This window comes from Camellia sinensis, chromosome 6 (genome assembly GCF_055761805.1).
Source record: "Camellia sinensis isolate YWXY chromosome 6, ASM5576180v1, whole genome shotgun sequence".
In the NCBI taxonomy this organism is placed as follows: domain Eukaryota; kingdom Viridiplantae; phylum Streptophyta; class Magnoliopsida; order Ericales; family Theaceae; genus Camellia; species Camellia sinensis.
In genome coordinates, this window is record NC_138966.1 from 144,583,211 (window position 1) to 144,655,299 (window position 72,089).

At 36.9% G+C, this 72,089-nt stretch overlaps 3 protein-coding genes across 7 annotated transcripts; 1 reads left to right on the plus strand and 2 right to left on the minus strand.

The window, feature by feature from the left end:
* The first annotated feature begins 14,721 nt into the window (after positions 1 to 14,721).
* Positions 14,722 to 30,252, plus strand: LOC114307154 (Basic-leucine zipper (bZIP) transcription factor family protein). Of its 3 annotated transcripts, none has more exons than XM_028252543.2 (5): positions 14,722 to 15,017; positions 15,536 to 16,259; positions 19,565 to 19,697; positions 21,039 to 21,123; positions 29,526 to 30,252. In XM_028252543.2, the coding sequence occupies exons 2-5, from the start codon at positions 15,574 to 15,576 to the stop codon at positions 29,903 to 29,905; spliced, it is 1,284 nt and encodes a 427-aa protein (XP_028108344.2). In that variant the 5' UTR covers positions 14,722 to 15,017; positions 15,536 to 15,573; the 3' UTR covers positions 29,906 to 30,252. The 3 variants fall into 3 exon arrangements, with proteins under 3 accessions (XP_028108344.2, XP_028108345.2, XP_028108346.2); XM_028252544.2 differs by having other exon boundaries at positions 14,760 to 15,430; XM_028252545.2 differs by having other exon boundaries at positions 14,805 to 14,907.
* Positions 30,253 to 31,079: 827 nt separating this feature from the next.
* Positions 31,080 to 45,607, minus strand: ETFQO (electron-transfer flavoprotein:ubiquinone oxidoreductase). Of its 3 annotated transcripts, XM_082872649.1 has the most exons (18): positions 45,003 to 45,605; positions 44,272 to 44,348; positions 43,511 to 43,617; positions 41,957 to 42,038; positions 41,771 to 41,876; positions 40,879 to 40,925; positions 37,423 to 37,497; positions 36,683 to 36,799; positions 36,171 to 36,239; positions 34,874 to 34,966; positions 34,378 to 34,480; positions 33,492 to 33,616; positions 33,060 to 33,109; positions 32,883 to 32,949; positions 32,182 to 32,261; positions 31,676 to 31,804; positions 31,519 to 31,585; positions 31,080 to 31,337 (listed from the first exon to the last, which is right to left on the minus strand). In XM_082872649.1, the coding sequence occupies exons 1-18, from the start codon at positions 45,532 to 45,534 to the stop codon at positions 31,254 to 31,256; spliced, it is 2,010 nt and encodes a 669-aa protein (XP_082728775.1). In that variant the 5' UTR covers positions 45,535 to 45,605; the 3' UTR covers positions 31,080 to 31,253. The 3 variants fall into 3 exon arrangements, with proteins under 3 accessions (XP_082728775.1, XP_082728776.1, XP_082728777.1); XM_082872650.1 differs by lacking the exons at positions 32,883 to 32,949; positions 33,060 to 33,109 and having other exon boundaries at positions 45,003 to 45,606; XM_082872651.1 differs by lacking the exons at positions 31,519 to 31,585; positions 31,676 to 31,804; positions 32,182 to 32,261; positions 32,883 to 32,949; positions 33,060 to 33,109 and having other exon boundaries at positions 45,003 to 45,607.
* Positions 45,608 to 59,971: 14,364 nt separating this feature from the next.
* LAP3 (Calcium-dependent phosphotriesterase superfamily protein) lies at positions 59,972 to 63,033 on the minus strand. Its single transcript, XM_028252546.2, has 4 exons — positions 62,497 to 63,033; positions 61,749 to 62,033; positions 61,494 to 61,661; positions 59,972 to 60,559 (listed from the first exon to the last, which is right to left on the minus strand). The coding sequence occupies exons 1-4, from the start codon at positions 62,862 to 62,864 to the stop codon at positions 60,160 to 60,162; spliced, it is 1,221 nt and encodes a 406-aa protein (XP_028108347.2). The 5' UTR covers positions 62,865 to 63,033; the 3' UTR covers positions 59,972 to 60,159.
* Positions 63,034 to 72,089: the final 9,056 nt, after the last annotated feature.

The following is a 72,089-nucleotide window of genomic DNA, read 5'->3' on the forward strand; positions in this document are numbered from 1 at the left end:
CCAACAATAACAAAAAAAAAAAAAAAGAGAGAATTATACAAGGAAAAAAATAAAATTAAAAAACAAATAAATTTATGAAGTGGTAGGATGTTACCTCGAACAACATAGACCTCGCCCTACCTAATCCATCAGCTTTTCTGCCAGTACCCGCGAAGTCTAGGAGTTGGAGTAACTAATCATATTATTCTTTAAATAAAACTTGAAAATTAATTAATTTGTCTCATTAACTGGTTTAAAAATTTAATAGATATACATTAAAAAAAAAATAGATAACTACAATTCAAATTAGATATAATTATATCTTTTTGAGCTCTATATCTAAATTTTTATCTTCTTTATTTTTGTGTGGTTTATATTTGTTTTTTTTTTCTTCAGTTTATTTAAGATGGAGTTGTGGGTTTTAATTTTTTAATTTAATTTATCTATGGTTTTTAATTTAATTTAATTCTTATCTTCTTTATTATTATTTAGGTAAATTATAATGTGAGTTAGATATGTTACAGACATGTAAGTTTTATTGATTTAAAGTATGATGACATGAGATATTTTCAAATTAAATTTGTTTAAATAGAAAATTGGATATTGAGAGGCGAAAAAAAGATTTTAACTGAATAAATAAAAGTTGTATTTATTAATTTTATCTGCTTGTATGTCTGATTTTTAATTTTAATTTTTTTTTTGGTTATGTTATAATATAATATATAAGATATAGATAGGTAACCACAATTCTCTTGAAAAATATTTTCCTATTTTTTGAGGGAGAGAAAAGGAAGACAAGTTTTAATATTTTCTTTTGAAAATCAATGACAAAAATTAGAATGGAGAGATTATTAAATATTTTTGTTATCTTTCCATTTGAAATTCATAAATTAAGGGATAACTATTATTTTCAAAATAATTAAATAGGTATGGGAGAAGTTGAAAATGGTGTGTATGAGAGAAGTCAAAAAGGATTGGAAGAAGTCATTAAGTGTTGAGATTTTTTTTTTTTTTTAAATCAAGAAATTAAGATTGAGATATTGGAGCTCCCACAAGACTTGTGAGTTAAAAATCCATTTTTCCTTATATAATACTAGCATATCACCCGTGCTATGCACGGATTGTGTTTACAATTATATATATATATGAATTGTGATTTCTAAATGTTTTCTTCTCTTCTTTTTTTTAAATGTCTTATTTTTTTCCTTTTTTATATTATATTGAAGTTTAATATTTTGATAATAATCATATGTGTTGGACTTTTCAAGAAATTTTTTTTATGTTTGTTATTAATGCATTAAAGTGTTATTATGAGGGATAATAATAATATATGTTGGGACTTTTCAAGGAATTTATATGTGTTGGATTTCAAAGAATTTTTTTTATGCTTGTTCTTAATGCATTAAAGTGTTATTATAAGGGATAATAATCATATGTGTTGGGACTTTTAAAGGAATTCATATGTGTTGGATTTCAAATAATTTTTTTTATGCTTGTTCTTAATGCATTAAAGTGTTATTATGAGGGTAAGACTTGGGGGTTGGGAGAAGTTAATAAATGTTAAGGTTTTTTTTTTTAAATCAAAAAAATCAGGAAATTTAGATTGGGAGATTGGATCTCCCACAAGACTTGGGGTTAAAAATCCCATTTTGTTTAATATATAGTATAGATAATATTATATATATATATAGATTATAAGATGAGAGAAATAAAGTGCTATCTTATTATAATGGAGGGGATCTTACAAAAAAACGTGTAGACATGAATGCCCTCCTATTTTATTGTGTTTACAATTATCTATATATGTAAATTGTGATTTTTAAATGTTTTTTTTTAAATGTCTTCTTTTTTTTCCTTTTTTATATTATATTAAAATTTAATATTTTGATAATAATCATATGTGTTGGACTTTTCAAAGAATTAAATGTATTTTTTTATTATATTATATTAAAGTTTAATATTTGGATAATAATCATATGTGTTGGACTTTTCAAGAAATTTTTTTTATGTTTGTTCTTAATGCATTAAAGTGTTATTATGAGGGATAATAATCATATGTGTTGGGACTTTTCAAATATTTCATATGTGTTGGATTTCAAAGAATTTTTTTTATGCTTGTTCTTAATGCATTAAAGTGTTATTATGAGGGTAAGACTTGGGAGTTGGAAAATATTAATAAATGCTAAGATTTTTTTTTTTAAATCAAAAAATCAGGAAATTTAGATTGGGAGATTGGAGCTCCCACAAGGCTTGGGGTTAAAAATCCCCTTTTGCTTAATATATAGTACTAGCATATCACCCGTGCTATGCACGGATTGTATTTATAATTATCTATATATGTAAATTGGTATTTTTAAATGTCTTTTTTTATTTATTTTAAATGTCTTCTTTTTTTTCCTTTTTTATATTATATTAAAGTTTAACATTTTGATAATTATCATATGTGTTAGACTTTTTAAGGAATTAAATGTCTTTTTTTTATTATTATATTATATTATATTAAAGTTTAATATTTTGATAATAATCATATGTGTTGAACTTTTTAAGAATTTTTTTTATACTTGTTCTTAATGCATTAAAGTGTTATTATGAGGGATAATAATCGTATGTGTTGGGACTTTTCAAGGAATTCATATGTGTTGAATTTCAAAAAAAAAAAAAATTATGCTTGTTCTTAGTGCATTAAAGTGTTATTATGAGGGTAAGACTTGGGAGTTGGGAGAAATTAATAAATGCTGAGTTTTTTTTTTTAAATCAAAAAATCAGGAAATTTAGATTGGGATATTCTTGGTTAATTATGAAACATAAATCTTTTATTTTTTAACAAATTACAAATATACCATAAAATTTATTTAAAATATGAATTGGTCATATAATAGTAGAAATTACAACTATCATTTGTGATAAATTTTAATTTAATACAATACTCAAGGAAAAGAAAGAAAGAAAAAAAAAATTCTCCTGTGCAATAATAAATTATCAAAATTGTTTATTGAAAAATATTTCTCATATCATTAAAAAATTATTAATTGACTTAATAATTTATTTATTAACAAAATGGTTAGCTGAAATCTTTTTTCATATCATTAAAAATTATTAATTTACTAAATGATTTACTTTTTAATAAAATTGATCAATTGTTGTGAGAGTATGATTTATGTATTAATAAAATTAGTCATTTGTATATGTATGTATTTTCTTCTACTTCTTCATTAGTTCAGTGACTTATCTTAGTATTTTTTTTAGATGAGAGAATTATTTTAGTATTTGTTTTATATTTATCTGTTGAAAACAACTACACATTGTAATTTATTTATTTTTTTTATGAATTCAGAAAAAATATTTAAAACTCATAAATTCACCCAAAATGATATGATAATAAAATTGGAGTTGACGTTATTGGTTGTATAACAAATCAAAAAATCATACATATCATAACACATAATTCTATCATCTATCTAAATGTCTTATTTTTTTCCTTTTTTATATTATATTAAAGTTTAATATTTTGATAATAATCATATGTGTTAAACTTTTCAAGGAATTAAATGTCTTTTTTTTATTATATTATATTAAAATTTAATATTTTGATAATATTCATATGTGTTGGACTTTTTAAGAATTTTTTTAGTGCTTGTTCTTAATGCATTAAAGTGTTATTATGAGGGATAATAATCATGTGTTGGAACTTTTCAAGAAATTCATATGTGTTGGATATCATTAAAAATTTATTAATTGACTTAATAATTTATTTATTAACAAAATGGTTAACTGAAATCTTTTTTCATATCATTAAAAATTATTAATTTACTTAATAATTTACTAATTAATAAAATTGATCAGTTGTTGTGAGAGTATGATTTATGTATTAATAAAATTAGTCATTTGTATATGTATGTATTTTCTTCTACTTCTTCATTAGTTTAGTGACTTATCTTAGTATTTTTTTTAGATGAGAGAATTATCTTAGTATTTGCTTTATATTTATCTATTGAAAACAACTACACATTGTATTTTTTTTTTATGAATTCGGAAGAAATATTAAAACTCATAAATTCACCCAAAATGATATGATAATAAAATTGGAGTCAACATTATTGGTTGTATAACAAATCAAAAAATCATACATATCATAACACATAATTCTATCATATATCTAAATGTCTTATTTTTTTCTTTTTTTATATTATATTAAAGTTTAATATTTTGATAATAATCATATGTGTTAGACTTTTCAAAGAATTAAATGTCTTTTTTTTATTGTATTATATTAAAGTTTAATATTTTGATAATAATCATATGTGTTGGACTTTTTAAGAATTTTTTTTATGCTTGTTCTTAATGTATTAAAGTGTTATTATGAGGGATAATAATCATATGTGTTGGGACTTTTCAAGGAATTCATGTGTTGGATTTCAAAGAATTTTTTTTATGCTTGTTTTTAATGTATTAAAATGTTATTATGAGGGTAAGAATTGGGGGTTGGGAGAAGTTAATAAATGTTAAGTTTTTTTTTTTTAAATAAAAAAATCAAGAATTTAAATTGAGAGATTGGAGCTCTCACAAGGCTTGGGATTAAAAACTCCATTTTGCTTAATATATAGTATAAATTAGCCTATCACCCGTGCTATGCACGGGATAATTATAGGTATTTATATTTGTTTTAATTTTTTTTAATATATAAATTATGTTTTCTAAGACTTTTTATAAAAATAATTTAACAATCTTATCACTAATCATAGTGTCACGCCCCCAAACCGCCCCTAGTAGTTTGGTGCCGTGATGGCCAGTAATCCGAGATTACCGAAGGCCGACTCACAAGAATCACACACAATCAGAGTATAAAATATGGGGCTTACAAGTGCGGAAGCAATACATATACATACAGAATCTAAATAGTCCATGAGAGCAGTGCATAAGTCCACCGAAATGACATACATCTTTATAAAGTCTTACAACTTAAATACAATAAGGAAATGAGATACAAAACACATCTTGACCAAAAGGCTTCTCAAGCCGACATATACAAGTACAAATGTAAAATAAGCCAAGAAGCATGATCTTCAAGATGGTGCAAAAATGCTAATCCAAAACATGTCGGCAAAACACCCAAAACACATCGGTAATCGCGTCTAGGCCTCAATGCCTTCTTGTTCCTCACCTACATATATATAGAGAGGGTGAGCTTGGATACTCAGTGAATGATATTAGAAATAAAGGTTTTGCATGATTGATATCCAAGATTTCTTCCAAAACAATACATAGCATACTTTACAATCAAGAGGGAAATCAAGTTCATTGCCGGCCTTTCAAGTTCTTTGGATGTTATTACATCTACTTAATACAAGAGGGTGATGACATTCCCAAGAACAAGAGTGCAGTTGCATTATAGTCCCCTGCAGCTAAGGACTTTCAAGACAAGAGTGCAGTTGCATTATAGTCCCCTGCAACTAAGGACTTTCAAGAAATGTCATCAAAACAAGATAGTGTTTAATATACAAGTAGGGATAGTCATTCATGCTAGATCAAGTACTTTTCAAAACAAGGCAAAACGAGATTTTATGAAAGCAAGTGTAACATAGCTTTATTAAAAATACCACTCACTTAGCTTCTTCACACGTCGAGGTCGAGACAAGCCCAAGTCCTACAAACACATGGCAAAGCCTATTGAATGCACTTTCAAACAAGTCTCTCATGTATGCAAATGATCTCGGAAAAGCATGCTGGGCACTAACCAGGTCTAGGCCGAGGTTCCACACCTCCTCGCCGAGGTGTGTCCCCGAGGGCCACATGCAAGGAAAAGAGGTCGGGAAACTCTGGGTTTCCCTCTGCTGATGAACATGAAGAACATGAGTGTGAAAACATGAAAAATACGAATGTTTGATCATAATCTGTCATCACAAATCTGGGATTTTCGTGCTATGAGTTTGAAAACATGAACCTGGGTACCCGTACTTCGAATCCTTGCGGAAATAAACACAAAAACATGATTCTTTATGCAAGCTTTCGGATCAAAACAAGACTTTCTTGAAGAACACATGAATGTCATTTTCTCTTTCAAAAATCGAACTTCAAAACGATGCATGGCTTACAAATCATATTCGATCATGCAATGCAACAACATGAATATAGAGAACATCGTGAGCAGATCAAGAATCTAACCTTAGAACACGGATCCAACGGTTCGATTTCTAGGAATCAAGCTTGAAGATCTACTTCCTCACTCTAAACTCTTTCTTCCTCCTAGAGCTTCTCTCTCTACAAGGCAAGTTTATGATACTAAATGATAGTTTTCTATACCCGGTTCTGGGGTTAACCCTCTGCTGAGACACGTGGCGGCGACTGGTTGGGTTCATCCTGAAAAGGTGGCTGACAGGCCAGACAAAGCATGGTGGAAGGGTGTTCAACAAGCAAAGCGGTATGGGCTCTCTGACAGGCTATGACATCGGCTAACAACAAGGCGTATCTAACAAGCTACACGGAGTGGCGCTTCCGGCAAGGGGTGACATCGGCTAACGAAGGACCTCGGCAACTAAGGTGACAATGACCTCGGCTAGGAAGGACAACACTTGACTAAGCTGTGCCACATCTTGGCCTAGATGCGCCACACCTCGGCCTAGGTCGTACCACTCCAGGACGAGATCGCTTGGGTACAGGGTAACATCTCGGCTAATGTGTCAAGACGAGAACGGAGGTCAACAAGGGGTTTCAAGATGCTACTACTAGACTAAGGATGACCTCGGCTTGGAATAACATCGGCTAGCATAACTCAGGCAAGGCGTAACCTAAGTTTCACATCAAGGGAGGAACAAGACAAGCATACTACACTTAGACAAATCACAAGGCTTCAAATCAAGACATGGATCACATAAGCTCAAACGAAACAAATCACAACATACACATGCAAGCTAAACAAGTCATAATCATACCGATGCTCGTGAACATGATGAGGACATAAGATGTGGGTTCCTACACATAGTGTATAGGAGAAATTAAAAAGGCTACTGTAGTAACGATGCACGGGCCGTATTTATAATTATTTATATAAGGGGATTTTAAATGCTAATCAGAGATTTTGACCAAATCAATAAATGCAGGCATGTGGATTGAAAAAGTTAATAAATGCTGATTAGGGAATTTTGACCAAATTAATAAATGCTGAGTTTTTTTTTTTTAAATCAAAAATTTAGAAAATTAAGATTGAGAGATTGGAGCTCCCACAAGGCTTGGGGTTTAGAAACCCCATTTTTCTTAATATATTTACTAGCATATCACCCGTGCTATGCACGGTGTATTTACAATTATCTATATATGTGAATTACGATTTTTAAATGTCTTTTTTTTTTAAATGCCTTTTTTTTCCCTTTTTTATATTATATTAACTTTAATATTTTGATAATAATTATGTGTGTTAGATTTTTCAAGAAATTAAATGTCTTTTTTTATTATTATTATATTATATTAAAGTTTAATATTTTGATAATAATCATATGTATTGGACTTTTTAAGAAATTTTTTTTATGTTTGTTCTTAATGCATTAAAGTGTTATTATGAGGGATAATAATCACATGTGTTGGGACTTTTTAAGGAATTCATATATGTTCGATTTCAAAGAATTTTTTTTATACTTGTTTTAATGCATTAAAATGTTATTATGAGGGTAAGACTTGAGGGTTGGGAGAAATTAATAAATGCTAAGTTTTTTTTTTTTTAAATCAAAAAATTAGAAAATTAAGATTACGAGATTGGAGCTCCCACAGGCCTTGGGGTTAAAAACCCTATTTTGCTTAATATATAGTATACATAATTTTCAAAATGGGGTTTTTAACCCTAAGGCCTGTGGGAGCTCCAATTTCCTAATCTTAATTTTCTAATTTTTTGATTTAAAAAAAAAATCTCAGCATTTATTGACTTCTTCCAACCCAACCTCAGCATTTATTGACTTTTCCTAACCCACAATCCCTTTTGACTTCTCTCATAATTATTGCAACGCCCTTTTCAATTTCTTTCATACACTATGGTTACACACAAAAATAAAAAAAGATATATAGATCTCAAAAAGATATAACATTTAAATTTGAATTATGATTTAATAATATAATTATGTATTTTTTTTATGTATATCTATCAAAATTTTAAATCACTTAATGAGACAAATAAATCAAATTTTCAAAATTATTGATTTTTAATTTACAAAAAGATTAAAAAAACTATTGACTGATTTATTTATTTAATAACAAAAATATTTCATAATCTCTCCCTCCTAATCTCTCTCACAAATTTTCAAAAAAAAAAAAAAAAAACTTACATTCATTTTCTCTTCCCCAAAAAATCAGATAATATTTTTTATTAAAGTTGTAGATATCTACCTATATTTTATATATTATATTACAACATAACAAAAAAAACTAAAAAACTAAAAAAATAATCTTTAAAGTTTATATAAATAAACATTAAATCAATAAAACTCACATGTCTATCACATATCTAACTCACATCATAACTTAACTAAATAATAATAATTAAAGACAAATGGAAACCACAGATAAATTAAATTTTAAAAAAAAGATATGCACAACTCCATCTTAAATAAATTGAACAAAAAATACTCGAATAGAAACCACACAAAAATAAAAATAAAAATAAAAAGATATATCCATCTATCTATCTACCAATCTATCTATACTATATATTAAGCAAAATAGATTTTTAACCCAAAGCCTTGTGAGAGTTCTAATCTCCCAATCTAAATTTCCTAATTTTTTGATTTAAAAAAAAAAAAATCTTAACATTTATTAACTTCTCCCAACTCCCAAGTCTTACCCTCATAATAACACTTTAATGCATTAAGAACAAGCATAAAAAAAAAATCTTTGAAATCCAATACATACAAATTCCTTGAAAAGTCCCAACACATATGATTATTATTTCTCATAATAACACTTTAATGCATTAAGAACAAGTATAAAAAAAATTTCATAAAAAGTTCAACACATCTACCTATATCTATACTATATATTAAGCAAACGGAGATTTTTAACCCCAAGGTCTGTGGGAGTTTCAATATCCCAATATGAATTTTCTAATTTTTTTATTAAAAAAAAAACTCAGCATTTATTGATTTGATTAAAATCCCCTAATCAGCATTTATTAACTTTTTTCAATCCACATGTATTTTCACATGCTTGCATTTATTGATTTGGTCAAAATCTCCTGATCAGTATTTAAAATCTCTTCATACAAATAATTATAGATACAATCTGTGTATAGTTACTGCAGTATCATTTTCAACTTCTCTCATACACTATGCTTAGTGATAAGGTTGTTAAATTATTTTTATAAAAAACATAATTTATATATTAAAAAAAATCTAAAATAAATATAATTATCTATAATTATTCCGTGCATAGCACGAGTGATAGGCTAGTTATCTATATATGTGAATTATGATTTTTAAATGTCTTTTTTTTTAAATGTCTTTTTTTTTTCCTTTTTTATATTATATTAAAGTTTAATATTTTGATAATAATCTTATGTGTTGGACTTTTCAAGGAATTAAATGTCTTTTTTTTATTATATTATATTAAAATTTAATATTTTGATAATAATCATATGTGTTGGACTTTTCAAGAAATTTTTTTTATACGTGTTCTTAATGCATTAAAGTGTTATTATGAGGGTAAGACTTGGGGGTTGAGAAAAGTTAATAAATGCTAAGTTTTTTTTTTTTTAAATCAAAAAATTAAAAAATTTAGATTGAGAGATTGGAGCTCCCACAGGGCTTGGGGTTAAAAACTCCATTTTGCTTAATATATAACTAGCCTATCATCCGTGCTATGCACGAGATAATTATAGATATTTATATTTGTTTTAATTTTTTTAATATAAAAATTATGTTTTTAAAGATTTTTTATAAAAATAATTTAACAATTTTATCACTAATCATAGTGTACAGGAGAAATTAAAAAAGCTACTATAGTAACTATGCACGAACTATATCTATAATTATTTGTATGAGAGGATTTTAAATGCTAATCAGGGATTTTGACCAAATCAATAAATGCAAGCATGTGCATTGGAAAAAGTTAATAAATGCTAATCATGGGATTTTGACCAAATCAATAAATGCTGTGGTTTTTTTTTTTAAAATCAAAAATTTAGAAAATTAAGATTGAGAGATTGAAGCTCCCACAAGACTTGGGGTTTAGAAACCCCCTTTTCCTTAGTATATTTACAAGTATCCATATATGTGAATTGCGATTTTTAAATGTCTTTTTTTTAAATGTCTTCTTTTTTCTTTTTTATATTATATTAAAGTTTAATATTGTGATAATAATCATGTGTTGAACTTTTCAAAGAATTAAATGTCTTCTTTTTTTTATTATATTATATTAAAGTTTAATATTTTGATAATAATCATATGTGTTGGACTTTTAAAGAATTTTTTTTTTTTGCTCGTTGTTAATGCATTAACGTGCTATTATGAGAGATAATAATCATATGTGTTGGGACCTTTTAAGGAATTCATATGTGTTGTATTTTAAAGAATTTTTTTTTATGTTTGTTCTCAATGCATTAAAGTATTATTATGAGGGTAAGACTTGGGGGTTGGGAGAAGTTAATAAATGCTAAGTTTTTTTTTTAAAATAAAAAAATCAAGAAATTTAGATTGGGAGATTGGAGCTCCCACAAGACTTGGGGATAAAAACCCCCTTTTACTTAATATATAGTATAGATATAGATAGAAGTATAGATAGATATATAGATTGTTTGGAGACAGCCATGGTTTATATAATTTTTTATTTTTATTAATACCACAATTTATCTTACAATTTATACTATATATTAAGCAAAAAAGGGTTTCTAACCCCCAAGACCTGTGGGAGCTCCAATATGTCAATTCTAATTTTCTAATTTTTTGTTTTTTTAAAAAAAATTTAACCTCAACATTTATTAACTTTTCTCAACTACAAGACTTTTTGACTTCTCTCATAATTACTACAGTACCTTTTCCAAAACAAATAATTTGTATATTAAAAAAATTTTAAAACAAATATAAATATCTATATCTATATGTATCTATTTATTTATATCTATCTCTAACTCACAAGTTTTGTGGGAGTTCCAATATTTGAACCTTAATTTCTTAATTTATTTGATTTTTTTTTTGAAAAAAAAACTTAGCACTTATTAAATTCGTTAAAGTCTTTTTAAATTTTCCAATACATACACTCTTTTTAACTTTTCACATACCTATTGCAAATAGTGAGTCTCCTTTTTGTTTTCTCATTCTTAACTTCTCACTTCTACACTTTCAACTTCATTGACCACGTATACAAACAGTAAGTCTTCTTTTTGTTTTCTCCTTCTTGACTTTTCCTTTTATTTACTGTTTTAATATTGTAGTTAGATAGCGCATAAAAATATTTGTGATTTGTCTTGCGAATAAAAAATTATAATTTGATTTTTTAATATGATAATAAACCCTCACAAAGAGAAAAATGTGATTATAATTAGTTGAATGTTTTTTTTTTTTTTAATGTGATTGTAGTTAGTTTAATAGTTTTTTTTTTCATTTATTTATTTTATTATGGGAAAAATGTGATGTGATTGTAGTTTGTTCAATGACATTTTTTTTAATATGATTGTTATAGTTAGTTCAATGGTTTTTTTTAATGTTATTTAATCTTTTTATTTACTATTTTAATTTTATTTTTAATATGATTGAAATTAAATAAACATAAACACTCACAAAGAAAAAAATGTGATTGTAATGTGATATGATTGTAGTTTGTTCAATGGTTTTTTTTTTTTAATATGATTGTTGTAGTTAGTTTAATTTTTTTTTTAATGTTATTTAATCTTTTTATTTACTATTTTAGTTTTATTTTTAATATAATTAAAGTTAGATAAACATAAACACTCACAAAGAAAAAAATGTGATTGTACTTAGTTCAATGGTTCTTTTTTTTAAATGTAATTGTAGTTAGTCAATGATTTTTTTTTCATTTATTTATTTATTTTATTATGGGAAAAATGTGATTTGATTGTAGTTTGTTCAATGATTCTTTTTTTTTAATGTGATTTAATCTTTTATTTACCGTTTTAATGATTTTTCTTTACAATTATTTATAAAAAAAATATGATTGTAGTTAGATAGCATAAAAATATTTATGATTCGATTTGGTTTTTTTCTGATTTGATTTTTAAATTACCGATTATTGATAATGATTAGATTATATTTTGAAAAAAAAATTGTAATTGATTTTTTTAACTCACTGTATTTTTTGAAAAAAAATTATTGTGTTTTTTTAACTATCAATTCACTTAATTTGTGATTTGATTTTTAACTCACAGTATTTTTTAAAAAACAAAATGGGTTGTACTCATTAGGGTCACATAATGTATCAATTATTGATGATGATTAGATTGTATTTTAACCCAAAAAATTGTAATTGATCTTTTTAACTCACTATGTTTTTTGAAAAATAAATTATTGTGTTTTTTAATTAGCAATTGACTTAATTTGTAATTGATTTTTTTAATTATTGATGATGATTAGATAGCATTAAAAAAAATTGTGATTTGTATGATTGAAGTTATCTCCTTTTGTTGAAGTCATCTCCTTTTATTTATTGATTTGGTCAAAATTTCCTAATTAGCATTTATTAATTTTTTTCAATCCACATGCCTGCATTTATTGATTTGGTCAAAATCTCCTGATCAGCATTTAAAATCTCCTCATACAAATAATTATAGATACAGATTTGGTCAAAATCTCCTGATCAGCATTTAAAATCCCCTCATACAAATAATTATAGATACAATCTGTGTATAGTTACTGCAGTATCCTTTTCAACTTCTCTCATACACTATGATTAGTGATAAGATTGTTAAATTATTTTTATAAAAAAATTTAAAAAACATAATTTATATATTAAAAAAAATCTAAAATAAATATACATATTTATGATTATCCCGTGCATAGCACGGGTGATAAACTAGTTATAAAATTAATCCATATCCATCCTATCCTTGCTAAGTTTCCAATTAACTCCAACCACACTCTTTGGTTTTGAATTTCAAAAATACTTTTTCAATTTGGTTATTTTTCATTTTTTTAATCTTTAGTATTTTTTTTTGTATTTTCGTAATTTTGTTATTTTTTAAATCACCTAATCTAAATTTATTTAAAAAATAAAATATCCATAAAAAAATTAAAAAATCAATAAATATGAAAATATACTAAATTTTTATATATATTTTTATATTTAGTGAATTTTTATTAGATTTTTTTGACAAATTATATATATATTTTTAAATATATCTAAATTAAGTGAATTTAAAAAATAAAAACAAAAAATTAAAACAATAACACTATAAACTCACCCTTATCAATTTAAAATTTATTCAGAAAATAAAATCAATTCAAATTTTTTATTACACTTTATTAATTTTTCATTACACAAATCTATTTGATAGAAATTATAAATTCCAAGTATGAATTCTTCGCATTTTTCAATTAAAAAATATTTTTCTTAATTGTTAAACAAAATGGGGTGATTTTGAACAAGAACGGAATATTGGGATGGTTTCTTACAGAGTTGGTTATAGCTTATTTTTAGAGCTGTAATGATGGGCCAGTTCGTGGAGTTTTTTTTAAGATAAAAATTGATAATCAGAAAATAAAAATTAAAAGCATCGTTATCTTAACTTTTAAGGTCTTGTTTGACATGATCTAAAAAAGTAAAAAAGTTAAAAAGTCACTATTCTATTCACATCATCTTATTTAAGCCACATCACTTCAAACCTAACCCATATTTCATAAAAAGTCTAAAAAGTACAATTATTTAGATCATCTCAAACTACTTTAATTTTTTTTTAAAATTTATTTAAGTTATTTCTATCTAATGAATTATAAACAAAAATTATACTAAATAGTCTGACATAATGCCTAAACTAAAATAATAATGCTTGAGAACATTAATTAAAACTATCATTAATGAAGTAACCAAAATAATAATACTTGGGATTACTAATTAAAACTATGATGTGGCATCATCGCAATGTATGTTGTGCCTCTTTTTCTTCTTTATTTCATTTTCCACCACACCACTAGTGATGGATGCATAATGCCCGAGACCCAGTGACCCCCAGCCCCACGTTGGGGGTGGGTGGTTGAAAAAAAGAAAAATAAAAAAAAATTGGCCAATGATCGGCTAATGGGTGTGTTGGGTGCACCAAGGATCTTTTAGAGTGATTTTTTTTTAAATTTTTTTTAAAATGATGTATTATGTGGTTGAGATTTAATACTAAAAAATTGATATGACTTGTTATTAAATCTCAATCACACAATGCACAACTTTAAAAAATTTAATTTAATTTTTTTTTTAAAGAATCCTGCTGGGTGACCCCACTGGGGTCCTTAAGCATAGTTGAGTGATGGATTTAGGCCAAGTTTGGGTACTTTCAAAAAAGTCAAAAAATCAAAAAGTTACTCAAAAAGTTAAAAAGTTAACACTATTCACCAAAAGTTAATAATTACGGCTGCACAACTCCCAATTCAAATTTTTCCCTACAAATCAATTTTTACAATTTTTTATTACACATTTTTCAATAAAAAGTCAAAAAATTAACCCAAACATCCATATTTTCAACCTCAATTTTTTAGTCCAAAAAGACAAAAAGTATACTTTTTTAGTCTTTCCAAACTTGGCCTTAGAACTCATTATCTAAATCATTATTGCTATACAAACCCGCCACGTGTCGTGTTGTCAACGTACGTGATCCAAACCGAGTTAAAAAAAGGGGTATAAATACATCAGCGGCCCTCACACGTAACCATCTCTCGGAAGCTTCGTATTCTCTCCCTCCCTCCCTCCCTCCCTCCCTCCCAGATCTGTCTCTCTCTGAAGCCATGTGATTAGGTGATTCGTGTATTCGATGTAAAAGCTGTCTATTGACTTTCGCTTTCTCGTCGATTCTCTTTTGGAAGACCACGAATTTTATCAATTTAATTAGCTTTGGAAAATAATCCGTAAGAATTTTGTCAATTCTCTCTCTCTCCCTCATGCCTCAACTTACCTGAATTTCCCATTCTCCTCACTCATCTCTCTTTGATTTTGATTTCTTGGGTTTTCATTCCTTTGTTGAATGTGATTTCACTTCTGTGATTGTTCGTTTTGTTTCAAGTTCATACACCTCTCGGATCTTTCTTGGATCTTTCTTTTCTAGGGTTTTGGGGATCTACCATGCATTGAGTGTGTGTAATTTTAAGGTTTTGTTTTAAGAACCTATTGATTTCGGATGCCCCCATTTTCGGAGTTTCAAGAACCCATCTTTGCTTTCTAGGGTTTATGTGCGCTCCCTGTTTAGAGGGTTTTCTGAGCTTGTCTGAGCTTTTTATTGTGTACCCATTTGTTAAATTTAGAAGAAACATCAATCAATTTGGTGTGTGTTTTTTTGAAACCTCAGACTTGTAAAGCTACCTTTTTTCTTAGGGTTTTGCTTTGATTGAAAAAGAATAATCAATTCTGTGTTTTGTGATCATTGCAGTTTGTGTCTGAGCTGCTAGGATTTGGAGATTTTCGTAGATGGAAAAGGATAAGTCCCCCAACCATGGTGGGGGTTTTCTGCCTCCGTTAGGACGGTATTCGGGTTTTTCTCCTCCGGGTAACAGTTTCAATACGAAATCAGAGCCTATGGCATCATCAACATTGCCTCCACTAGGACCTGGGGGTAGTTCAGAAACGGGTCATTTTGGTCATGGGATTCCTATGGATTCTAGCCATTTTAGTCATGATATTAGCCGAATGCCCGATAACCCGCCAAAGAATAAGGGCCATCGGCGTGCCCATTCGGAAATTCTTACTCTTCCTGATGACATTAGCTTTGATAGTGATCTTGGTGTTGTGGGTGGTTTGGATGGACCTTCATTGTCAGATGAGACTGAAGAAGATTTGCTTTCTATGTACCTTGATATGGATAAATTTAATTCATCCTCAGCAACATCTGCCTTCCAAGTTGGCGAGCCATCTTCTGCAGCAGCTGCACAAACTCCAGCTTCAGCAACTTCTCCTACTGAGAATGTGGCCCCTCCTTTTAGTGAGAGGCCCAGAGTTAGACATCAGCATAGCCAGTCAATGGATGGGTCGACTACAATTAAGCCTGAGATGCTCATGTCAGGTTCAGAAGAGGCATCTGCAGCTGATTCTAAGAAATCCATGTCTGCTGCTAAACTTGCTGAGCTTGCTCTTATTGACCCAAAGCGTGCCAAGAGGTAGGGTTTCTAATGAAGCTGTGTTGTTTGGTTGGTTCGTGCCTATGTCTTTTATTTTTTTGTCTTGAAACTGCAAATAACCTGAACAAAGAACTTACTTGAATTTAGCGAAAATTTTATACTTTTTCTTGAAGAAACGTAGTATGTTGTTGGTTTCCTTCTAATTATATATTCCTGCTCATCAGTTTTCTGTCCTGTTCTTGCCCTTTATATTTACTATTTCATCCCTTATGTTAGTTTTGTATGCATTTATCCATGTATATACATTGGAATGGAAGCAGTAGGCATTTTAGTGCTTTTAAGGTTTTTGATATCTTTTGATTCTTAAAATAATAGTTGTGTTGCTGAATGTGATAATCTTTTATTATTTGAAATTGCTTTTCATGGTTGGGAACCATGTCATGTTATGAACTTTTAGTGTAGCAAATCGTATAGCTGAAAGGGCATGAGAGTATTACTCAATACTTATTACTGAGTTTATGCTATTATACAATATAAAAGTTTTGCTTTTCTTCATCCTTGCATGCCATTTAACATCTGTAGCACCCTTTTTTGGCTGGAATGCTAGTGTCCTCTATACTTGGAGAAGATTGTTTCATGTGTCATTGTGGTTGTAACCGTCACACAACACAAGGTTTGGAGTATCATTTATATTCTATTGTGGTTTGGCAAATAACATATTTACCTTAATTTGTATGATTGTGTCCTGTATGCAAGAGTTCTACGCTTATCAAATCAAGAATTGTATTGTGAATTGAAATCATAATTTTTTTGAATTGTTAACCAAATCAAACTGAGAATCATACATTGAACATAAACTATAAAAAATTAATGTTAAACAATTTATATATATGATGAAAGAAAATGAAATAAATTGATTGACACATTATACAATAATTATTATGCAAGGATATGATTATGTTGTCTAATTGAATAGATATTTGCCTTCATCACAAGAGATGTGGGTCCAAATTCTGCCAACCTTAAGAGTCTTTAAAAGCCACAATATGTTCTCTCGACATTTAAGAAACAGACTTAGAAACCTTAAAAAAGTAGAATAAGAAGTGAGCGTCGGTGGGAACCATTTAATTCAAACATAAAACAGTTTAAAAGGTGTCTTGTATACTTAATTGTTAAAAAAAGAAAAAAAAAAAAATGTTGTGGAACTGTTGATTCCATTTCATCTGACCTGTATCAGATTAAACTATACTTATTTCACTAAAATAGAATTAGATAATGCATGTGACAGGTTATCCGCCTTGACCATCCTTAGAAAATTAATTGTCTTTTTTCTAATGGTTAAGAACAGGTCTGAGTCTGACTAGATCCTATTAAATCCTCTAATTACCCAAAGAAAATAAAATTCATGCATTGGTATTTGTTATTTTTACATTAAATTGGGAAAAAGACTGGGTATGCTGTCATTATTAGTCTATTCATTATGGATTGTATCAATTGATTTGTTTCTTTTGTTTGTTTATAGAGATTCTATGACATTATTTCGTATGGAATTTTCAAATGTTGTATTGGTCAGTAGGAGTTCATAAAGACACCTTACTTTTAATGTAACACAATTTTACTCCCGTGCAATATATTTCTCATAGCTCCATCTTGGATGTCCCTAAATTATTCTCCATTTTCAGAAATCCATGTTACTAAATTTCCGTCAATGTCTTTCTGACAGTAGTACTAGTTGGCCAGAGATAATGCCAATCCATGTAAGGGTAAAATGGAAACCTGCAATGTGTAAACACATTAAATGAACTTCACTCAAACATTGTGCTTATTTCAAGTGTATTATAATTTTGGGTTATAGCATGTAGAACTACAAATTCAGCTTGTTTCTTTACTTTGATTGTATTAATAAAAATGCTTGTTTAAACAAAAACTTCTCAAATAGAAGTTATGTGAAATTAAGTGTACGAAGAAGAGAGTGTATTTATGTTTTATGTATAAAATGTTCCCTTGCTTGATTCAAGGGGTTGTCGTGTTGGAAACCCATGCTTTCTTAGATGTCCCTAAATGATACTCTATTTTCGCAAAGCAGTGAATAGTATTACTCAATTTTGCTCAATTTCTGTTGCTTTAAAATTAGTACAACTTGGCTACCGGAGATGATGCGAAGCCACTAAACGATAAAATGGAGACCTAAAATTGTGTGAATTCTGTCAATGCTTTTTACTTAAATATTGTACTTTTTATACTGGACTATACTGGGTATAATTTGTCAAACTACAAATTCAACTTGTTTAAATTAAACTTCTCAAATAGAAGTAAAATTTTAAATATACAAACAAGAGTGTGTGTATATTTTTTGTATGAGATTGCTGTGTTGGACAACCATCATCCATCTCAATATTCTCTTTTTGGCTACATATTTGGAGGAAATCAATTCTGATTGGTATATGGCTTGTATATGGGGAAAGAAATTTTGTGTTTGCATATATGGGGAAAGAAATTTTTGGGTGTCTTGTGGAATTCCATGTTCTGAGCAGTTTTACATGGATCATGAATAAGCCAAGTCTATTTTCTCAATGTTTGTAGTTTAAGAACATCTAGCTTTGTTCTCGAAGTGGGTGACTAGTTCTCTTACCGGCACTAGGAGTTGATACCCACCATCTTATTGATATTTTTGCAGTAGACTGGCAGCCTTTTGGTCCTTATTTTTTTCCGGTCAAATGTGGACTCATTATTACAATAGGTTCTCTAACTGACTCATTTTTCCTCCAGGTGACCCTGGCTGAAAATGATACTTTTGAGTTTGAACCACTTAGGAATTTAATGCAGTATTGATTGTGGGATTGATTGAAATTCCCTTATTGCTGTTGTTTAGTAGGTTTTTATCCTTTATTAATATTGTCAGCTGCACAGTTCTTTTTTCTACCTTCCATGTGAAAAATGTTTTATTTGCAATATTCTCTATCAAATTATGCATTAATACCTTTGTTAATATGTTCATAAACTTCATTTAAAGTTTCCGTGTTTTGCTATATTTGATACATGATTGTAATATATCCGTCAATACATCCTTATTTTTGCTCTTAATATCTTTATTAATACATCCTTATTTTTGTTCTTCCATTATTCCTTGACTATGCTTCTTGTAGATGGTCAATGTCAATTCTTACTTGCTTCTATGACAGAACTCTTTTTATATTGTATTATTGCTATAAATGAACACGTATTCTGTATAACTCATGTTATCCTTTTTTATTTATGTGTTTATATTTTTATTGCTTCTGCTTAACCCATGGATCGTGTGACTGGTTTACATCATTCGCAAATTTATTTTCTTACTATGATAGGATTTGGGCAAATCGGCAGTCAGCTGCTAGGTCAAAGGAAAGGAAGATGAGGTACATAGCTGAGCTTGAAAGAAAAGTTCAAACCCTGCAAACTGAAGCAACCTCATTGTCTGCTCAATTGACCCTGTTGCAGGTAGATTCTGCCATGCCACATAATATGTCTAAATGTTTGGTCCTAGTGACAGGTTGTATGACTTATAGCAAGTCATTTTGTTGAGTACATGATCTAGCTTTATTTTCTTGTTGGATTGCAAAACAAATTTGAGTTTCTAACCACGAGGAGGATTTTGTAGCTAGGGTTGAAATTGTTTGTTTCAGTCAGAGATAGGAATGATGGGAGTAGGGTGGTGGTGGTGGCAGAAAGGGGGGAGGGTTTTCTGAGATCACTAATTCTGTTGGGGTTCAAGATTAGTTGGCTTGGCAAAAATTGGATGTGGCTTGTCAGGGGCAGAGAAGATTGGGTTTCTTGAGGAGTTTGAGAGTGGTTGTAGGAAGCTGGATTGTTGGAGTCGCCAAAACAAAGGGGAGAGATTTGTGGAGATTAGGGCTTCCCAGAGGCAGAGGAGAGAGTGGGATTTGCCTTCTAGAGTCTGAGGAGAGAGCAGGGTTTGCCTTCCATAGTCTTTAAGTATGGTGATGGGTGCATAGGTGTGGCAGAGATGCTTCTGGATTTCATCCTGTATGGGGGTGGAAGGAAGGGATCTGAAGACCATTGGGCAAAATGTGAAGGCCCCAGTGAGGTATCAGAATCATGGTTTTAAATTGCGGTATCGACTAGTGTAATGGTCACTGTTGCCAAGGAAATTAAACCTGTGAGGGAGAAGGTTAAGAAGGTTTTGAAGAAAGAGGGAAGGGGTAAAGTGTCCTCTAGGAAAGAAAGAGAACTTTGAGGATTCAATGATCAGTGAATTATGATGATAACAAGATGAGAGCCCATATAGTGGGCCATAGAATCGTAAAGTCCAAGGATGATTGTTTAGTTGAGGATAGTATATTAGGGAAGAAGCCTGTTAGTGCTTTTATTTATTTATATTTGTCTTTATGGACATTTTTAGAGAAAATTCCAAGAGAGCATCTGGATATCAGTTCTCATTTGCTGATTGGTAAAGGTGGTGGTACCAAATGGAATCAATGTTGTAAGCCAACAAAGAACCTTTTGTGGAGTTGGCACTATATTGAAGCATTGTAGTTGGTGGGACTTGTTTTTGTCTTATTGGTTTGCAGTAGGGTGTTGGGTATGTCTTTTGTATTTCTTCTCTTATTTTCCTTTGGTTGTTTGTATAGGAGTGTGTTCCCTCAGCACATTCTTTAATACAATTCTCTCTGTTGCTTACAAAAAAAAAAAAAAAAATTTTTTTTTTTTTTTTTTTTTTCCAATTTCTTTAGAGAGTCTATTTGAAAAATTCTAGTATATAACATTATTATGGATTATGGTATGGATATCACTATTTTCTTGTGGGTTTGCTATGAACAGAGAGATACAAATGGCCTGACTGCAGAAAATAGTGAACTTAAGCTGCGTTTGCAAACAATGGAGCAACAGGTTCACTTGCAAGATGGTAAGAGTATTTTTCCTAAACTCCTGCTAGGAGTTGCTGTTCTTGTAATTACTTTTCTTTCATATATTTGCTTTTATCCTAAATTGTAGTTTTTATGAAGAGGCAGTATCATGGTCGTTCAGACTTGCCAAAAAAAAATGTAAAATATCATGGCCATTCAGCCATAGTTTGATAATATATGCTTTGTCAAGAACCTGTAGATTTTGCATAAAATGGACATGTGGGCCTTGTATATTATCTAACAATAGGAGACGTAACGTAATTAATTCAACAATACCCTTATACTATACCCCAATTAGAGACATCAATAGGTGCTTTTCTGTTGGTGCAGGGTTATGTAGGTAATAAAATTTTCATTGAAAATAAATATGTAGAAGACTTGGAAGACCTATGGGAATGGAGACAATTATGAATAGTTGACTTTGTCCTTGTGTAATGAAGAGTTCAATTAGTAGTCTTGGCTCTTGTGCTATGTTACATGGACTTATTGTGTCCAAGCGTCAGATCTTCTTAAACTTAATCGTAGGATATTAGGATATGCATTTAAACGGTAGGTATGGATACAGAGACACGTCTTAAACACGTATATATTGCATATTGTTTAATATATATATATATATATTTTTGATAAATCATATTGTTTAATATTTTTAAACCCAATTTATTTAGAAATGTATTTTAAATTAAATGAGATTTAGGAAAAATATGGAATTCATGTCTCTCGTTTGTGTGAGAAGTTAGAAATGTTTCTTTACTAGCAAATGTAAGTATATTCTTCAAACATCATACAAAATTAGTTGATCCAAGTAGTGGAATTGGTACTATGGTGTTGGACACATATCCCCAATCCTTATGCTTGTAATGTCTGGTGGACACGGTATAGTAGAAGTGAAAGAGTCCATGTAACATAGGTCTTGTCAGAGAACAGGAGTGAGAGCTGTGGAGTGTTATATATACTGTATTTGGGCTAGAGGTTCAGTCACCTGTCCTAGAATCTTATTTTCAGTATTCAAATAAAATCATTTCCAGTATTCTCTTGCATGTCTTCCTCAATGGATGTAATAAAGAGTGCAGTTTTCCTTGTGTGACTTAGCTACAATCTAAGAAGCACAGACATGGACACACTACACAACTTGGGCATGCTAACATGACAATTTAAGAAACAAATGCTTGACATGACAAATGGGTGACACGCACTAAATATGGAGTTTTTTTTATATTTAATTTATGTTTATATATATATGAATATTTCATGTAATGATGATAAAAAAATATCACATTAATTCCTAAACTCTAAAAGAGGAAGAATTAGTAGGTATAAATCTACATTTTTGTTTTCAAGTTATTTTCTTTAAACTTGTAATGTGTTTGTCAAGTGTCTTAACTGTGTTCGGGTTTAAAAAAAATGACATTATTGGACGTGTGCGCGACACGTGTTGTCGGTGTTCGACACAAACATGACACCTTATATGTGTTCGTGCTTCTTAGTCTATAATGGTAGTTTTGTAATGGGTGAAAGCTCTGGAGTTCTATGCAAGTTTTATTGGGGCTTGAGGGTCGACCAGCCCTCTGTGAAGCTTGTGTTCAGAATTCAAATAAAATTTGCTCTATACTCAGTTGTAAATCCTTTGTCATGTTTCCTCCTTTGTGGTTTTCTATGAAGCACGGATACTCCGAAATAGGTCATGTATGCGTATCGGATACGTATCGGATACGGATACGCGCCCGATACGCGAGGATACGTATCAGATACGGGAAATGGAGTATCCGTATTTTTTTTTTAATTTTTGAATTTCGGATACGTCTCAGATACGGGAGGATACGGTATGGATACGGAATGGATACGGTATGGATACGGCGGGGGCAAAAAAATAATTTTAAAAACTTAAAATGGGGTGAAATTGTAAAATATGAAAATAAAGATGAAATTAAACACAAAAAAATGAAAAATAACAAACCAAACTCTGTCTTACCTACGAATTCGACGCAGCCGCGAAGGAGGAGGAGAAGCAGCTCGCCGATCGTCTTGAATAGCTCGCCGATCGTCTCGAACAGCTTGCCGATCGTCGCGAACAGCTCGTCGATCGTCTCGAACAGCTCGCCGATCGATCTCATCTCGATCAGGTTCGTCCATCTCTCTCTCCCTTTCGCTCCCTCTGTCTGTCACGAACTCTCTCTCTTTCCCTCTCCCTCTCGATCTCGCTCGATTTGTCTGTCCCGACTCTGGTTCGAGATGTCGATCTGTTTCTGCCTTCTGAACTTGGATGTTTATTTATTTATTTATTTTTATATATGTAGACTAGACTCTGCAAATCACGTAAAAAAAAAAAAAAAAAAAAAACACTTGGTGTTGGTAGCATGTATAGAATATGATAGTGGTGTTGGTGGCATGTATAGAATATGATAGTGGTGTTGGTAGCATGTATAGAATATGATAGTGGTAGATAGTGGTAATATATAATATGTAAGTGGCATATAATGGGTTATAATGATGTTTGTAATATCTCCTATATAAGGAGTGTCATTTGGTCTTGTAAGATAAGAAGTTTTGAATATAACAGAAATATATTCCTTCTTCCTCATATTTTCGGAGTTCTTCTTCCTTATATTTTCTAAGTTGGTATCAGAGCCACAAAAAACACAGCAGCCCTAAAACCGTCATAGCCATGTCGGAAGTCACGTCTGAAACCACTTCAACCCCTGCCGTTGCCATTCCAGTGAAAACGTCCAACTCTCACTCTGTCCAAATCACCACCATCCGCCTAAATGGTGATAATTTTCTCCGCTGGTCACAATCTGTCCGGATGTATATCCGTGGGCAAGGAAAGATCGGTTACATCACTGGTGACAAGAAGGCTCCTACTGTTAATGATCCGCTGTTCGACAGTTGGGACGCTGAAAACTCCATGGTTATGACATGGTTGGTCAATTCCATGGAAGAGGATATAAGCTCTAATTACATGTGCTATACTACTGCACAAGAATTGTGGAATAATGTTAGTCAGATGTATTCGGACCTAGGAAATCAATCTCAAGTTTTCGAATTAACTTTGAAGTTGGGAGAGATTCGTCAAGGAGATGATTCAGTCACAAAATATTTCAATTCGTTGAAAAGGTTGTGGCAGGATCTTGACATCTTCAACACATACGAATGGAAATCGGTTGACGACTGCAACCACCACAAGAAAACTGTGGAAGACAGCCGTATTTACAAGTTTCTTGCCGGCCTCAACATTGAGTTCGATGAAGTGCGAGGAAGAATTATTGGCAGACCTTCTCTCCCATCCATTGGCGAAGTATTTGCCGAAGTCAGAAGGGAAGAGAGCCGAAGGAGCGTCATGCTTAAGAAAAAAGATACTGGTGAATCAATTGAAATTTCTGCTTTAATTAGCGATGCTGCGGCCAACAAGGCTGCAAATTACCAGCGCAGGTTTGATGATAAGCCACGGGTCTGGTGTGATTTTTGCAACAAGCCTCGCCATACACGCGAAACGTGTTGGAAGATCCATGGCAAACCTGTCAACTGGAAAAGCAGCAAACAAGGAGAGAAGAATCGTGGCTTTCCTACCGCTAATGAAGCTGATTCAGGTCCCTTCAACAAAGAGCAGATTGATCAACTCTTAAAGCTGATAAAATCCAACTCCTCATCCGGTACTCCTAGTGTTTTGTTGGCACAAACAGGTAGAAATCCTAAAGCCTTCTCTTGCCTAAACTTCTCTCCGTGGATCATAGATTCCGGTGCCTCCGATCACATGACTAGTTTTTCCCATTTATTTAGTACCTATTTCCCTTGTTCTGGTCATGACAAAATCAGAATAGCCGATGGTAGTTTTTCACCTATTGCAGGAAAATGACTTATTAAACTAACTGAGAAAATTAATCTCAATGCTGTTCTTCACGTCCCCAACTTAGCCTGTAACCTTTTGTCTGTCAGTAAACTATCTAAGGATTCTAATTGTCGTGTTACATTTTTTGAATCCCATTGTGAATTTCAGGACCAGAACTCGGGGATGATGATTGGGCGTGCTAGGATGCTTGAAGGTCTTTACTACTTTGATGAAGTACCTGTTAGTAATAAAAAAGCTCAGAGCTTTAATAGTACTAGTTCAATCTCAGTTCGAGAAAAAATAATGCTATGGCACTATAGGCTAGGACATCCTAGTTTTCTTTATCTGAAACATTTATTTCCAGAATTATTTAAAGGGATTGATTGTTCTTCTTTTCATTGTGAAAGTTGCATTTTTGCAAAATTTCATCGCTCTACTTATTTGCCAAAACCTTACCAGGCTTCCAAACCTTTTTATTTGATTCATAGTGATGTTTGGGGCCCTTCTAAAATCACTACTCTTTCTGGTAAAAGATGGTTTGTTACATTTATTGATGACCATACCCGCTTATGTTGGATTTATTTGATGAATAAAAAATCTGACGTGAAAAATTTATTCACAAATTTTTACAATATGATTGAAAACCAATTTCAAACCAAAATTGGTATTTTACATTCTGATAATGGAACAGAATATTTCAATGAGCAGTTGGGTGAGTTTTTGGAAAAAAATGGGATTTTTCATCAATCTACATGTCGGGATACCCCTCAACAAAATGGCATTGCAGAACGAAAAAATAAACATCTACTTGAAGTAGCACGTGCTATAATGTTTTACATGCATGTTCCTAAATATTTATGGGGTGAAGCAATTTTAACAGCCTCTTATTTGATAAACAGGATGCCTACAAAGGTGTTAACATACAAAACACCTTTTGATTGTCTCAAAATTTTTTTTCCTGACACGAGGTTGTTTTCTGATTTACCCGCCAAAGTTTTTGGATGTACTGCCTATGTTCATGTTCCCAGTCAATTTCGTTCAAAACTTGACTCCCGTGCTATAAAATGTGTTTTTTTGGGTTATTCCTCAAACAAAAAGGGGTATAAGTGTTTCGATCCTCAAACCAAGAAATTTCATGTGAGTATGGATGCGTCATTTGTGGAAACAAAATCCTATTTCCCCAAAACTTCTCTTCAGGGGGAGACAAGTGGAGTAGAAGACCGTTTTTGGGATATTTCTATCCCGCTCCCCAATGTCATTTATCCTACACAAAAACCACATCTGTCTGATAATGATCACTTAGGAGAACCAAGTTCGATGGTGCCTAGTCAAGAAGATTCTTGTTTAGGGGGAGAAGTACTACAAAATGATCTAAATCCTGAGCTTCAGGTTTATACTAGGAAGCGATTTCATCTGAGGAATAATGACCCGAATGTCCACCCGAGTTCTGGCATCGAAATTTTAGGTAATCCTATTCCTTCTATTTCCGACCTTGATGTTCCTATAGCAATTAGGAAAGGTGTCCGAAATTGCATTAAACATCCTATTGCAAATTACCTCTCCGGTTAAAGACTGTCTAAAAACCATAGAGCTTTCACATCTAGGATTTCACACTTGTTTGTTCCAAGGAATATACAGGAAGCACTAGATGATCCGAATTGGAAATTAGCAGTCATGGAGGAGATGAATGCTTTAAGGAGAAGTGGTACTTGGGAGATAGTTGATCTACCCAAAGACAAGAAAACAGTTGGGTGTAAATGGGTGTTTACGATAAAATGTAACGCAGATGGAAGCGTTGAGAGATACAAGGCGAGACTGGTGGCTAAAGGCTTCACTCAAACTTATGGGATCGACTATCAGGAGACGTTTGCTCCTGTTGCTAAAATAAATTCCATCAGAGTACTGTTATCTCTTGTAGTAAATTCAGATTGGCCTCTACATCAACTTGACATTAAAAATGCATTTCTCAATGGTGATCTTGAAGAGGAGGTGTTCATGAGCCTACCGCCGGGATTTGAGCAGAGACTTGGAAGCGACAGAGTATGCAGATTGAACAAGTCATTATACGGACTCAAACAATCACCAAGAGCGTGGTTTGAACGCTTTGGGAAGGCCGTTATCAGTTGTGGCTTCTCGCAGAGTCAAGCAGATTACACAATATTTTATAAACATTCAAAAAACAGTAAAATTGCAATTTTGATTGTTTATGTTGATGACATCATTTTAACTGGTAATGATGAAGCAGAGTTAGCAGCCCTCAAAGAGAAACTCGCAAAAGAATTTCACATTAAGGATCTGGGAGCCCTCAAGTATTTCCTCGGAATGGAATTTGCAAGATCCAAGGAAGGTATATTCGTTAATCAGAGAAAATATGTTCTTGATCTCCTTGGAGAAACAGGTATGCTTGGTTGTAAGATGGTGGAGACTCCGATCGAGCCTAACTTGAAGTTACAAGCTGCTAAGGCTGAAGAAGTCAAAGAGAGGGAACAATATTAGCGACTTGTAGGGAAATTGATTTACTTGTCTCATACGCGGCCTGATATTGCCTTTGCAGTCAGCATGGTAAGTCAGTTCATGCACTCACTAGGGGCAGAGCACTTTGAGGCCGTTTATAAGATCTTAAGATATTTGAAAGGAACTCCAGGGAGAGGCTTACTGTTCAAGAAACATGGACATCTTCAAGTTGAAGTATACACAGATGCAGACTGGGCAGGAAGTGTTACAGACAGGAGATCAACATCCGGATACTGCTCCTTTATAGGTGGGAACCTAGTTACATGGCGTAGTAAAAAACAGAATGTGGTAGCTAGAAGTAGTGCAGAAGCAGAGTTCAGAGCTGTTGCCCATGGAATCTGTGAAGTAATGTGGATTAAAAGAATTCTTAAAGAATTAAAGTTTTCTCACCCGACACCTATGAAGGTCTATTGTGACAACAAAGCAGCTATATCTATAGCTCATAATCCAGTTTTACATGATCGCACAAAACATATAGAAGTGGATAAACATTTCATCAAGGAGAAAATCAATGCTGGCATAATCTGTATGACCTACCTTCCAACAGGTGAACAATTAGCTGATGTGCTAACGAAGGGACTACACAAGAAGCAATTTGATAAGCTGACTAGCAAGCTGGCTATGGAAGATATCTTCAAACCAGCTTGAGGGGGAGTGCTGGAAATTTGTGTTAATGTATAGAATATGATAGTGGTGTTGGTAGCATGTATAGAATATGATAGTGGTGTTGGTGGCATGTATAGAATATGATAGTGGTATTGGTAGCATGTATAGAATATGATAGTGGTGTTGGTGGCATGCATAGAATATGATAGTGGTAGATAGTGGTAATATATAATATGTAAGTGGCATATAATGGGTTATAATGATGTTTGTAATATCTCCTATATAAGGAGTGTCATTTGGTCTTGTAAGATAAGAAGTTTTGAATATAACAGAAATATATTCCTTCTTCCTCATATTTTCGGAGTTCTTCTTCCTCATATTTTCGGAGTTGTAGACTCTGCAAATTGAATAAGTTTATTGAATAAAACAAACAAATAAATAAATAAATAAAATAAGGTAAAAAAAACTTAGTAATAAATAAATAAATAAATAAACTTATTAAAAATAAAATTTGTCAACTTATAAAATTATAAACTTTGTAAACTTATTAATAAATCAAATAAGGTAAAAAAAATTTATTAATAAATAAATAAATAAATTTATTGATAAATAAATGAACTTTGTAAATTTTTTCCCCCTTAATTTGGGATTGAATTGCATTATGGTTGTTATGGGTGATGCTATATTGTTAAAATTGTTGAAATTTAATTGAATCGATGAATTTTTTGTTATGGATGAGGATGATGCATTATGGTTGTTATGGTTGATGCTATATTAATGTTTTTTTTTATTTGTTTACCATAAATTTTAGGAAATGAGTTCAGGTACGGGAAGTTTTATTTTTGTGTATGCTACATTACTAAAAATTGTGAAAAAATATATTTTTTTTTGAATGTATCCCCGCCGTATCCGTATCCTACTTTTTTGAATTTTGCCGTATCGCCGTATCCGTATCGTATCGTACCCGTATCCCGTATCCGTATCCGTGCTTCCTAGGTGGTTTTATATAGCTAATCAAAAAAAAAAAAAACTATGGAAGAGTTCCCTGCAGCAGTGAAAAACCCCAGTTCTATTAAGTTTTCCTTGTCATGTAAGCAATACTCTTATCACGAATAAATAGTGGCAATTGTAGACATAGAAAACTTAGAAGGAAGCATTGGATTTAATTGTTTATAACTGGAAATCAGAAGTTTTTTCCAGAGTCCATCTTGTAGTACTAGTACTATTTTTGCATCTCTGAGACCAATAATTGTGCCTATGTTGGGATTAATTGTTGAGAGCCAAATTAAATTTGATTGATTAGACTAGGAAAGAAGGATTTTTTGATGCTAAGTTTTGTGAAACAAGTTAATGGATTTTGCATACTATTTAGCACATATGGGCTGAACATTCCCCCTTTTTGGCATCAATATATTAATGATAACACTATTTTGCTTCCATTTTTCTTGTATGTAGCATTAAATGATGCACTGAAAGAGGAGATTCAGCATTTGAAAGTACTGACTGGCCAAACTATTCCAAACGGTGGACCAATGATGAACTTTCCTCCGTCGTTTGGAGCCAACCAACAATTTTATCCCAACAATCATGCTATGCACACTCTCTTGACTGCCCAGCAGTTTCAGCAACTCCAAATTCATCCCCAGAAGCAGCAGCTGCAGCAGCAGCAGCAGCAGCACCAGTTTTCACAGCATCAACTACACCAGTTTCAGCAGCAACAACTTCAGCAGCAGCAACAGCAGCAGGAGCAGCACTCACAACAATTGCGTGCTTCAATGCATTCTCCAAGCCAGAAAGAGAACGGTTCAGATGTCAACCCTTCATCAAAGGATTAATTGCGGAATAGAAATGGGCGGATGTGGAAATGGGTGGATCTGTGGAGCTTGAAGGGTCAGTTAGTGTCCAAATCTTTGGTGTTCCGATTATGGTGTCAGATATGTCCGTTTTCTGTCTGTTGTTTCTAGTGTGATTAGATGCGTCTGTGTAACTATTTTGTAGGCAGTTTATATTTGGATTTATGTTCAGGATTTGAGATGTGGTGGTTGATCTATTTGTAGGAGTATTATGTTGGATTTAGTTCGTGGTTGAATTGTGGGGGTGATTTCATTCATTTATTTTAGTCATGTAGCACATGTTTTGGCGAATATATCTGGTGGTAGTCTTGTATTTAAAATTTTCAAAATGCTCTCTCTCTCTCTCTCTCTCCCCTGTTGGTTGTGTTTTTGGAATGTTGAAAGTGCTTGTGTATGATTACTCATACTGTTAGTATTTGAAATTGCTTTTGCAAGAACTGTTTTTAGAATGCAATTCATTAGAAGAGCCCTTTAATATGTTCTGCTTATAGGAAGAATGTTGACCCTTAGCATCTGGTCTCTCCACATGAGGAATAGGATGCTCTTTCATGAAAATAGATGATTAATTGATTGTAAAAAGACTTGCATCACCAAATCTTTATTTAAAACCCAAAACAGTAAGATCTTCAACTTAAATTGATTTGGCCATTTGTAGACTCTTGGTTTTAGATTTTAATGTGTTACAATTTTATGCATTGAACTAAAGATATCTAGAATCTGCGAGAAAGCCAAAGCCCCGACATCTTGCTTAGGGGCAATTTTGGGATGTTCTCTTTATTTGCCAAAACAGTGGAATGACGTGGCACACTTATTTCACAACTCTTGAAAATTTTGTGAGGGCATCTGGCAAACTTTTAAGATTATACTATGCTAGTTTGTAAAAAATTACGTTTTTTGGAAAAAAAAAAAAAAAAAAAAAAAACCTCGTCCATTCACTATTCCCATTTCACAATTTTGTCCTAGTGTAAAAGCTCTGAAGTTATATTTGGATTTTGATTTGTATTTGATCCGAGTAGTCCTGCTTTCCATTCTGGGCAGCTCGGGTTGTGAGTAGTTCATTATCTGGGAACATGAACTCCAGATAATAAAGGTTTGTGTGCATTTCGTGGAGGAATCTCTTGACATGAATTCACAATGCAACGACTACTCAATCAAATGATCTAAACGGGAACAAGAAGGAATTACAATTTATATTAACTACAGGATATGGAGTTCTGCAGAAAAACCTCAGCACAGGTTAATTTTTTTTCCAATTAGATTGATTTTTATTTGTAATTGTATACTTTGGGATACATTTTTATTTTGCGCGCAGTTAATCCAAGCAAACGGTCTACATGATGGAGTAGCCTGGGCCGCCACCACCTTCCGGCACAGTCCATTCAATATTCTGCTTTGGGTCTTTGATATCGCAAGCCTGAAAAAATTAGAGTAAATATAGTTAAAAACTCCAGAAACACAATTTCTGGCATGTGTACCGCACCACGGAGAGAAACAAGAAAACATGGAAAATGTTTTTCAAAAAATACTTTCTGCTAAAACAAACAGATAGTTAGAGCCACAGTTATTCATTTCTTCCACATAGATATTAATGTTACCTTGCAGTGCAGGCAATTTTGGGCATTAATCTGCAGCTTCAGCTGACCCTTGTCGTCTGCAACATACCTAGATTACAGTCCAAGCAAAAAGAAGAAGAATCAGATGTAAAAGACTTACAGAAACCACTCTTGAATAATAACTGAAGAAGCATATTACTCGTATACACGTGCAGGGCAATATCGCGACTCGGGTCCAGCATACTTTGGCAGGTTTACAAGTTCAGGAATGTTGGAGTCTCTAAGTTGAAGATGTGCTGGCTGGTCATGTTCGTGATTTGTGTTGCTCCTAATAAGCAAATAAAGAAACAAATATATCATAGCAAGGAAGGAAGGAAGGAAGAAAATATTTCTCATTACATTGTCAAATGGCTATCCAAGAATGGATTTACGGGTGACAAATTTATTTGTCAAAATCAAGGCCTCAACTAATACATCAATCTTGTTTCACCACATCATTCCATCAATGCCAATATTTTCTACTAAGAATCATCATTCAGTTTCATATCCTGTGATGAAACAGTTTTATAACTTGACCTAGTAAGGCAATTTTACTTCTCAAGGTCCAATTGCCACCATAAAGCATTGACATTCAAAACTTGAATTTTTATTTAAATAGGAGAGAGAAAAAGTAAGAGAATGAAAAAAAAGGGTGTGAGTATAAACCTGTATAGAGAAGTAGGCACATCAAAAGACACAACCCCATCTGGTTTTGGGTATTGAATTGGGGAGTGTAAGCGTGCCTCCTGCAAAAGCAAGAATTCATTAATGAACAGATGGTTCGTAAGCAAATAAATCGTCTATAGCTATTGCTATTTGCTACATGCTAAAGAGAAACAGTTCTAATCTGTCTTGGTTTTCGATGGCACAGATTACAAGCACTTTAAATATATCTCATTATTGCCTACTGATCCATCCCAAGAGATTTGATCAGTGGTTACATCTTTGAATTATGGATATGGCAAGTGAGATGTTGACGAATTTGTTAGTCATTATATAAATATGTAGGAATTTGAGAGCCACGCAAAAGAGGGCAGTGGGCCTGTTTGGTTCAACTTCTTGTAAGCTAGAAGTTGCTAATCAGAAAATAGAAACTAAAGGCACCCCTTCCTTGCATCTCAATAACTAGGCTTTTTTCAACTTATATAAGCTATTTCTGCCTCATAAGCTGTAAGTCGAAACTATACCAATTACTCCGGCACAAATTTAAAAAAAAAGAAAAAGAAACTAGAAGCAACTTCATAAGCTGCACCAAATCCCTCGCATGAGTGTTGGGGGTCATGCATTCTATGAAAATTAAGTTCTAATATGTGACATTTTAAATATTTTTTAATTATTAATTAAATACAAGAGTAGTAGCTTCTCACATCTGTTGCTTTATGATCAGGTTTGCCATGCTTCAGTGTCAAGGGGAATCTTCCCTTCAATATGTAGCTACGACAAAGAAAGTACCAGTTAAACCATGTTCCATATAACAAAAGAAATTGAAATTTCATATAATTGGAGTGATATGCAACTTAATCTGGCAGAAGGTGATGTCTTACTGTTCTAAGGCACTTAAAGCTAAACCAGGAAAAAGTCCTCGCTCGAAAGCCTACAAGGGGAATAAAAAAACTGCAACATTAGCTATAAATACATCATAATCTTCTCAACTACAGAACTACGTATTGACCCACATCTGACAAATCCAGCCACCTCCCCATTTTTTTTAAACTATTTTTTTTAGTAATTACCCCCAGAAACATAATTCCAGTACATGTAAATATTTTCTCGATCATCCAGAATAAGAGAATAGATTTGGATATCGTAAAAATATAATTCATTCAAGAGGTGGTTTATTTAGACAATAAATTGTTGAAATGGGCCATCAATTAGCATCTCTGAGAAAACCAAAGAGTGAAGGAGATCAAAATACGAAATGGGAATCAGAGGAAAGATCATTTAGAAAGTTAGAAAGGATAAATTTCAATACGTACTGGTCGATAGTTCCGAGCTCTGTAAAGTTCTTCCCATATCCATGAATTTTTTAAGTTGTTCCAGTATGTTTCCATATTTAAGCCTTCATGAAGTACACTAAATGCAGCTTCTGCTGCTAGCATTCCTGTAAGAAAATAAGCTTTAGAAGTACTCCTTTATTTTCTAATAGCTTGATCACAAATTCCAACCATTCTATATGTTATTTCATTTTTTCTAATAGCTTATTTGGTGGGTTGCATGTAGCAGAGGTGGACTGTGGAGGAGTTGGGTGTGGCAGGGGAGGGTGGGGAAGGGCAGGCAGGGGAGGGTGATGCTCTCTGTTCCTCTCACACCCATCTGGGATATAAGTTATTTGGTTATGGAGTATGTATCAGTGTAGGTATATGTGTACGCATTTTTTTCAACAAGAGGATGGGTGAGTTGTAGAGGGGTTGCCACTGGTGGTGGAGGTGGCTTCTAGGAGGGAGGAAGACAGTGGAAGAAGAGGTATGTTAACAAAATTATCCAAGAAAGAGGGGTAAATTGACAAAATTATCCTTCTCTGTTACGAAGATGGACAGATGGCACAGTACCGAGAAGTTTAGGGTTTAAGAATTTTTTTTGAAAAATAAAAGGTTTAATTTGTTACAAGGGTCAAACTTTTTTTCTTTTTTTTGGGGGCAATTTACCTCAGATATATAACAATTTACTGCTGCAACAAAAAATCATCTGGCATACTTAATCTCATAGTAACTAAATCTTGAATGACTTTATCCTAGAATTTAGCAATTTACAACACCAAACAATCATAAAATAAATGTTTTATATCAACTAGATACCAACTAGACATATCGTATGGTTTTCACATTAACGATAAAGCACTGCTTGAGATAATGTGAGTTATACCTGATTTCATGGCAGTATGTGTGCCCTTTATTTTTGGTACATTTAAGAAGCCAGCTGAGCATCCAATAATTGCTCCACCCGGGAATACTGGATATGGAATAGACTGAAATTTAACTAGCATCATATTTATATTTGCATAACATCTAACAAACAATTAGTAATATTGTTAATAAGGTACCATGCCTTTTGAGCTGTAGATATAAAACGGGAAAAACGAGTTGCCACTCTGCATTTGCAGTCTAATCGGCTATAAATATTATAATTTTAGCTCTTATGATTCTGGCACACAATATGTGCAAATCTTTCGTGTAAACAGCCACCAATAATTTTGCAAATGAAAATTATTTTCAGGCACTTAGCATCTGCCTTTTAGCACTGATTTACAATACTACATCAGGCATGCATGTGGTGGATTCAAGAAGCCTTTGATACCACTACTATCTTAATGTGAATTTTCCTATTGGTCACTGGACAAATAAAATAACATATCACGCACCTGAAACCCGCCTTCATTCAATGTACGGGCACCATATTGGAGGACAGTAGCACCTTCAAGAAGAGGTTTGATGGCCGGATGTTGTTTAAGTTTCTACACAAAGGAATTAATACACAAGAGACCGAGTAAGACCTTATGCTTGCACTTTGTAGATAAATACCTAAAAGGTAAAGAGATACACTCTATCCAAGGAAAAAAATGCTGATAGGATTACAGACTTCAAAATAATAAAAAGCAGTTAAGGGATTCTCCAAGAAAGTAAACTTAGGTGATAAAAGAATCGCTCAAACAAACATTGAAAGACTTGGAACCAATACAAGTCAATAGCTATGAGAAAAAAAAAGTTCATATATTCTTTGAAAGCAGGACAGCCTATTGCATTAGCTTCAGTTGACTCTTTTCTTTTTCTTTTTTTATATATTTTAAAATGAGCTGGGTTTTGCACATTTTGTTATGGGTTGAACAATAAACATCACCTACCAAACCCACTCACAATATTGTCATTCTAGTTTGTTTGCCATATACTTCTAACCATACAATTAATATGAGACAAATATGATGGTTACAATTGATCCAATCATCCTATTTGTTGACTAAACTCAGCAGATCATCATCCCTATGGAGGGAAACCTTTTCTAGATTTGTCTGATGCTTGACGCAATCTAACCATAAAAGGTGATTCCCAAGGAATTCCCAGGTTCTTCTTCTCTTGCTTCTTTCACTTTTATTCTTCTTTAGACACTAGTCAGATTTTGCTGTTCACAGGTAATGCCTATTCAGTCCCTCATTTATCCTGTCAATCCAAAATCAACACTAACTCTTTCCACTACTTTTTGGCATTGAATTGAGCACTGAAACCTTAAAATACTTGCTGTCAATAACTACTGACAAACTATTCACTGAAAATCCAACAGCCTTTTCACTTTAAAAACTAAGTTCAACTAAGTTCTAACTCTTTACAAATGGAAAACCCTACAACCTTTCTTCCAGTTCATTAAATCCTAACCAACAAGCATAATGTGACTCCCACCCCCATTAAGCTAACTGCAAGCGGCAACATTCCAAGTTCCTGCTGTCTCCTACATCAATGTATGAGAAGAATATACAGAGAAAGAAAACTGTTTATAGACTTTTGGTAACATTTTATATTATAAACAGTAACAGATTTTCATTTTATAAAAAAGGGGAGAGAGAGAGACTCACATATGAAAAAGAAAATGTGCAATCTTGACTTATGTGAAGGTAGGTCCATATATAATATATAAATAAACATTGCAAAAATAACAATAAAAAATACCTGGAATTCCTCATAAGGATTCAAGAAAGGGTTGTGGTAATTCAAAGCAACAACAAGGCCAAGAGAAACCTGTATATCCAACCGAGGAAACATCTCATTTAGGTGCCCAAATTAGGGTTTCATTGTGGAGCATGCTAATGGAAAAAATTAATAACTAAATGTAAATTCCAATTTTAAAGCATCAGAACTTATGAAGTCAACAAGGTTGCTCCAGCCACTTTCTGAACTATAAATCGACGTCCACCTCTTTTTTCTCTCCTTTTGAAAACGTTTATCACATAACGACTAATGCATTTAAAAGGACAAAATTTCTAGCATTGTTAGCCATATTTTTATAAACGACTTCTGAGTAGATTTAGCATTTCATTTTATTAGTATATCCTCCACTTATACAATTACATACCTTTGTACACCATATAATGTAACACAAGAAGCTAAGGTAATTAGTAAAATTAATACACTAAATTGTATCCTTAATTAATATAGAGCTATAAAGCAAGGGCAAATGATACCTGTCTGTCTTTCATATGGTATAGAAAAGATCCCCCATATGTCTTGTTATCCAATGGCCAACCCAAGGTGTGAAGTACATGACCAGGTTCATGCTTACTTGAATCAATTTCCCAAACCTGATAAAATTTCGCTTCAAGAATTAAGCACAAGCTAGAAAAATCTTGGGGATGTATTTACTAGCTAGTACTCTAATTCTACATGCCTCCAAAAGATTCTCTCTTAAATTATTTGGTCAAATGAGATTTTGTGAAAGCGAAACTACTGGCGAAAGTGAAGGATCACGGAGGAACAACCATTAGATATAAAACATCTAGTTCTTCAACTACGCCATAAGGCTCTTTTTATGGATTCACCATGCTTCTAGGAAAAATTAATAACAATTAAAACATATGCATTAGAAGATAAGACTATGAATGATTTATCCTCAATGAATTATGTGCAAATTGATAATATGATGCATTAAAGTTAATTGGAAAATGGATAGCTTAGTACACAAGACTTTATTCCCGCATGTAGATAGGTTGTTCTCGTGTTTCAAAACACTCATGCTTATGTCACGATAGAGCAACCTTACTGTTACTCCAAGGCCCACCATTGGTGACAAGTTTCAAAAACAAAAATGTATAGGTCAATGTATCAAATTTCCAACCTACATTGCCCTACCTCCAACCCAAAGAAAATAAAAAAATAAATACAACTGCTATTGCAAAAAAAATTACTAAGAACAAGAGAAATTTACCTCTTTAATTCCTAGAGCATAAGTTTGATGTTGTCCCTGCACCTTCGCCCTCAAATTGTACTTTTTCATTATTTTCTGCATATGAGAAAACAAAATAAAGTTCTTACTAGTTAATGAACATAGGATTGGACAGAAAATTGTAGAAACTGTTAAAATCCACCTACTCTCCACCTACTTCACCCACTTAAACCTACTCCACTAAACCTAACCCACTACACCACTACCACCTCACCTACTCCACTAAACCTAACCAACTACACCACTACCACCTCCACTTCACCTACTCCTTACCTACTACACACTCACCCTCTTCTATATATAGGAATCATGAATCATTGTAATAGATATAACATTATATCAATCAATAATACATAAATTCTTACATGGTATCAGAGCAAGGTTAAGAAATTAATATTTTTCGCTTCACCGGCGGGCGGCAACCTCGCCTTGACCGCCCGCCGGACCTCAACCTATTCCGCTTGAATTTTTCTACACATACCTTGATCACTCTGCATGTCCTTCCTCCTCCTGCTGCTGAATATTGGTTTGCAACTTTGCTCGGTCAGTTCAATTTACACAAGTTCCTATCCTCTGTCAAAGAGAATGGATTGATGCAACCCTCCGAATCTTCATGGCTGAAAAACCTTGGACCTCCGGATTGCCCACCTTTCCAACCTCAGGAAGCTCTCTCTCCGCCAGACCCTCTTCCACGACGCCGGACAACTCCTCAATCAACATCGTTGCCGGTATCGATCCCAACCAAGGCGACATCGCCGGGTACCTCCCGGAGGAGCTCGGACTCCTCACAGATCTCGCATTGTTTCACATCAACTCGAATCGATTCTGCGGCACAGGCCCTCACAATATCAAGAACTTGAAGCTTCTCTTCAAGCTCGATCTCAGCAACAACAGGTGCGCCACCAGCACCACCGGCGTCTTCCAAATCAACATGGGACTTGTTTACAGTTTCCATTTGCAAGACCCAGAGACAGATTCCTCCTGTAAAGGCAATGCGACACTGAGATCATTAATTCCCCCACAAAATATGGACGGTTTTCCAACTTGAATCAACCGTCTTCGGCGATTTCAAGCTCAATGGACATGAAAATGCAGGCTTTGGATCTCTTCACTTCTGGTAGATTTTCAGGGTGTTTACATCAGGTTTCTCATGATAATCTTGGACTTTACAAAGACAGCCTTTCTTATGGTGTTGGTCATATGCATCAACAATCAAGCCACAACAGGCAGACGGTGGAATCTCTTTTTCCCAGTCTCTCTCACTTTACACCCAGCCTTACCATACTCCACTCATTCTCTCTCAGTGGTCTACCTTTTTATTTTTATTTTTATTTTTTATTATTATTATTATTATTATTATATCAAATAATCCATACACTCATGTTTCCCACTGATAGTGTCCACTTTTGAACCCATCCCCACTTCTTTATTTCTTTTTAATCAAATTTCTTTTTTTTTTTTTATTATTATTATTCTTATTTAAAAAAAAAAAAAAAAAAAAAAAAAAAAACCAAACACCATTGCAAACAATTTACAAATTTGCACACCAACTCATTTTATTCATGTCGGGTCTCACCCCGATCACCATGTTTCCACATACAAAAACACAAAAAAAAAAACACAAAACAAAAAAATAAAATAAAATAAAATAAAATACAAACAAACACCCACATTCACAGGTGGAATTTTTCTTCTCTATTCTGCCGTCGGTCTTTTCTTCTTGCCTCCGTCTTGGGCGGCCCTTGCCGGTGTTGCCTCCGTGTTTCCCACTCCACTGGGCATGATCACTACTCCCTGCTCCTCCACTGCAGAATATGGCGGACCTCCAAAACGGAACATCACGGTGGCCTTCCGCTTTAGCTCCTTGTTTTCCGCCTTTAGCACACTTATCTCTGCTCGCGCATCCTTATACATGCGTTGGAGCAGAGCCAGTTGGGCGTTTAACTGCTGCACCTCATTTGTCCTACTCTGCAGCCGGTGCGACAAGTTTGTGACCGCCGTCATGCTCTCCACACATGACTTCAAAGTATACTGATTGGCCTCAATATCAGTTTGCACCGCCATTTTTTGTTCCACAGACCGCATAGGAAAGTTCAACGGAGCAAACCCAGAGGCGCTTGGTTGAGGTTCAGGGGCCACCGCACCAGTTATCTCTCTTGTTGACTCGTTGAGGTCGGGAAAGAGAGTGAGCAGACCACGGGACGAAGAGGCCATATTCTGGGTAGCTGGACGGGAAGAAGAGGCCATGTTTTTTGGGTTGCTGAGTGTTTCCGAGAAGGGTTGGATACAGAGTATTTACAGATTGTTTCAGAATGACCAGTTCAGAGGTTTCAGTCTGGTTTGGTTTCCTCCGCCTCCGCCTCCGCATTGGTTTATATTGACACTGACGACGCGGCCGACACGCCGCTCTGTCGCTCACGTGCCTCGCCGCGTCTTCGGCTCACCTTTTGATGGCTCGACGCTTTCTGTCGGGCACGCCTTTTGATGAAGTGGGCGCGCCTTTTGAGGGCGCGACTTTTAAGGGCTCACTATATCTATCCATATATATATATATATATTTAGGCAGCCTACATACACCATCATACAGTGTATTTTTTACAAGGGTCCGACAAGACTCTGTAAACTGTCCCGACATAGATTCCGGTTAGTTTCTACAAAGGTCCGACAAGACTCTGTAAACTGTCCCGACATTGATTCCGGTTAGTTTCTACAAGGGTCCGACAAGACTCTGTAAACTGTCCCGATATTGATTCCGGTTAGCTCCTTCATGGGTCCGACAAGACTTTGTAAACTGTCCCGAAATTGATTCCGGTTAGTTTCTACAAGGGTCCGACAAGACTCTGTAAACTGTCCCGACATTGATTCCGGTTAGTTTCTACAAGGGTCCAGCAAGACTCCGTAAACTGTCACAACAACTGTCACAACATTGTCTGCTACAACGGTCCGACATGACCCCATAAACTGTCTTCTACATCGGTCTGACACCACCATACAGTGTCCTCTACAACGTTATGACACCACCATCCAGTGTCTTCACTAATGGTCTGACACGACCATACAGTGTCTACTATCCTCTTTTTATGTATTTTCTTGTTTTGTTACTCTCTCCAAACTCAAGTTGGTTAGTTCCTATCCCCCTTGAGTTTGCGGGGGGCTGTTAAAATCCACCTACTCTCCACCTACTTCACCCACTTAAACCTACTCCACTAAACCTAACCCACTACACCACTACCACCTCACCTACTCCACTAAACCTAACCCACTACACCACTACCACCTCCACTTCACCTACTCCTTACCTACTACACACTCACCCTCTTCTATATATAGGAATCATGAATCATTGTAATAGATATAACATTATATCAATCAATAATACATAAATTCTTACAGAAACCATAGCTAATACTGCAGCCATAAGAGACAATCTCTTTATACCTCTGATAATGACCCTCGGCATCCTTCACCAAGAAGTGTTATGCGTCCTGCAGAGCAACAAATTTATTAAGAGTCAGAACCAGTAGGCTAGGGACTAATAAATAAACCTTGCAAACTAGGTCAATCTTGGCAAACCTTTTCTATATGAAAGCCAATCATAAACATGAAGTTCTTTTCTAAAAAATTTCTTATTTTCTTACTGTTGGTGGAAATATGCACATAATCAAAAAAATATTATTTTTATTACTATGTACAGATCAAATTAAGGCCTCGTTTGGCAAGTGCCTCTTTTAGCAAAAAAGCTAAAAAGTTACTAAAAAAAACAAAAAACCAACAACCCATACTAAAAAGTCAAAGATTCCCTTTTCTCTCTACTTTTTGCACATCTTTTCGTAAAAAGCCAAAAAGTCATCCCAAACATACTAGTTTTTTTTACATCACATTTTAGCTAAAAAGCCAAAAAGTTACTAAAAAAGCCTGTTCCCAAACGAAGCCTAATTCCATATTACATAGGTATTTTGTGGTTGATTCCATTGTGAATAGAAAGGCCGATCTTTCATTTGACTGGAGAATGGCTATTGTTATGTATTAGGGAATAAATGACGATTAGTGTCAACTTTCAAATGCTCATTTCAGCCTTTGCCTTTGACAACTTAAAGGTGGAAATGGAGGCCATTCTACTCCACTACACTCACTGCAAACCAAAGTTAGCATCAATGATGTTATATGACAAAATGACTGATACAGTTGGAGAAAGATCAGAAAGATGAAATAGCTATCAGCAACTAATGCTTCAGGAAGCGAAAAATGCATATGCAGCATACACACTCAACCTGAGAGACCTTATATATTGCAAGGATGAGAACTAGAGAAAGAACTTAACAGGACCTACCTTTCAATTCTACACCACATTGGAAATTGTCCCTCCTTGAACCATCTTTGGCAATTCCCATATCATTCGTTGCAATACCAATAACTTTCTCATCATCATATAAAATCTGAAAAATCAAATAACATGTTAATTCATGACGTTCAAATATGCTAGACATTAAAATGTGTCAACCAAATGCAGAAGCACCTCACTAGCAGCAAAGCCTGGGTATATTTCAACTCCTAATTCTTCAGCTTTTTCTCCCAACCAACGTGCTAATTGACTCAAACTGCATCAGAGGGTCTATATTGGTAAAATGCCCTAAAATATTAGCACCATTAAAATGTGAAAAACAGAAAAAAGTTGTAGAATGTAACACTTAATACTAATAAATCATCTAAATGCCTCAACCTCAAAACCTCAAAAGAAGCAACTAAGTCAAGGTTGTGAAACAAGGCGGGTCAAACATTTTCCTTCTGAGAGACAAATACTATAAAACATCAAATTCACAAGCAAAAGGGCCATCAAAAGAAAACATGTACTCATAAATGTATGACCAATGTCAGTAACTTAAAAATGCTAGTATCAGCCTTCTATACGGTGGCACATTTACTGTATCTTTCTGATATAAAAAGACAAATATAGCAAGTGTAAATGAGACAAAACTAGAGGAAAACAGAAAACCAAACCAAACCAAACAAAACCTTAAGTTCCATCAAATGGGGTCGGCTACATGAATCCTTCTTCTCCATTCGGTTCTATCAAGGATTATTTGATTAGTCAAATTAAGGAGGTTCATATTTCTATTTATTACACTATCCCACGTCAATCTAGGTCTACCCCTTCCCCTAGCATTTCCATCTACTTTAACTGTATTTCATCTCCTTACTATTGCCTTTGTTGGTCTCCATTGTATATGACCAAACCATCTCAATCTATTCTCTTTCAACTTATCTTCTATCGTTGCTACTCCTACCCAATTGCGAATATATTCAGTCCTAACTATCTTTTTTAGTCTTGCCACACATTCACCTTAACATCCTCATCTCAGTAACAATCATCTTATCTACATGTCGTTTTTTAGTTGCCTAATATTTCATCCCATACAATATCGTTGGTCTAATAGCCGTTCTATAGAACTTTCCTTTTAGTTTAGTGGGTGTTCGTTTATCACACAATACCCCAAACGCCCCATACACACTCTTCCACTTAAGCCAACCCACCTTAATTCCATGGACCACATCTTCTCCAATCTCCACAACTGCTGGGCAAAGTTTTTTATTTTTTACTTTTTTAGGTAACTCCAACATCCATCAAGTCATAAATTCTTCTTCATCCTTCCCTTCCTCGTCCTCTTTAAGTGAAACACACAACCCATGTCCCAACCGAGAACAATCATTGACTGCCAAATGTGGCAGTGACGTGGCCATGCCACAAACAAATCTACGTAATCCATTTTTGGGTCCCACATAAATGGGTGACCCAGATCTATTTGTGGCATGCAATAAAATTTCTCCAACCAGGATCGATCCTGCACTTTCCATTTTGAGAATGGTAGGAGATACCACACAAGCGAGTAGCTGGTGGTATCATCAAGTCACAGGTTGGCACCAATGTGAAACTTCAGAAGCTAAATGTTCAATGAATTGGCAACAAAAGAAAATTAAGACAAAAAATTTGGCAGGTCAAATGGAAGTTAAGACACAAACCTAATTTTCTCCATTCATGCTTCATAATGATTTGAGCACAGGGTACGTGTACCTTATAACATAGTTTCCTTTGTTATCAAAAGGACATGGAAGGGAAATTGCTCTGTCCTTGGTGAGTAACCAAAACTTATCTGAAGAAACAGGGACATCTATAGGTGCCTGCAAAAGATCAGAAAAACCCTATTTAAACTAGAACGGAACATAGCAGTACATCACACATGAACTATTCTAGAACCAGGGTAAATAAATGATTATGTAGAATAGAAAATACTAGCATATCACTTTACATATATGAACCAGGGTAAATAAATGATTCTGTAAAGTGGAAAATACTAGCATATCACTTTACATATCAAATATATAACATGCAGAAAGCTAACCTGCAACATGTTAAGAGAGCTTAACTCAAGACATGGTAAGAGAATAACTACTGGCTGTGTTTGTAAATCTTTGGAGCAGCAACCGCATATATTGGAGGAGCAACAGAAAGTTTGACAATTTATATGATTGTTCCTTCCTTAGCTGATATGTCATTATTAATAAATTTATCAAATGAATATATGTGATGACCTTTTTTCTTGAAACTTTCAAATTCAAAATTTCCTACTAAGACCCACATTGAAGTTAATTATTGTGTTGCCTGTTTACAGAGATCTGTTGAGATGACAACTTCATTCTTACCATCATAATACAAGTGATCTTCATACAATCAAGTTAGAGCATTGTGAATGATCTTAGATTGAACACATCTTCAGTACATTCTGGAGCAATGCAAATAACATAGAAGGAAATAGAAAGCCAATAAAGAAGTACCCCTTCCTGCTTCCATTGTGGGAGAAGTTCATCTAGTGCCCGAGGTTCAAAAACATTCCCTGATAGTATATGAGCACCTATAATCACATTGGAGTAAATAATAACATTAAGTAAAGGTTATTACTTTAGGCATTGAGTAGTAAGAGTTATAGAGCTTGGAAACACCAAGAAATAATCATCACCACTAAAATATTAATCTTAAAAAGCATATGAAGAAACTAAGATAAAGATAAATCTTGACCAACTAAGGGGCTCGAAAAATTAAAAATCAAAAAGATTCTTCCTATTTTTTTATTCTTTATAAAACAATAAGAATCATATTACAGCGTAAACTTAAGAATCATCAATAAACTTAGTTGGGTTGCATGGTTTCTTCTATTCCACAAAAATAGTTCAAACAAAACTATCCGGGGAGGGCCGCATATAAAGAGAAGTTTTGTTCCAACTTCGACCAACACAGGAATTGAATGAATCTCTTACGTTTTCATAGCATCTGAATGGACAAGTTCATAAAATAACATGAAACTACCACCATAATTATGAAAACTAAAGCTCATTAATGCAACGATCAAGAAACCAAATTGGGATTATTTTGAACAAGTGTTCAAGGGATAGAAATCTAGCTCAAACCCAATTCAAAACTCTTCAATATCCAATTTTAGTTTTCACTCTCCATTTCTAGAACAGCAAACCATGAAACCATAACTCAATAGAGGATTAAAGAAGCATACCCACTTCAGCACCTTTCTCAACAACACAAACCGATAAATCAACATCCTTTTCGCGACACAATTGCTTCAATCGTATTGCAGCAGACAACCCAGCAGGCCCAGCTCCAACAATCACAACATCATAATTGATTGACTCTCTGTCCGATTCACTACAGAAACTCCGAACCCTCGAAAACCCAATTCCATTACCATTAAATTTTCCAACTTTTTTCCAATTCAGTGAATGCCCATCTAAGAAAACATGGTTTAAAGAGATTTGATTGGTGTGAAGGTTAAATTTGTGGAAAAAAGGGTACCCATTTGGGGATTGGAGTGAGTATATGGAATTGGGATGTTTTGGAGGAAACCCAGATGGAGTGAATAGGTTGGGAGTGATTGGAGGATTGATTTGGGGATGACAAAAGGGTGGGTTTGTTGTGGAATTGCAGAGATGAGTTGAGAAGTCCTGGGTTGTTGAGCAAGTGTAGTGTGTTGAATGAGAAGATATTGATCTGGGTTTGAATTTGGAGGAGAAAGAGCGAAGACGAAGCATGATAATTTGAATGACGAAGCTCGTGGGGGCGACTGTAGTGAGTTCTATCGACTGTGCCTCACTTGGGAGGAAAAATAAAGAAATAGAAGAAAAAATAATAATAATCTATACTATATATTGAGTAAAAGGGGATTTCTAACCCAAGTCTTGTGAGAGTTTCAATCTCTTAATCTAAATTTCTTGATTTTTTATTTAAAAAAAAAAATCTTAACATTTATTAACTTCTCCTAACCCCTAAGTCTTACCCTCATAATAACACTTTAATGTATTAACCACAAGCATAAAAAAAAAGGAAAATGCTAGAGGTTTCAAATTTTCTACCAAATAAATGACCAAATGTCTCACATGGGTGTGGGGCCTACAAAATTGTGGACCCCACATCCATGTGAGACATTTGGTCATTTGTTTGGTAGAAAAGTTTGGTAGAAAATTTGGTGTCCCTAGTATTATCCTAAAAAAAAAGAAAATGCTAGAGGTCCCAAATTTTCTATCAAATAAATGACCAAATGTCTGACATGGGTGTGGGACCTACAAAATTGCGGACCCCACATCCATGTGAGACATTTAGTCATTTGCTTGGTAGAAAATTTGGTATCCCTAGCATTATCCTAAAAAAAAGAAAAATGCTAGAGGTCCCAAATTTTCTACCAAATACATATGAATTCCTTGAAAAGTCTCAACACATATGATTATTATCCATTACAATAACATTTTAATGCATTAAGAACAAGCATAAAAAAATTTTCTTAAAAAGTCCAACACATATGATTACTATCAAAATATTAAACTTTAATATAATATAATATAATAAAAAAAGAAGACATTTAATTCTTTAAAAAGTTCAACACATATGATTATTATCAAAATATTAAATTTAAATATAATATAAAAAAGGAAAAAAAGAAGACATTTAAAAAAAAAAAAAGACATTTAAAAATCGCAATTCACATATATAGATAATTGTAAATTTATTAAGGAAAATGGGGTTTCTAAACCCCAAGCCTTATGGGAGCTCCAATCTCTCAATCTTAATTTTCTAAATTTTTTATTTTTTTTAAAAAAAAACCTCAGCATTTATTGATTTGATCAAAATCCACTGATCAGCATTTATTAATTTTTTCCAATCCACATGCCTGCATTTATTGATTTGGTCATAATCTCTCATTAGCATTTAAAATTCCCTTATACAAATAATTATAGATACAGCCTGTGCATAGTTAATGCAGTAGCCTTTTTAACTTCTTCTGTACACTATGTTTAGTGATAAGATTATTAAATTATTTTTATAAAAAAATCTTAAAAAACATAATTTATATATTAAAAAAAATTAAAACAAATATAAATATCTATAATTATCTCATGCATAGCACGAGTGATAGGTTAGTAATAATAAAAATAAAGTTTTTTTTCTTCTTATTATTAGCTATATTTAGATGAGTAAAAAAAAAAAAAGAGCATGTAAAATAAGAAAATGTGTGAGTTCTTTATTATTTTTATGAAATTTTATGAATAATTTTGGTATTATAAAAAATATACAATCAATCAAATTCATTTTTTACCACATATTATCATTTTTTGTGTGAAAAATAAAGCAATATTATATGATAGTTGAGAGGGTAATTTTTGGGAAAATTGGGCCGAGCTTCGAGTTGGGTTTTGAGGCCCAAAGCGCAGAGGACTAGGTAAAAAGGCCGTACTGAATACTCCGGCCATGAGAACAAAGTTACTCCGGCCCAAGGAGGTGTGATTACTCCGGCTCAAGAAGAGATAGTTGCGTCGGCCCAAGGAAGAGTAAAGCTACTCCGGTCCGGAGGCAACTCGGAGTTAGGCCGGTCTCAGAGTTAGTCCGGTCGCAGTATGTTCTGGGAAGACCAGTTTCGGAATTAGTCCGGTCGTGACTTACAATGGTTAGGTCGGTCAGAACTTGTTACTGGAAAGGTTGACCTAAGCACACCAAGGTTGAACAAGGGCAGCCGAAGTAATGAGTTAGAGGAGAAGACCGAGCTAAGGATAGTTCGGCCTTCTATGTGGCTCAGCATAGCCAGTGTTATTTCGGTCATGTTGTAGTTCGGCCATGAAGAAAACCATCCCACTTGGTTTAAGCAGTGGGGAGGGTGTAAAAGGATAAGCATTATCCTTAGGAGAATGAATCCTAGGAGGACTCCGCATGGAGAAATACAAGTCCTACCAGGATTGTGCCACGGGAAACTTATAAAAGCCTACAAGCATCACCTTGGAGGAGGTAATTGAACACAATCTTTCTGAGAACTTAGAGCTTTGTCTATTTGTCAAGTTTTCTAACTTAGGCATCGGAGAGGTTTCCGGCACACACCCGCCGGCTAGCTCACGTTTGTGTTTTCAGGTGACAAAGCGACGTCGTACGGAGAAGCGTGGACTTGGTCAACAGGATTATACGAGGAGAATTATTTCCTCCCCGTACAATTGGCGCCGTCTGTGGGAAGAACAGACAAGAACAAAAACCTCTTGACTAAGCTTCTCCTTTTCTCATTCAATGGCACACATTGAAGACTTGCCGCAGTCCGCCGTCGACGGACAAACTCCAGAAGGGGGCGCAAGGCGTGAAGGATTACCTGGCGTCCTTCCCATGGCGGACTTGGAGCCCCAACAACATAATTCCAGGAGGAGTGGCAGAGGAAGGCGGAATGGCAGCCCTCGTCACTCTCAAAGTCCCGACAGGCAAAGGAGGAGGATTGATCCTCAAGCCCTGGAAGATCGCGTAAAGGAACAGGATGAACTAATTCGAAGGATGGCGGCGGACATGGAGGCCTTGAAACGCCAGATGAAGACCAAAGATGTGGCGACAGGAGAGGGGCGCAAGCACAAGACGCCCCCTCGCCACTCAGAAAGTCGTAGTAGGAATACTACACCCTGTCAAGGAGAGAGCAGAAGCCTCAGGACAGGCGACACTCACTCCTTATCTTCAAGGACTCGTCACTCCAGGTCTGAGAGGACGAGATCCGAAAGATCATACACTGAAGGAAGCACGTATTGGCCTTCACATTCACACCAAACCAGATCCAGACAAACCGAGCTACCCAGGTCATCCGACTTACGAACCGTGCTAGAAGAAAAAGCACGATGCAAGGAAGATGCCAGGGCAAGGGATCCACACCGAGTTTCGGCCTTACAACGGTTGGCTCCTCGGACGCACGGAAGCGTCGAGGTTGGAATGCCAATACCGCGACCGGCCTACGAACCAACGGACAAGGCATTGGCAAGACTACAGACCTCGCCGTTTGTCCCAGCGATCGAAAACGCACCCCTGCCATCAGGCTTCCTTCAGCCGAAGTTCAATACATATGAAGGGAAGACGGACCCGTATTCACACTTGAGCCACTTTCGCCAAGTCATGGCCGTGTACAGGCGAAACGAGGCCTTAATGTGCATACTTTTCCCATCAAGTCTGGGCGACCTGGGCTTGACTTGGTTCGAAAAGCTCCCAGAGGGTAGCATAGCCTCCTGGGCCCAATTGGTAGAAGCGTTCGTAACAAGGTTTCGGACAAATACTAAGACACCGGTGGAGATAGACCAGTTACTCTCCATCGACATGGGTGAAAAAGAGACCCTCAGATCTTACAACAGTCGCTACTGGGAGACATTCAACCAGATTGGAGACTGCCCCACCAATCTGGCCATTGCGCAATATAAAAGAGGCCTACCAGTAGGAAATCGACTAAGGGACTCGATCACCATGACGCCACCCCTCACCATGGAGGCCCTGATGGAAAGAGTGCATCAGCACATCAGGGTAGAAGAGGATGGCGCGCGTGCTAAAGCAAGATCAAGCACGACCGCAGCACCGGAAAAGAAAACCCCTGCCAAGGTCAACACGGTTGACCGAAGTAACAAGAACGGACGTGGCAGACGAGATAACGGAGAAGACCCAGATAAAAGATGGTTGAGAATCCGCACTGCCATAACAACGGTGTTCAAAAAACCAATATATCGGATTCTGAGCGAAATCAAAGACAAGCCTTTTGTCAAATGGCCAGCCAAGCTTGGGGAAGCTCAGAAGAATTACGACGACAGATCACGGTGCACCTTCCACAAAGAAAAGGGGCACCGAACTGAGAATTGCACGCCACTAAGACAACACTTGGAAGAATTGGTGGCAGCAGGCCACTTGGATGAATACATTGAAGGAAGAGCACAACCGGCCCCCCAAGATCATAATGACCAACCCAACAGAATGCCAAACGATGCACCACCACAAGGCATTATCAATGTAATTCATGGAGTTTTTGAACCTGAGCGCGTATGCGAGCTTAGAGGTTCGATCAAGAAGGCTGAGCACTTTAGGGAAGTATTAAGTGCCCAACCCGCCATCAAGAAGGGGAGGACAGAGGCAACAAACGTCATGTCCTTTTCGGATAAGGACTTGGAACGAATTTACTGCCCCCATAATGATGCCCTGGTTGTCACTCTCCGAATCAAGGATTTTGACGTCAAGCGGATTCTGATTGACCAGGGTAGTTCATGTGAGATCATGTATTACGACACATTTAAACAACTAAAACTGCAAGACAAAGACTTGGCACCTGCAGTTTCTCCCCTGATTGGATTCAACTCCATGCCAGAGTGGCCTGTCGGCAAAATAATCCTTCCAGTCAGAGCAGGAAGTGTATCAAAACAGGTGGAGTTCTGGGTATTGAAGGTCCCCTCCACCTACAACATCATCCTGGGCAGAACATGGCTGCATGCTATGCGTTCGGTAGCGTCATCATACCATCAGGTAATGCGGTTCCCCAATGACGCCGGTATAATTGAAGAAGTCTATGGCGATCAGATCATGTCAAAACAGTGTTTCGCCACAGCAAATGGAAGCCGAGCTGCCAAAGGATACGTTCATTCGGTGGAAGAACCAGAGAGTAATGAACTATTCGCGGACGTCGGCAAAGAGGCTGATCAGAAAGCGGTGGAAGACTTGGTGGAGGTAAAAATAGATGAGAAGAACCCGGATAAGTTCTTCTTGCTTGGCTCATCATTGTCCAGCGCTGAGAGATTAGAGGTCTTGGAATTCTTGACTTCTAATATCGAAGTGTTTGCCTGGACACCTTACGACATGCCAGGCATTGATCCAAACTTCATCAGTCACCAACTCAATGTCCACCCATCCGCCAGACCAGTCATTCAACGCACGCGCAGATCGGCACTCCACCACGCCGAAATAGTGGCAGAAGAGGTAGGCAACCTGCTGGAGGCAGGAGCGATAAGGGAAGTGCACTACCCAAAATGGATCTCCAACACCGTTGTAGTGCCAAAAAAGAATGGTAAATGGCGTGTCTGCGTCGACTACAAAACAGTCAACAAAGCGTGCCCAAAAGATAGCTTCCCTCTACCAAGGATAGATCAACTGGTGGACTTAACGGCAGGACATAACCGACTTAGCTTTTTGGATGCATACAGAGGCTACCACCAGATCGCCATGCATGAACCAGACCAGGAGGTCACATCCTTCACAACACCAAGGGGGTTATTTTGCTACAAGGTCATGCCCTTCGGCCTAAAGAACGCAGGGGCGACATTCCAAAGGATGGTCACCAAGATGTTTGAACCATTGTTAGGCAGAACAATGGAGGCGTACATCGACGACATGGTGGTCAAAAGCAAGGACGAGAATGACCATCTGAAAGACCTAGGCGAGATGTTCCAGATCCTGAAGAAACACAAGTTGCACCTCAACGCATCCAAATGCGCATTCGGAGTTGGATCTGGCAAATTCTTGGGCTTCCTGGTGACCAACCGAGGTATAGAAGCAGACCCCTCTCAGATCAAAGCAATCCAGGAGTTGGAGAGACCAAACTCAGTCAAAGAAGTGCAGCATCTCACTGGTATGGCGGCTGCGCTAAACCGGTTCATAAGCAGGTCGTCAGACAGACTACGACCATTCTTCCAAGCTTTAAAAGCCAAGTTTGAGTGGGATGAAGAATGCGACCGAGCTCTGGAAAGCTTGAAGGAGTACATGTCTTCCCCACCACTACTTGTAACTCCAGTTCCTGGTGAAGAACTCTTTTTATACCTGGCAGTTTCTCAGCACGCAGTTAGCGCAGTATTGGTTCGTGCAGAAGGAATACAACACCTGCCCATCTTTTATGTAAGCAAGACATTGTTGGGAGCCGAAACAAGGTACTTGCCCTTAGAGAAACTAGCATTAGCATTAATGATGGCATCCAGAAAGTTGGCACATTACTTTCACGCCCACACCATAGTCGTTCTCACAGCCTTTCCACTAAAAGCTCTGTTTGAAAGGGCGAACTTTAGTGGGCGAATTTTGAAGTGGGCAGTAGAATTGGGACAATTCGACATCAAATTCCAACCCAAGACAGCAATAAAAGCCCAATCTTTGGCGGACTTCGTCGCGGAATTTACTCCTGGAAGTCATCATATCTGCCCAGTCGACCTGACTGACACAACCGAACTAGGGACGGAAGCTGACGCCGGAATAGCGCAACCCCTAGTGGAAGGTAGTCCAACCGAACTAGGGACGGAAGTTGACGCCGGAATAACGCAACCCCTAGTGAAAGGTAGTCCATCAAGCACAAAGGCAGACTACATTAAGGACCACAAGGAAGAGACGAACAAAGGCTCACCAAAAGTTCAAACAGAGGACGAAGGACAGATAGCCAACATGGACCTTGAAGATAACACCATTCTAGACCTCACGGCATCATCTGATCCTTCCACTTGCTGGAAATTATTCGTTGGAGAGATGTGGAAGCTCTTTGTGGATGGAGCATCCAACCGACATGGCGCAGGGCTTGGCATAGTCCTCATCTCTCCAGACGGTCTGGTTATAGAGCAAGCAATCAACCTTGGCTTCCCAGCATCCAACAATGAAGCAGAGTATGAGGCGCTTATCGCAGGACTCAAGTCAGCACACTTCATGAAAGCAGCCGAACTAATGGTATACAGTGACTCTCTGCTGGTGGTAAACCAAATTTCGGGCGAATACGAAGCAAAGGACGACAGAATGGCCAAGTACCAAGAGTTAGTCAGAACAGAGATCAAGAAGTTTGATGTCGTAAGGATAGAACAAATTGGCAGGGAGGAAAACAGCCGAGCGGACGAGCTAGCAGGCCTGGCCTCAATGGCAGATACATCGATCCCTCATCCATTACTCATCGACTTCTTACCAAGACCAAGTATAGAAGACCCCGAAGCAGAAGAAGTATATTGCACTGAATTAGGCCCTTCATGGATGGATCCCATCATCCTGTTCCTAAAAGACGGCATCCTACCAGCAGAGAAAAAAGAAGCCAACAAAATAAGGGCAAAGTCGCAGCGATTTTGGCTATCTCCGTCTTTGGCATTATACAAGAAGTCATTCTCTGGGCCTTACCTCAAGTGCGTTCATCCCAGCAAAGTAGAAGCCTTCCTATTCGAAATACATGAAGGGGTATGTGGAAGTCATCAAGGGGGAAGGTCGCTCGCCTACAGGGCTATTTCGCAAGGATATTGGTGGCCATATATGCAAGCAGACTCAGAAAAATATGTGAAGAAGTGTGAAAAATGCCAGAAATTCGCGCACCAAATACATCAACCAGCAAGAGAACTCCTACCTTTAACTAGCCCATGGCCTTTCGCAATGTGGGGCTTAGACATAGTAGGACCACTTCCAACAGCACCCGGAGGCAGAAAATTCTTTCTCGCAGCAACAGACTACTTCACAAAGTGGGTGGAAGCAGAAGCATTGGCGTCAATCAAAGAGAAGGATGTGAAGAAGTTTGTTTGGCAGAATATTATCACTCGGTTTGGCATACCAAAAGCACTGATCTCAGACAATGGAACTCAGTTCGACGGCAGGATCTTTAGAAGCTTTTGTGAAGAGTACAAGATAGAGTTCTACAATTCCACACCGGCATATCCCCAAGCAAATGGGCAAGCAGAAGCATCAAATAAAGTCGTCTTGGATGGACTAAAGAAAAGGCTAGAAAAAGCAAAAGGCAAGTGGGCGGATGAACTTCCTCATGTTTTATGGGCCTACCGCACCACACCTCGGCGATCAACAGGAGAAACACCATTCTCCTTAGCATATGGAATGGAAGCGGTGATCCCACTAGAAGTTGGCCTCCCCACAATTCGAAGCGAAAATTTTGATCCAGACTTAAATGGAGAAGCCATAGCCTTAGAACTCAACCTTGCAGAAGAAAGAAGAGAAAGAGCAATGGTTCACATCGCCGCCTACCAACGAGAGTTAATCAGAAAATACAGCAAAAAGGTTCATCCAAGACAGTTCAAGATTGGGGATTGGGTACTACGCAAAGTAATGGGGAACACCTTAATCCCAGGAGACGGCAAGTTAGGCCCAAATTGGGAAGGTCCTTACAAGGTGGTTGGGTTAGCAGGCAAAGGGGCATACCACCTAGAAGACAAGGATGGCAAGGCAATCCCTAGGCCATGGAATACGGCCAATCTCAAGTTATTTTACTTTTAGCTTTTCTCTTTTTGGACATATGTAATTTTTTCTTTCCTTCAATAAAATGAGCAATTCTTTTTAGCACAAAATATTCTTTGTAAAAGTTAGTTTTAGAAACTATGTTTATTGCAAGCATTCTATAGTTAGCTGGAAAAACGAACTCGGGGGTTGGCTGGATTAAACCAACACCCTTCCTAAGCCCAGGATAAGGATCCAGGCTGCAGGACATTTGGTCGGAATAACCAAAAACTAGAAGTTAGCTGGAAAAACTAACTTCAATAGTTGGCTGGAATAAACCAACACTTGTTACTCTTCAGCCGAAGTAAGTGTAAGGCTGAAGAGTGGTTGGCTGGAATAAACCAACACTTGTTACTCTTCAGCCGAAGTAAGTGTAAGGCTGAAGAGTGGTTGGCTGGAATAAACCAACACTTGTTACTCTTCAGCCGAAGTAAGTGCAAGGCTGAAGAGTGGTTGGCTGGAATAAACCAACACTTGTTACTCTTCAGCCGAAGTAAGTGCAAGGCTGAAGAGTGGTTGGCTGGAATAAACCAACACTTGTTACTCTTCAGCCGAAGTAAGTGTAAGGCTGAAGAGTGGTTGGCTGGAATAAACCAACACTTGTTACTCTTCAGCCGAAGTAAGTGCAAGGCTGAAGAGTGGTTGGCTGGAATAAACCAACACTTGTTACTCTTCAGCCGAAGTAAGTGTAAGGCTGAAGAGTGGTTGGCTGGAATAAACCAACACTTGTTACTCTTCAGCCGAAGTAAGTGCAAGGCTGAAGAGTGGTTGGCTGGAATAAACCAACACTTGTTACTCTTCAGCCGAAGTAAGTGTAAGGCTGAAGAGTGGTTGGCTGGAATAAACCAACACTTTGTACTCCTTAGTCGAAGTAAGTGCATGACTAAGGAGTGGTTGGCTGGAATAAACCAACTCTTGTTACTCTTCAGCCGAAGTAAGTGTAAGGCTGAAGAGTGGTTGGCTGGAATAAACCAACACTTGTTACTCTTCAGCCGAAGTAAGTGCAAGGCTGAAGAGTGGTTGGCTGGAATAAACCAACTCTTCTTACTCTTCAGCCGAAGTAAGTGTATGGCTGAAGAGTGGTTGGCTGGAATAAACCAACTCTTGTTACTCTTCAGCCGAAGTAAGTGCAAGGCTGAAGAATGGTTGGCTGGAATAAACCAACACTTATTACACTTAATACTCCTCAGCCGAAGTAATTATGTCGGCTAAGGAGTAGTTGGCTGGTAAGTATAGTTTAACCAACCAAAAACCGAAATAACACTTGGAGTGAAAGGAAGACATTACAAACGCAAGCATACACACAATAACCGGAATAAGAGAAGTAAAATTTTCATTCAAAGAGAAGTCATTACAAGGGGGCTTAGTTCGGTTACAAAGGAGAAAAAGTAAAAAATCAAGAGAAAAGTTCATCAATTTCAGCATCGAAAACCGCATCAGCATCAACTTGAAGACCGGTCTCCGGAGGGAGCTCATCCACACTAGGGCGAGCCACTTCGGCTACGGTTCCACTGGGAGGTTCAGCAGTTAGGTCTTCAGCAGTGGGCACCGACCGAACTGGCTGGTCCACATTTTCGGCCGGAGTATCTTCATCAGAGGCATCATCAGAGTCATCTTCCAAAAACTGTTGTTGCAGAGCAGCCGCGTACTCCGCCAGGGACTTCGGTATAAAATAATCTGGAGGGTTGAAGACCTCGGTCTGTTGATCTTGACCGAGCTTCTCCACTGCCGCCCTCCAGCCGCATTTAAAGAACAGCTCCTTTGCAGCGTCACATTGTTGGACGTAGGCGTCTTCGGCCTTCTTGTAACCTTGTTTATAGCCCTCCTTTTCGGCCTCCACCATGTTTTTTCTTAATTCACCTATTTCGGCGTCTTTCCTCCTCTCAAGCTTCACCAACTCCCGCAAATACTTGTCCTTCATAACGATGGCAGCTTTCTGCTTCTCCGCTTCCGCCGAATTAACTAGATCGGCAAGACGGCCGTTTTCCGCTTCTAGCTCGGCCATCCTCTTTTCGGCTTGTAGTAGTTCGGCCGACTTGGCTTCGGCTTCCGCCATTGCCTGCCTTGTGGTTTTGCGGAGCTCTTGGACTTTCCTATAAGTGACGTTGTTCTTTTGCAAGGCCTGGCAAAACAAAAATCTCATCTCAGCCGAAGTAAAAGTTAGAAAAATTTAGACAGGATAAAGCAGACAGAGCTACTTACCAAGATCATGGACTTGGAAGCAGACCGAATTGATTTCATTTCGGTGTTCAGTTGCTTCAAGTGGTGCTCCATGTCCTTGGGGAGGCACACACTTTTGGCCAGGTTAAAGGCCAGTTGGTGGTCTTTTTCAGCCACGACCGAATCAGTGGCTTTGATGTTTCGGTCATTGAAGATCAAAGGCGGAGCCCACTTCGGAGAACGAGCTCGGTCAGTTTGCTCTGGTTGGGAAGCAGGACGAGGACTTTGGGGGACGGATTCGACTTCGTCAACAAGTTGCTGTTCGGCTGACGCAGATCGGGCGCGTTTTGAGGGGCGCGATGAAGAAGGCCGTTGTGAAGGAAGGGCTACGACGGCGGGCTGAACCTCAGTAGTCGGTGTTACTTCGGCCCTAGTTGTTGCGGTCAGGAGGGCCCTAACTCTGCTCCTTTTCGCCATCTCTTCTTCTGCTGTTAGAGGGACAAGCCTTATCTCGGGCAAAGTTGGGTCCGGCTCCGGTGCTTCCTCGAGAAGAAAATCGGTTACCTTTGCTTTGCGGCGACCGCTGTAACGGTAGGTCGGTTCGAAATTTAGAAGCTTGGCCCAATCTCTTTCTTTAACCCGAAATGCGGCTCGCAAAACTCCGAGGTTGGGATAGCTATACAAGGAATGGAGATGGGCAAAATCTGCAAAAAAGAGAAGTGTTAGTTCGGCTAATAGACTAAACAACCGAGATAACTTACAAAGCAGAAGACCGAAGTAAAATTACCAGGCTCTCCCATTTTCCAATTTATAGGCCGGCCAGGAATTTGAGCTTGAAAATCCTCAAAATTCCCAGAGACCCAGAAGAAGTCATCATCATTAAGGTCTTTATCCGGTGTGTGCTTAATTATCTTCTCTCGGCGGCGGCGAATCCTAAGGTAATAAACCCACCCAGCATTCTTCGAGCCGATGGAATACTGATGGAATATTTCGGCTAGGCCGAGGTTTAAACCGGTCTGGTGATTTAGGGCGGCTATTCCCATTATGATACGGTATGTATTGGTGGACAGTTGGGTGGGGCATAACCTTGTCTGTCTAAGAAATTCGCAGATTAGCGGTTGGACAGGAAACCGTAGTCCGGTTTCTATTATGGATTGAAGGGTAAAAGGGACGAAGCCTTCATTGTCCCAGGGGGTAGCATTTTTCTTGGCCAATACCAGTTGGACATCATCAGGAATCTGGTAGTCCTGCCTAAATTCGGCCATGCCACCAGGGGTTTCGACTAAATATCTATACTTACCCATTTGTTGTATAAATTACGAATAAATTATTTCGGTACAAAAATTTGGCTCAGTAGCTCGGTTGAGCACACGCAGGAGTGCCTGGGCAACCTAAGTCTGCAAGGTAGAAAACAAAGGGGTTAAGCACAGATCGATTGGACCGCGCTACAAATTATAAGCAAGATATACAAATCCTACTTCGGCTTAGTTCTACCTCGGCTCTTCAGAATGTTTGTTAGCTCGGTTTTGAGCACATTAGACCGGTTTAACGTCTAGGGGCAGCTTTCTGGGTTCGGTCTAAAAAACTAAGAAAGCTGGTCTAGTCCCAAGGCCTAAAACGGTTACAGTATGAGGAAAATTACTTCGGTTGAGCTCTCAGGGGCGGCTTTCTGAGTTCGGTTTAAGAACTAAGAAAGCCGGCTTGGCCCCAAAATCTTAGCTCGGTTATAGACCGAAGTACCTAGTTCGGTATGAGCAAGCTTGTTCGGTGATCTTATCTTGGCTAGAGTGGGTCAGAAGAAACTACTGATATTCCTACAAGTTCTAGTTCGGTTATGTTCTGAATCTATTCACATACATGACACAAACAGTATCCAAGTTCGGTCGGGACGTGATTCTGGATCAAAATCGAAATTTTTTCTCTAGGGTATATGACATATACATAGAGTTCTAATGGTTTCTCCATAAAAGTACAAAAGCGAATCAGAAATGGACAAACTGTTTGCAAAAAACATACAGAGCATGGAAAGCAAAATACGAAAACAAAGAAAGCAAGAAGGATAGGCTTGCTTACCTGTATAAGAGAGAAGCTAGAGATGGAGGCGGTGGCAGCAATGGAGGCACGAACACAGCAAACTCAAAGACTCAGGAAGCAAGGGAGAAGAGAAAGTGAAGAATAGAAGGTGAAGTAATTCAAGAAAGAGAAAGGCTGTTTTGTGAAAAGGGAGAGAGAAAAAAGACGGCAAAAAGGGGCGGGAATTGTACGAAATTTCTGCAGGACGGCGTAACAGTTGGCCACGGCTTATCAGAACCTGCCACGTGTCACTGGAATGGGAAGCGTTACAGACGCTATGATTGAAGAGACGTTTTTGACCGGACAAAACGGGGCCCGGAGTAGAATTAGCTCGGCTTGAAAGTTCAAAAGTTTTTAGTTCGGCCGGAAAAGCTTCGAAACGACGCCAGCTCGGCTGTTGGACAGGTAATCCCAATCATGCTATGCAGATGGAATTAAGGGGCAATTGAGAGGGTAATTTTTGGGAAAATTGGGCCGAGCTTCGAGTTGGGTTTTGAGGCCCAAAGCGCAGAGGACTAGGTAAAAAGGCCGTACTGAATACTCCGGCCATGAGAACAAAGTTACTCCGGCCCAAGGAGGTGTGATTACTCCGGCTCAAGAAGAGATAGTTGCGTCGGCCCAAGGAAGAGTAAAGCTACTCCGGTCCGGAGGCAACTCGGAGTTAGGCCGGTCTCAGAGTTAGTCCGGTCGCAGTATGTTCTGGGAAGACCGGTTTCGGAATTAGTCCGGTCGTGACTTACAATGGTTAGGTCGGTCAGAACTTGTTACTGGAAAGGTTGACCTAAGCACACCAAGGTTGAACAAGGGCAGCCGAAGTAATGAGTTAGAGGAGAAGACCGAGCTAAGGATAGTTCGGCCTTCTATGTGGCTCAGCATAGCCAGTGTTATTTCGGTCATGTTGTAGTTCGGCCATGAAGAAAACCATCCCACTTGGTTTAAGCAGTGGGGAGGGTGTAAAAGGATAAGCATTATCCTTAGGAGAATGAATCCTAGGAGGACTCTGCATGGAGAAATACAAGTCCTACCAGGATTGTGCCACGGGAAACTTATAAAAGCCTACAAGCATCACCTTGGAGGAGGTAATTGAACACAATCTTTCTGAGAACTTAGAGCTTTGTCTATTTGTCAAGTTTTCTGACTTAGGCATCGGAGAGGTTTCCGGCACACACCCGCCGGCTAGCTCACGTTTGTGTTTTCAGGTGACAAAGCGACGTCGTACGGAGAAGCGTGGACTTGGTCAACAGGATTATACGAGGAGAATTATTTCCTCCCCGTACAATAGTAATTTTTTTTCATCATTTCTTAGTGTGTTTTTCTATTTCTAAACCAACCATGAGTCTTTCTATTATTTCACATCAAATCACTCAATTTAAACATATTATTAGGCCTTGTTCCCAATTAGATATAAGGAGTAAGACGTATGATTGGATATAATATTTGATGAATTATATATATATTGTGGATCACTTTTTCTATATATCATTAGAGTAAGATTTTGTACGGAATAAAAAGTTAATGATTATTTTTTATGGTTAGATGAACAATGATACATTAGTGGTAGGTATATGCAATATCAGGGGTACTATATATCCCACCAAAAGGGATATAATATTCGAAGTTTCTTATATCTACATGTTTAAGGAATTGTCAACTTTAATTGAGTTATGTCCAAAAAAAAAAAAAATCATCATGCAATGTTTGGTTACGACAATCACAATATTTCAACACTAATAACATCAAACAAAGCTATAACAAAAATCCCAATCATTTTAGTGCCAATATAGTTATACAAATCACAAATAATTAAAACGTAATAAATCTCAAGTCATTTTAGTGCCAATATAGTTATACAAATCACAAATAACTCGAAAACACCTACATGACTAGCAAGCAAACTCTTCTCAACGCCAAAAGCTCTTTTACCATAATGAAAACTTTCAAGGATAAGGAAGGGTAGCAATGTGGTTGTGAGCCACGGTTCCAATCCACAACTTCCCTTTAGCCTCTCTAACTTCACTAACTAGCTTCATTACTTCCCCTTTTTTGTCTTCAAGAATATCCAAGATCTCTCCTTTCTCATTGAAAAGTGCCATGACCGTGTACATTTTCATCCCCATCAACCTAGCCAAGTAGCTCATTTGAATTGGCAATCGAAAGTATATGCTTCTCATCCAAGGATTGTGAATTAGAACCTCTTGTGCCCGAGTTCGACAACAATCTATTGCTACCCAGAATTCGCCTTTCTCATTAAGCCTCACATTGTCTGGAAATCCGGGTAGGTCTGCCACGAGCTCAATGTTGCCGGTTTTTGGACCCTCTAGCCAATACTTCATTAGCCTGTACCAAACGTTCAATTAAAATCAAATTAAGACCATGGGTAAACAAAAGAAGAGCATGTTAGTGTGTGACTGTTTTCCAGATTGGCTACTAATGAAAATTTTGGATTGCAACCTTGAAATTTTCCATTTTGTTTGAATTGAATAATGAAGTGAAAAAGTTTGTATGCTTATTAGATACTAGGTTGTTACCTAGATAAAGCATTTTGGGTAATGAACATGATTGTATATGATCTTCCAATGAAATAACTTACAAAATTATGGGCAAATTATTGTAGTCAATTTGATTCTTATAGTTTTAATTATATCAATTTGGATTGAAATCAAAGAGAAAAACAGTGTATTCATTCTTCTTCTTCTTTTTTTTTTTTTTTAATCGACAAATGTTAGTTGTTAGTTGTTAGATTAGCACCTATGAGAGAAAATCTCCCTACCCATGACAAAGCACCTAAATGCTTGCACTCCCTTCATTCAACTCCCCTAAGGGGAATTGAACCCATGACCTTCTTGGGAATAAGCCCTAAGGAAGGCATGGTGGCCAACTAAGTTAGGCCTAGTTGATTGTGTATTCATTCTTCTTAAGGTGATTGAGAGGTTGACGTCCAATTTGAATGATTCATTCCCATTTGAATGAACCATTTTCTCCTTGATTTTAGTCTAAATTCTTAACACATGTTATCAATTAGGCTAAAATGATAATGTGAAAAATTAAATGCAAAATTGATAGATACAATTGAAATTTCAATGATAAAATTGACACAAAAAACAAATTATAGGACCAAGGTATCATTTGTTCTAAAATTATTAATATCATTCTTCAATCACAGTGGCCAGAAGGATAATTCTTTCCATTGATCGAAACACAAAAGCTCATCTTGAATTGGACAACAATAGTGTGTGTGTGTGTATGAGAGAGAGGGAGAGAATTTTAATACCTGCAATTGGTAGTCTCAGTGAAGAGCAGAAATGATTGATCTTTAGATAATTGTACTCCATTTGGAAAAGCCAAGCCATCCAATACAACATGAGTTGTTCTTGTGGGAGGATCATACCTTAGAAGTCTACCACTGGCTTCTCCTTCCAACAGAATAAGGAAATGGTTCCTATAGTGAAATTTCACAAAATTATCTCTTGTAAAAACATAAATCCACAACAGATAAAACAACCAAGCATGCATATTATGAACTTACACCCTATTGTATTTGTTACTGGTGTCTGTGAAGAATATGGATCCATTGTTATGGATGTCAAGGTCATTTGCAAAGAATATAGGCTTTCCTTCGACACGAGTTGCTAAAGGAGTAGCAACACCTCCTTCAGGCCCCACGACCAAGAGGCCATAATAAGCGTCTGCTATGTACAAATCTCCTCTTTTCTTGTCAAACCTTAGGCCAAGGGGGCGGCCACACCATGGCTCAACCTTCCACTGTTTAGATGTAGTGGAGTCGACACCTCTAGCACAGAGTTTCTCCGTCCTACAAGAGCCAATTTCACCATAATTAGCATATATTAATTAAGAAATAATCAAACATTAATTATTTGTGTTCTACTTCAAGTGTAACAATTTCAAAACATGGAAATTCATTAAGATCAACAATAGAAGTTAATGTATTGCATTTTTGTATAGACATTATTAGTATGAATGCATGAAATTTTTCCCCTTTTTTATTTAAAATTTATAAATTGTCTTTGTCAAATTATTAGAAATGGGTATTAACAAGAGTAAGAAAAAAAAAATAGTGTTTTTTAAGCACTATATTGACCCCAATAAATAAAAAAAAATAAAAAATAAAATCTGAAACCGCCACTACTGCTCCTGGAGACTCAATTTTCATAGGCCAATACTTCATTTGTTTAGCACAAAAATGTTAATTCCTTCAATTTTCAATTGATGTTGCTACATGCACATTTTGAAGTCATCATCATAATAGGGCTCACCAATTCTTTGTTGCAATTGCAAATGTTTGCCAACCTCCATCCTGTCCAGTCCATCTTACCACTCGTCCATCAGCTAACCCCGTGTAAGGACCATGTCCCCAAATATCAAACTCCAGTGATTCAGGCCCAAATATTTCATCCACAAACTCCAAATTCCCAAGGCTTAACCGGCTCATGTTGTCCTTAGGCCAATTCTCCATGACTTGCTTGTACGGTGCAATGTCATTCTTCACTGGCCTGAATTTGTGCCCTCCCACCGGACTCATTTGAAATGGATCCATGATAATGAATCCCAAAGCTAGAGCTAGCACTAAGAGATATGGATGTTGCAACAAAAACTCATCTTTGAGTTGGCTTCTTTTCTCCATATTGAGACAGAGAGAGATTAAAGTGTGGTGTGGTGGGATTTAATTTTATGTTGTTATAGGATGAATATATGCATCCATTTTGAGTGATGGGTTGGGAGTAGGTTGTGTGTAGTTTGTCATGTTTTTGGCATTGTGTTTGATTAATGTTGGGAAGCAAAAACAGGAGGGAGAGTGGTTTCTTGTGAGAAAGTATTTCTAGTTTTCTAGCCATAAAAGTAACAACACATTATTTCACACTAGGTCAGAAGATGGGGACTAGTAACAAAATGTACTAGTCATCTGATCTCATTCAAAGCCCACAAGATCATTTTTATAAGTTAGGAAAAGAATTTTTATATTTGCTTAATAAAATTTTAATTTTATTTTTATTTAATCAGATAGGAAATAATGTCAAGAGTGAAATTTTTATAAGTTGGAGTTATAATAATGTTGTCGTCATAAAAAAAACTTATATCATTTTTTATGTAATGCAAAAGAATTGACACTTTTTTATCACGGAATTTTTATTCTTAGTTTATCTTTTTGTAACACATGCTTATGTAACAACCAATTCAATAATTTCAAGTCACATGACACAGGTCGAGTTCTGGATGTTCTAACACGAGTGTCTTCCACTCTCCCAGGTGAAGCTCTAGCTATCAGGTTGGTCTGCCTTGAGGCCGATGCCCACAAGACTGCGGTTCTACTGTGTGCTTCGGAGGATGTACCCCCTTGAGAAATAGATGTTGTTCTGAGAGACATCAGATCTTTGGCATCTCTTAGAGTTAGAGGTCATTATATGTGCTAGAGTCCCAGATCCGCCAACTTCTCATTTTGACCATGCTTCTAGAGGGAGACGGGAGAGGGTAAGAGTGTGAGTGAGAGAAGAGAGAGAGAGAGAGAGCACGAGTCAGAAGAAAGAGAAAAAGTAGGCAGACAAAAACAAGAGTAAAATGGTCCTTCAAACATACAAAATCATGCCTATGTAATTATTTTTTCACTTCCACGGGGATGAATTTTCAAAACTTACCTGGTAAATTGTTTTTCCAAAAATTGAGAAATTTTTGTATATTGATGTAGCATTGTCAAGTGATACTTTTCACCAATCACAAATACTGTTTCTCAAACACCCAATATAAATATAATAAACCCTATTATCAAATCCATTCACAATAAAAAAAAAAAAAAAATACCATGTGAAATCTACCTTTTTGACACCCAAAAATTCCTCCCAAAAACAGAGTCTGGTAGTTACCCAAAAATCTGTGTAAAACTGAAATAGAATAGCATCACAAAGCATCAAACAGTTGTGAACAAAAAAAAATAATAATAATAATAATAATAATAGCATAACAGATCCCTGGCATGCCTTCTAATAATAAAGCATAATTTCGACAAGGATATTGGACTTTCTAACTAAACTTTTCATTTGATTTTTATTTTTAATCACACACACGCACAACACATTGACAACAAGTTTTAACCACAAATCTCTCTCTCTCTCTCTCTCTCTCTCTCTCTCTCTCTCTCTCTCTCACACACACACACTTGAACCCCTTAACCTGTTGTTTAGGTGATGAACTCTAAACCAATAGGCTGCTGAAGGAAGTGCTGGTGTTCTAACTAAACTAACTAACAAGCATTTTAACTCTACCATGACCTTCTGAAATCTGGAATTGTTCAGATATACCAAGATGGGCCATCAGAAGCCAGACATGAGTAAGCAACTCTCCACCTTTTGTGAGCTGCTTAGCATGATATTGCCATCGACAGTGAGTTGCGGCATAAGACATCATCTCGACCCAAACATGACTCACCACCTTCCATTGCCTCTCTGTCTCCAGATTTTGTAGAGTTTTGGCCAGCCTACATGCATCGAATAGCACTGATTTGCTTCTATCTCCTTTCACTTCAGATGGCATAACTTTAGTGTTCACTTGAAGTAACTCGGTGCAAGCTTCATAAACTTCTGTTATGGAATTGTATTCTTGTAAAAAATCAATGGCCTCGGCACAAGTGTCTTGAAATCTGATCTGTCCAATTCCATTCGGCAGCATGAAGGGGCACATGACCAGAAGATGCAACATCTAATCTGATAACATCTTGCTTATTTTGCATTGTTTGCTTATTTTGCGTTGTGAATTTTCAGCAGAACTTGAGTTAGTGTTTAGATGATAGCAGATATCTGTGGCTATGTGCCAGAAAAGAATGCTCTGGTCGAATTCTACCTCGATGCTCCAGCCAAGTTGATCAAGACAGCCCCTTATCTCCAGTACCGGAGAACCCCTTAAAGCACATAACTGCTTACATTCCTTATGCTGTGTTTGGTTGGGGGATTTGGAGAGGAATTTGGAAAGAGAAATGGAAAAGGTAGGTGAAATGTGAATAAAATATGTATATATTTCACATAATTTCATACACCTTTTCCCTTTCTCTTTTCAAATCTCTTCCCAAATCCTCCAACCAAACACACCATTAATGCTCTTGGCACTCATTGATTTTTCTGTAAGCAATTTAAAGATCAATTCTTTCAACTCTGATGGGACAGTTTTAGTCTTGTACCGAAATCTCTTTAATTTTTCACGCATGAACTTCCGGATTTGACCAGGTGTTGCAGACTTCTCTTTGAGGAAAAAAATTAACAGATTGTGTTCGGCCATATGATCAGACCATCTCTTGTTTGCAGGTACGAGATGCCAACATCGGAGATAATATATTGTTTTATTGATGCAATCTACCAGCAGGTTTTTACGCCTACCCAACCAAAGCATTGTCCAATCTGAGGAAAAGAATAGAATTACCTCGTAGAATTCTAGAATATTAGCTCCACCCAGCAATGAGCAAGTAATTATCACATTGTGCTAAAATTCAATGTATAAAGAGAATTGTATTATTGATTGATGTATTTTAATGGTGTGTTGAGCTCTCTCCTTTATAGAGGAGAGGGAGAACAATTACAAACCGAAAGTAGAAGCACAAACCAAACAACATTATTAAAGGTACATTATTAAAGCATACTAATTATTATACTAACCTAATTATTAAAGCAACATTTTACATATTATATTCTAACAGCCCCCTCAAACTCAAGGAGGATAGGAATCAACCAACTTGAGTTTGGAGAGAGTAACAAAACAGGAAAATAATCTGACAAATAAAATAAAAAATGGATAGGAGACACTGTATGGTCGTGTCAGACCGTTGTAGAAGACGGTATGGTTATGGCAGACCGATGCAGAAGACACTGGCTCGTGTCGGACCAATGTAGAAGACAGTTTATGGGGTCATGTCGGACCGTTGTAGCAGACAATGTTGTGACAGTTGTTGTGACAGTTTACGGAGTCTTACTGGACCCTTGTAGAAACTAACCGGAATCAATGTCGGGACAGTTTACAGAGTCTTGTCAGACCCATGAAGGAGCTAACCGGAATCAATGTCGGGACAGTTTACAGAGTCTTGTCGGACCCATGAAGGAGCTAACCGGAATCAATGTCGGGATAGTTTACAGAGTCTTGTCGAACCCTTAAAAAGTCGCACCCTCAAAAGGTGTGCCCAATCTATCAAAAGGCGTGCCACAAAAGGCGTGCCCAATCCATAAAAAGGCGTGCCATCAAAAAGCGCGCCCATGTTGTCGTCTAGCGCCTAGCGGCGCATGATGCGCGTGTCTGCCTCTTCATCATGGTCTTTATAAACCGAAGCGGAGGCTGAGGCTTGGAAGCATAACAAACCAGTTGAAACATCTTCGTTCTCTGAGAGCTTGTCGCTAAGAGCTGCAAATCTTGAAACACTCTGTAAACACTCTGTAACCAACCCTTCTCTGAAACACTCAGCAACCCATAACATGGCATCGTCTTCCCGTTCAGCTACCCAGAGTATGGCCTCTTCGTCCCGTGGTCTGCTCACTCTCTTTCCCGACCTCAACGAGTCAACAAGAGAGATAACTGGTGCGGTGGCCAGTGAACCTCAACCAAGCGCCTCTGGTTTTGCTCCGTTGAACTTTCCGATGCGGTCGGTGGAGCAAAAAATGGCGGTGCAAACTGATATTGAGGCCAATCAGTATACTTTGAAGTCATGTGTGGAGACCATGACGGCGGTCACAAACCTGTCGCACTGGTTGCAGAGTAGGACAAATGAGGTGCAGCAGTTAAACGCCCAGCTGGCACTGCTCCAACGTATGTATAAGGATGCGCGAGCAGAGATAAGTGTGCTAAAGGCGGAAAATAAGGAGCTGAAGCGGAAGGCCACCGTTATGTTCCGATTTGGAGGTCCGCCATATGCTGTAGTGGAGGAGCAGGGTGGAGTGATCGTGCCCAGTGGAGTGGGAAACACGGAGGCAACACTGTTAAGGGCTGCCCAGGACGGAGGCAAGAAGAAGAGACCGGCGGCAGAGTAGAGAAGAAAAATCCCGCCGGTGGATGTGGTTGTTTGTGTATTTTTTTTTTTTTTTTTTGTTGTGGTGTAAAATGGTGATCGGGGTTGATCCCGGAGATGAATAAAATATGGGTGTTGTGCAAATTTGTAAATTGGTTTTTTTTTTTTTATGTAAAATTGTGATCGAGGTTGATCCCCGGCATGAAGAAATGACAAGTGTGTGGAATATGTGTGGTGTGAGTTTGGTGTTGTTGTGGGTAATAATAATAATAAGAATAAAAAATAAAGAAAGAAAAAAAAATATTTTTTTTTAAAAAGAGAATATTGTTTGAGTGGAGGATGTTGGGGGCGATGGTGTAATGTTCAAAAAGAAAAGATAAAAAATAAAATAATAATATAAAATATTAGTGACGGTGTGTGAATCTGTGAGTGGGGTGCAAAAGGTGAAGGAAAGGGTTGGAAAGTGGGTCACATATGTGAGTGGTGGTAAAGGAAGTAAAAGAAAAAATAAAGAAATAAGAGAAGAAAAGTAAAATGGGGTTGGTGATGTATATGGAGAGAGAGAATCAATAGAGCTGTCACCGCGTGTTCTTGAGTCCACGGATCGGTGCATTTTAGCAGAGGGAGTAACTCTTTATTTTTCTCTGAAACAGCTACAAACTCGGACTTCAACATGTGAACCCGTTCGGATGATTCACAAGACGATAAATCAACCAGAAGATCAGATTTAGCAATTCGATTGGTGAAAATCGGAGTGGAATCGAACAAGCCGTGAGGGTACAAGAAGGCGAAGACGCATCCGAGAGCAACGCCGATCGCGATGGCCACCGCAAGTCACGATCCGCGAAGCGAGCACCTGCCGTTTCTCATCAGCGGACCTTCTCTGCGAATAGCCATGGATGCGACCCCAACCCCAAAGATTTTTGAGAGAGAAAGTCTCTGGATTCAGCTTTATCTACTGATTTTAGAGAGAGAAAGTCTCTGCGAAGAGGACTTCGATTCGGTGTATCTTGGTACTGGATCTGGATTTCCAAGCTGGTTAATATGGATATTCAGTTTCCTTTGGTCCAGGTGGGTGATTACGCCACCCATGGTAGCAGCCCAACGACGCTGTTGCTCTCTGCTTCCAGCGCGAGATTGACGGGCACTGGGCTTTCTAGTGCTGGTTCCTCCGGCGGCACTACTTTGGCCATGGATTCCGGCGCTCTTGGGTGCGATTGTTGTTGCTGTACTTGTACCTTCATTGCTGTCCATGACACTTGTGGGGAAGAAAAAAAAAAGTCAAACAGAGAGGGGTACCTGTTCAGGTTGGTGGTGAGGCAGGTCTAGCAATCCGTAATGGTAGATCGGCCAAATTGATTGAAGTTCCTTGGGAAGGGGCCACTACTATGGCAGCTCTGTTTGAGCAGTCTTGTAAGAAGAGTTCACACGAACGATTTCTTGGAACAAGAAAGCTAATTAAGAGGGACTTTGTAACAGCTAGTGATGGCAGGTATGTATAGAAAATAAGCGGAATAGGTTGAAGTCCGGCGGGCGGCTAAGGTGAGGTTGCCGCCCGCCGGGGAAGCGAAAATACTAGGTTCTAAACCTGCTCTGATACCATGCTAAAATTCAATGTATAAAGAGAATTGTATTATTGATTGATGTATTTTAATGGTGTGTTGAGCTCTCTCCTTTATAGAGGAGAGGGAGAACAATTACAAACCGAAAGTAGAAGCACAAACCAAACAACATTATTAAAGGTACATTATTAAAGCATACTAATTATTATACTAACCTAATTATTAAAGCAACATTTTACATATTATATTCTAACACATTGGTTTCTCGGAAATTATGCCGACGAATGATCAGGAAGGCACAAAACACACAAGCGACCAAAGATAAACTGATCAATCGGAGAAATAATGCCAAGCCAGAGCTAGAATATATCACAATTGAAAAAGAAATACCTCAATCACTTGAAAAGCCACCTCAAAAGAGTGTTTGTGGAAGAAAGACCGGCCGTTTTTGTAATCCTGGAAGCTAAGTATGAGATCAGCAAAGAGCCTCTTGAAAGTATTGAAAAAGAAATCCGCACGATGTAAAATATCCTCATCTGGAATATTGTTGATGTGGGGATGTATTTTCTGAATACCAACACGTGACATGGTGATGCTGACGTGTCAGCCGAGGTGCCACGTGTCCTGGTAGTTATGCCGAGGTTACCTAGGCAAGGCCGAGGTGATCTCCAAAGATATCGGAATCCGAGATAAGTGGATAAGGGACAAGAGTCCTAGAGTAAAGAGAAGACTTTGCTAAAGAAAAGGATAAAACTCTTATGGAGTTTATCTTTATCTCTTGAAGAGTCCAAAGTCAGTATTGAATTGGAGTCCATAGAAGTTAGGCTTCTAGTAGGACTTAGATTGAGTAAACTATAAAAGAGAGGCACCCCCATGGGTCTAAGGTATGCTTTTGATACTCAAGCTTGTGAGTTTAGTGCTTGATTTATCTTTGAGAGATATACTGACTTGATCGTCGGAGTGCCCCCGGGTGGAAGAGCCACCGCCGGAGCCTTTTCTTTCTGTTACAGGTTTGCTGAAGCCATCTATTCTGCCGGTTCTCTCCAGCTGATTACTAGGCGGGCAGTGTGGTCAGAAAATTACCCACACAATTTGGCGCCGTTTGTGGGAATCTTAGAAGAATAGATGGCCAGTAACGGACAGAAGGAAAACATTGGGGGCGACACTCCTGCTGGGAGTGGCAGACCAATTAACCTTGATGTTGAAGGAGACAACCACACTGCAGAAACTCATGACCAAAGCTATGTCGAGAAAGACGTCGGCTAGGAGGGCAACACTTCAAAGAAGACAAACCAAGGCCAGTACTATAACGAAGATAACCTTCAGGTATGGAGGGATAGGTGCCTACGGAGGGATGAGGAAGTAAAAGACTTGACAAACAAGTTGGCGGACCTACAGTCGGTCGTCAACTTCATGATGCAAAATAATGTCATGCAGCCACCATACTCGCTGCAGGACACACCGATGCTAGCAACCAATGCCTAGAAGGGAGGAAGAACAACAATCCCCGAAGTCCCTCAGCACACCAGGAGCGGAAGGCACTCTCACCGACCTTCCAGGGAAGGCAGACGAGAGGAGCCGAGACGAGAAGAGTCCCGAATGACGTATCACACGAAGGATCCAGAGCCCAAAGAACATCGCCATGTTTAAGGGCAGGCTCTTTGCTTTGACACAACACATGGAGAGAGATCAAAACGAGCCCACCACGAGGCTGAAAGTAGTGTGTCGAAAAGATTGAAATCAAAAGACAGCTGAGCTCCAGGGAGGAGTAAAGAAGATTTGAGAGATTACCTCAAGAGGAGGCAACAGAATGTTGAAGCCGAGGTAACTTCCCCAGTTAAGCCGAGGACATCATTCTCGGTGGAAATAGACAAATTTGAAGCGCCAAAGAGATTCAGTATGCCGAGGTTCCAAATTTATGATGGTAAGTCAAATCCCAACTTTCATGTTGGACTATACCTGAACTCAATGGTATTATATAGTGGGAACGAGCCATTGCTCTGCAAAGTATTCCCCTCATCCTTTGGGAAAATTGCATCCGATTGGTTCCATAAACTATCGAAGGGAAGCGTAAAGACATGGGAAGGCCTGGCCGAGATGTTTGTGGCCAGGTTTGTGACGAACAAATTACAGCCCTTGAGGGTCGATGCCCTGATGGCTTTAAGAATCACCAAGGAAGAAGGCCTTAGGGCCTACGCGAAGAGATACTACGAGGTGTTCAATCGAATATCCGAATGCAACCAAGAAGTGGCGGTCGTATCTTTCAAGAACGGCCTGAAAGATGACTGCCCACTACGGAAGTCTTTGGCAAAAACATTGCCAAAAAGTAACTCATGGCGAGAATCGAGAAGTACGCCAGAGCCGAGGAAGATACGTTAGGAAACAAAGAGATGAAACAGGAGAAGGGAAACGGCTCGCCGAAGCGAGGCCGAGGTAACAACGGGCCGACCAAACAAGAAACAGAATTGAAGGGTAAACAGGCAGTGACGACGGTATTCCGAATCCCTATCCATAAAGTCCTGGACCAAATACGAAATCAACCCTATTTCAGGACACCAGCAAGAGCACCAGGGGAATTTATGGGAAGAAACATTGGTAGGCGTTGTGCTTACCACAATGAAGAAGGACACCCAACTCAGGGTTGTAGAGCCTTAAAACCACACTTAGAAGACCTAGTAAGGCAAGGCCATCTGAGGGACCTTGTTGATGAGGCCAGGACAAGAGAAGAACAGGCAAGATTGCCTCAAGCACCTGCAGCTCCGCCTCCCCCAGCACAATAACCACAGGCAGGAGGACCACGGGTGGTTAATGTCATTCACTCAAAAGTGAACGAAAACGACGTTCGAGGAGAAACCCAAAGAGTAAAACACCTGCAGCACGTGAACCAGGTCGGACACAAAAGACCTCGGCCTGAAGAATACCAAAGACCGATGATAACCTTCACTGAAGCCGACCTAGAGATGGTCCAGCATCTGCATAATGATGCCTTGGTAGTATCCCTCCAGGTTGGGGAGTGCCAAGTAAAACGCATCCTAATAGATCAAGGCAGCTCTTGTGACATCATGTACGTCAGATGTTACAAGGAGCTGGGCCTTCATCCTGACGACCTGGAACAATCCAGCAACCCGATGGTCGGGTTCAATGGAACGCTGACATGGCCACTGGGCACAGCAAGCGTGGAAGTACAAGCTGGTACTAAGAAGATCAAGACAGAATTTATGGTGATTGACACACCCTCGCCATATAACATCATTTTGGGAAAACCATGGTTGCATGCAATGGGGGCAGTTCCCTCAACATTGCATCAACTACT

Excerpts from the sequence above, each read along its gene's own strand:
- LOC114307154 (XM_028252543.2), top strand. The coding sequence starts at position 15,574 with ATGGAAAAGGATAAGTCCCCCAACCATGGTGGGGGTTTTCTGCCTCCG. Across the intron at positions 16,260-19,564 it reads GACCCAAAGCGTGCCAAGAG|GATTTGGGCAAATCGGCAGT; the intron begins GTAGGGTTTCTA and ends TTACTATGATAG. Across the intron at positions 19,698-21,038 it reads CTCAATTGACCCTGTTGCAG|AGAGATACAAATGGCCTGAC; the intron begins GTAGATTCTGCC and ends TGCTATGAACAG.
- LAP3 (XM_028252546.2), bottom strand. The coding sequence starts at position 62,864 with ATGGAGAAAAGAAGCCAACTCAAAGATGAGTTTTTGTTGCAACATCCA. Across the intron at positions 62,034-62,496 it reads GCAATTGCAACAAAGAATTG|GACGGAGAAACTCTGTGCTA; the intron begins GTGAGCCCTATT and ends TGGCTCTTGTAG. Across the intron at positions 60,560-61,493 it reads ACTGAGACTACCAATTGCAG|GCTAATGAAGTATTGGCTAG; the intron begins GTATTAAAATTC and ends CGTTTGGTACAG.
- ETFQO (XM_082872649.1), bottom strand. The coding sequence starts at position 45,534 with ATGCTTCGTCTTCGCTCTTTCTCCTCCAAATTCAAACCCAGATCAATA. Across the intron at positions 37,498-40,878 it reads GCCGAGGGTCATTATCAGAG|AAAATAATGAAAAAGTACAA; the intron begins GTATAAAGAGAT and ends TCTCATATGCAG. Across the intron at positions 31,805-32,181 it reads GTGCCTACTTCTCTATACAG|GAGCAACACAAATCACGAAC; the intron begins GTTTATACTCAC and ends TTTGCTTATTAG.